At 51.6% G+C, this 69,164-nt stretch overlaps 12 protein-coding genes across 12 annotated transcripts; 5 read left to right on the top strand and 7 right to left on the bottom strand.

The window, feature by feature from the left end:
• Positions 1–16,012: 16,012 nt before the first annotated feature.
• HRG_09868 (reverse transcriptase (RNA-dependent DNA polymerase) domain-containing protein) lies at positions 16,013–17,563 on the top strand (the record flags this gene model as incomplete). Its single annotated transcript, XM_044868339.1, has 4 exons — positions 16,013–16,337; positions 16,372–16,607; positions 16,924–17,181; positions 17,210–17,563. The coding sequence occupies 4 exons, from the start codon at positions 16,013–16,015 to the stop codon at positions 17,561–17,563; spliced, it is 1,173 nt and encodes a 390-aa protein (XP_044716336.1).
• Positions 17,564–18,807: 1,244 nt separating this feature from the next.
• On the top strand, positions 18,808–19,333 carry HRG_09867 (uncharacterized protein; the record flags this gene model as incomplete). Its single annotated transcript, XM_044868338.1, has 2 exons — positions 18,808–18,935; positions 18,997–19,333. The coding sequence occupies 2 exons, from the start codon at positions 18,808–18,810 to the stop codon at positions 19,331–19,333; spliced, it is 465 nt and encodes a 154-aa protein (XP_044716335.1).
• A 2,188-nt stretch (positions 19,334–21,521) lies between these two features.
• HRG_09866 (uncharacterized protein) lies at positions 21,522–22,368 on the top strand (the record flags this gene model as incomplete). Its single annotated transcript, XM_044868337.1, has 4 exons — positions 21,522–21,624; positions 21,697–21,796; positions 21,870–21,980; positions 22,167–22,368. The coding sequence occupies 4 exons, from the start codon at positions 21,522–21,524 to the stop codon at positions 22,366–22,368; spliced, it is 516 nt and encodes a 171-aa protein (XP_044716334.1).
• An 8,398-nt stretch (positions 22,369–30,766) lies between these two features.
• HRG_09865 (retroviral aspartyl protease domain-containing protein) lies at positions 30,767–31,309 on the bottom strand (the record flags this gene model as incomplete). Its single annotated transcript, XM_044868336.1, has 1 exon — positions 30,767–31,309. The coding sequence occupies one exon, from the start codon at positions 31,307–31,309 to the stop codon at positions 30,767–30,769; it is 543 nt and encodes a 180-aa protein (XP_044716333.1).
• A 9,339-nt stretch (positions 31,310–40,648) lies between these two features.
• Positions 40,649–41,010, top strand: HRG_09864 (uncharacterized protein; the record flags this gene model as incomplete). The annotated part of the gene is made up of 2 exons (XM_044868335.1): positions 40,649–40,879; positions 40,936–41,010. 2 exons carry the CDS (start codon positions 40,649–40,651, stop codon positions 41,008–41,010), a joined length of 306 nt encoding a protein of 101 aa, XP_044716332.1.
• A 5,442-nt stretch (positions 41,011–46,452) lies between these two features.
• On the bottom strand, positions 46,453–46,993 carry HRG_09863 (DDE superfamily endonuclease domain-containing protein; the record flags this gene model as incomplete). Its single annotated transcript, XM_044868334.1, has 4 exons — positions 46,453–46,459; positions 46,521–46,537; positions 46,587–46,927; positions 46,981–46,993. The coding sequence occupies 4 exons, from the start codon at positions 46,991–46,993 to the stop codon at positions 46,453–46,455; spliced, it is 378 nt and encodes a 125-aa protein (XP_044716331.1).
• A 1,124-nt stretch (positions 46,994–48,117) lies between these two features.
• On the top strand, positions 48,118–48,791 carry HRG_09862 (MYND finger domain-containing protein; the record flags this gene model as incomplete). Its single annotated transcript, XM_044868333.1, has 2 exons — positions 48,118–48,724; positions 48,787–48,791. 2 exons carry the CDS (start codon positions 48,118–48,120, stop codon positions 48,789–48,791), a joined length of 612 nt encoding a protein of 203 aa, XP_044716330.1.
• A 2,115-nt stretch (positions 48,792–50,906) lies between these two features.
• On the bottom strand, positions 50,907–52,027 carry HRG_09861 (PIF1 protein; the record flags this gene model as incomplete). The annotated part of the gene is made up of 4 exons (XM_044868332.1): positions 50,907–51,273; positions 51,326–51,444; positions 51,498–51,618; positions 51,711–52,027. The coding sequence occupies 4 exons, from the start codon at positions 52,025–52,027 to the stop codon at positions 50,907–50,909; spliced, it is 924 nt and encodes a 307-aa protein (XP_044716329.1).
• A 391-nt stretch (positions 52,028–52,418) lies between these two features.
• On the bottom strand, positions 52,419–52,850 carry HRG_09860 (uncharacterized protein; the record flags this gene model as incomplete). Its single annotated transcript, XM_044868331.1, has 1 exon — positions 52,419–52,850. One exon carries the CDS (start codon positions 52,848–52,850, stop codon positions 52,419–52,421), a length of 432 nt encoding a protein of 143 aa, XP_044716328.1.
• A 462-nt stretch (positions 52,851–53,312) lies between these two features.
• HRG_09859 (PIF1 protein) lies at positions 53,313–54,356 on the bottom strand (the record flags this gene model as incomplete). Its single annotated transcript, XM_044868330.1, has 1 exon — positions 53,313–54,356. One exon carries the CDS (start codon positions 54,354–54,356, stop codon positions 53,313–53,315), a length of 1,044 nt encoding a protein of 347 aa, XP_044716327.1.
• A 2,786-nt stretch (positions 54,357–57,142) lies between these two features.
• Positions 57,143–59,642, bottom strand: HRG_09858 (uncharacterized protein; the record flags this gene model as incomplete). The annotated part of the gene is made up of 6 exons (XM_044868329.1): positions 57,143–57,151; positions 57,222–57,658; positions 57,801–58,439; positions 58,703–58,893; positions 58,943–59,061; positions 59,181–59,642. 6 exons carry the CDS (start codon positions 59,640–59,642, stop codon positions 57,143–57,145), a joined length of 1,857 nt encoding a protein of 618 aa, XP_044716326.1.
• A 385-nt stretch (positions 59,643–60,027) lies between these two features.
• HRG_09857 (uncharacterized protein) lies at positions 60,028–62,600 on the bottom strand (the record flags this gene model as incomplete). Its single annotated transcript, XM_044868328.1, has 5 exons — positions 60,028–60,610; positions 60,739–61,245; positions 61,462–61,844; positions 61,896–62,256; positions 62,455–62,600. 5 exons carry the CDS (start codon positions 62,598–62,600, stop codon positions 60,028–60,030), a joined length of 1,980 nt encoding a protein of 659 aa, XP_044716325.1.
• Between the last annotated feature and the right edge of the window lie 6,564 nt (positions 62,601–69,164).

The following is a 69,164-nucleotide window of genomic DNA, read 5'->3' as shown; positions in this document are numbered from 1 at the left end:
AACTACTAAGCCTTTTACCGGCTTTCCCCCTCTTTTCTAGCCGTTGCTAGATATCTTAGTAGCCCCTTTATCCTTTTCTTTATTATCTTCTATCCTTAAGTTAGAACCTAAATAATATTCTATAAGTTTTATAACTTTAATAATACTTTAAGAGGTAACTACTTAGAATTAATTATAGATTACCTACCTTAAGTTAAGGTATAAGGATAAATAAATTACTAAAGTATTTATTAATATCTTTACTATTAGTACTAAATATATAATATATATTTATATACTCTAAAATAAATTATATATTATTAGACTAAGTAAGGCTAGTTAAATTAAGCGTTATTATATCCTCTTAGTTATAAGGATATTAGCTATAATTTAATATTTCTAGTAGAATTTTTATTCTATAATATACTATTTATCTTTAAGAAGCCCTCTATATTAAATTATAAAGATTAGCCTTTACTATAAGCTTTTACTAATATAATATAACGACGTCCCTTAAGTATAGGATCTAAGTATTTTTTCTTTTACTATCTTTATAATATAAGAATATATAGTTTAAACTTTAAGGGAGAGGCTATAATATATAGAAACTAAATATATTTATATTTTATACTTAATAGTTAAGAGAATAAAAGAGAAATTAAGAAGGATAAAAAGTACCCCCTTTTTTATTAAGAGTTAGTTCTCTATCTCTTAAGGTACTAGCTAGATATATAGTAATAAGGGGTTATAAACTAATATTAAAGTTATTAGACTATTCTATAAAAAGATCTATAGCTAAGAGGACGCGGTATAATATAGACTAGATTTATATTAGCTATCTTAATTAGCCTCCCCCTTTACTCTTATCTTTAAATAGTACTAATTTTAGCTTAGATAATAGTTAGCTCTCTCGCTATAATAAGGGACTAAACCTACCTCCCTTTCCCGCTTAGCTCTAGCTATAATATATAACTAATAATAAAGTCTATAACGTAGTATTTATTTAGACCGGTATAGTAAGTAAAATAAAAGAAATTTAAGCCGACTAACTTAGCTAAGCTACTTAAGAGCACTAGGTTACTTAAATAGACTGCCCCTTACTTACTTATTTATTAGTATTTAACTTACTAAGCTTACTATTATTTAACTACTTAGCTAGTAAAAATATATTTATATCGATATTAAGAAAATAATTAGCTTAAGCGTATAAGTTAGTAATAATACCCTCTTTATTTCCTATTATAAGTATTAGATATAAGCTTAGATAAGAGACTAGTTTATAAGGTAGAATCTATAAGCGCTACTACTTATATCTTATAAGGACCCCTAAACTATATAAATACTAACTTATAAAGCGTAAATATAAATATTACTAAGGCTAGGTAAGACTATTATATATTATAAGCTTACTTATAAAAGCCTTAATTAAGTTATACTTGTATTAAAATTAATAGTACTATCTTAACCTTTCTTATATTAAGTTAGTAGTAGGAGGATTATCTAGGGCCTAGTAAAGCTTAGTATTAATAAAGTAAGCTATACTAAATAAAATAAGGTAATTTATACCGCGGAAAACTACTAGCCTACTAATAGTAGGTATATAATATAAAGTATATCTTACTCTACCCCCTTAGTTTCCTATATCTAAGGGTCTAAATATAATTAGCTTAGTACTATAAAGTTATTATATCTTATATTATAATAAGGAGGACTTAAGCGTTAATCCTATAGTAATAAGATTACTCCCTTAGCGCTAAGGTCTAGTTTACGTCTTAGCTTAATAAGTAAGATAGTTATAGGATTATTAGTTAAGGCCTTATACTTAAATATAGGCTACTATAAGTCTATCCTCTTCCTACCCTTACCTTATTATACTTACTTTTAATAACGTATTCGCTTATAAGTCTATAGGGTTTATCCTTACCGCACGCTAATAGTCCCTTTAATATATAATAAAAATAAGATTAGAGTAACTATCCGTTTATTAATAGGATAGACTTAAGTAAGAGAATAAGCTACTCCTTAGCTAAGGCAATATAGGACTAATAAAGATCCTTGCTATTTAAGGGAGGGGGATTATTACCTAGTTAACTATTAACTTTAGGTCGGCGTTAAAAGCTATTATATTTCTACTATCTTATATTCTTAGGGAGTTAAGATTAAGCACCGCGATTAATATTAATATTAATAAGGACTCCTTACCCTAGCACTTAATATTAGCTAAAGAGTAAATATTCGCGCTTATTTCTTTTACTAGGTTAGGTTTATATTAATAAACTATCCTTAGTAAGTCTATATTTCTAAGAGAGGCGAAAATAATATATAAAGGAACGTTAACGCTAATATATAAATATAGCTTCTATAGTACCTAGCTACTCTTATCTATAAAAGGAAATTAAGCTATTGCTTATAATATAGTTTTACTTAGTTAAGTAGTTTTAAGCGGCTAAACTAAAGTATATTTAATTGTATTATATCCGCCGCGCTATTTTAGTCGCTGATTTTATAGCTAGGAAGGGAGACGGTAGCTAGAGCTAGCAGCGTAGCTAAAGTTATTTAAGCCTATAAAATATAGATAAGTTTCGAGCTAGTAGTAGTTTTATAGTAGAGATATTAAGAATAAAGAATAGAACCCTAAGTATAGTAGCTAGCATAGGTCTCGTTATACTACTATAGCTATACTTATCGCGAAGCGTGGCCTAATTTCGTAGTTCTCGGAGATATCCCTTAGCACGAGGGACCTAGGAAGCTAAAAAACAGGTTTTAAGGAAGGAGCTAAAAGGAGGTATAGAGAGGAGGGTAGGGGTATAAGGGGAAGCAGAAGTAGCGATAGCTTCCTATAGAGGTAGCGAGAGATAAGACGGATATACCGGCAACGGCTAGAAAGGAGGAGAAAAACCGGCAAAAAGCTCGGTAGTTAAAGGGACATTAGTAGCTTCTTTAAGCAGGATCTTCTTTATTAATTAAGATGCTAGACGGGTATAAAGAGGGGCGTTAGATAGAGGAAAGAAGGATAATAAAGGCAATATAATAATCACTCCCCTACCGCAATTGCTGCTGCCGTAAGAATTAAATCTCTCTGCCCTGCCTATCCGACCCCTTACTTCTAATTTTACCTTCGTGTATTTTTTATATACTTCTCGTATCTCTCTTCGCGAGAGTTATAAGCCCGGGAGGAATAGAATTCCTATACCTTCCGGCTGCTATAAAAGGCACCTTTCTTACATCCCTCGTACCTTCCTTTTACCCCTCTTACTAGAAAAGCCGATTTTTAACCGACTTTTCTGCCCCCCCTCTTTCGCAATAATAACGAAAATCGACTCCTCTGCCGTCCCTATAGTCCGTAGGACGATTCTTATAGAGCCCTAAGATTAAGATAAATAGGTAAAGGAGCTACGGGCTCGTATAGATAGAACTATCTATAATTTAGTCTTCTCTAATAAGTAGGACCCTCTCGAGCCCCCTCTTCGTCCTAGGGCGACGGAATTTATAGAGGGAGCTTCCCTCTTCTCCGAGCTAACCTCCGTATTATAGAGAGCTTTTTCTGCTGCCTTAGGCGACTACGAGAGTCACCGAAAGGAATACCTTTACGAGACGAAGCTACTAACTGCTGCTCGTACGGCAATAACGGAATCCGTTAGTGCCGCAAAGCTAATTACTCTTCGAGAAGAAGAGACTCCTAGGCAGTGGCTTTTAAAGCTCGAGACCTCGATAGCTCTATCGAGAGGTTATATAACTAACCGTATTAGGAAGACCTATACGGCCTACCTAGGAGCCTTTTCTGCTAGGAACCTACTAGCTTCTTCGTGGCTAGCTAAGTAGGAAGAAATCCTCGAGGAAGCTAACTAATACTTCCTTATAGAAGCTCTTTCCGGCTAGTAGCTACGGGATATATCTCTACTAATAAAGCCTATTAGTAACGGTTACTTAACTATCTTTCGAAAGGCTAGCCGGGAACTAGACAAAGAGGCTACTAGAGTATAACAGCAAGCAGTCTTATTCCTTCGTGGCTAGCACTCGACCTAGACGGCTCGACCTACTACCCCTATAGCTGCTGCAGCCCCTGTTGCTGCGGCTCCCGCTGCTGCTGCTACGGCTGTTGCCCCTCCGGCTCCTCCTCCCTCGAGAGCCTTAACGCCGTCGTTAACTGCAGCTGCGGCCCTAGGCCCGGCCCCGGCTCCGCATCTTGCTCCGGGCCCGGCCCCGGTCCCGTTAGTCAGACCGGCCCGACTAGTCCCTAATAGACGGGGGTTTTTAAGCAGACCTTCCGGATTAGGACGAGGATTCCTCGAAGAAATAGAAGACTAGACGACGAAACGGCTGCCTAGCCTATAAATCCCTAGGCTATCGATTATTACAATGCTAGTAGGTCTTCGAGGAAAACCGACCTAAAGGATTTAACCCTTTAAAGAGGCTATAAGAAACGATATAATAGTCTCTTAAGGAGGACCCCTCGTTGCAGAAGAAAATAGACGAGATTCGGGTTGCTAAGAAATAGCAACTAACGCCGCTGCCCTTATTCGAGCCGCAAATTCGAGGAAAAATCGTTAGTATAGTAAATCCGGCATTCGTCTTCCCCACGGATTAGTAAGACCAACCGTTAGGACCCTCCGACTATCCCCTACGAAAATCAGCTATCCTTAACTCTAGTACTTCCCTCGATATCTATAATATACTCTTACGATTCCGGTCCTTTAAGAAGGCACGAAGGGAATATCTTATTGCCGGGGAATTAACCGTATAGATAGAAGGATACGGAAGGGTGAATTTCACGATAAAATTACCTAACGGATCTATGCGAATTCTTCGAAGAAAAAAGGTAGCTTTTTGCCCTCGATTTTTAACGAGCCTAATTTCCTTCCGCCTTCTTCGAGAGGAAGGAATCTTCTAGGATACGACGTCTAAGCCTACGAGGCTAGTCTAGAAGAATTAGACTATTAGGCTTATCGAGGAGAAATTCGGTTAATTCGTTCTCGAATTCTAACCTATTTATAGGAAGGAAACACTCGAGAAGTTAGCTTTCCCTACTAGGAGGAATAGGTCTACTATAAAAGACCCTCTTCTAGCAGCCTAAGGAGACGGCATTCTTTAGCACGCACGACTTAGTTACCCGGGCCCCCTAGCTTTATATAAGCTAGGCCAATAATAGGGCGTACGAATAAGGGGCCTAAAGACCGTCGAATGCGAATACTACGGCTAAGGAAAGACTAGGAGACGAATTTCTAAACGAACGCCTTTACGGCCGGACCAGCCGTATAAGGAAATTTAGGTCGACTAGACCGACGTCTCTAGGGATTAGGAAAGCTTCGTTAGGGTAATGTTTTTTATAGACGCCTTTTTAAGGATAGTTTTCCCCTATTTCTTACGGACCTACCTAAGTAAGTATAACTAGTCTACCCTCCGGGACTTCGTTAACTAGATAAAATCCTACTTTAGCTACGAGGTAAAAAAGATATAGTCTAACGGAGAGCTATTTACGAAGGATATCTTAAATTAGCTTCGAAAAAGGGGCATTTTACCCCTCCTATTAGCACCGAATACCTAGGCCTAGAACGGAGGGGCAGAAAGATTAGGGGGTGCTATAATAGAAAGGGCCTATACGATAAGACTTACTGCAAAGCTTCTACACGACCTTTAGAGGGAAGTCGTTAAGACCGCCTATTACCTTCGGAACCGGACCCCTAGGGACCCTAAGGACCCTAGGGAACTAAACTAAGGAATAGACTAGAAATCCCCCCTTAAGCTCTTTACGAAGAAGAGGGCCTCGCTAGCCTACCTTCGTGCCTATAGCTATAAGGCATACGCAATAACTGCCGATATATAGCTAAAAAGGAAGAAGAAAAGAAAGCTTAATCCTAGAGCCTTTATTAGTTACCTCGTTAGTTATAATTCTACGAATATCTTCTAGATCTAGATTCCTCTTCTACGGAAGGTTATTTCGACTAAGGATATAATTTTCGACGAATCTAGCTTCTTCGACGGAAAGAGGGATTAATAGCCCCTCTTACTCTCTTAACGTTAGCTAATTTAGAAGATTTAAATCCCCCCTTCCTAACAGTCTTAAGAAGAGGTCCTAGACAAGGAAATAGAAGAAGAAACCGACGTCGAAGTAGTCGAGGATAACGCTAACTTCGAAGAAGAGGAAGCTGCTAGATTAGATAATCTAAACAAAGAAAGAGACTATAGAAAAGCGGTAGAGCTAGAATACGCCTACCTACCTACGCCTCCTCCTACGTAAGAAGAAGATCTAGAAGCAGCTTTTTTAGTTAGTCTTCCCGTCTCGACCCCTAAGGGGGTAGGAAAGGCACCTCTCTCGAAGGATTACCTAGCTACCTTTATATCCCTGCTTCGAGAAGCAAAGGAAGGTATAGGGCCCGATACGGATACTAAAGAAGACTAACCTCTCCCCTATTTTAATCGTTTTTCTGACTTCTACCTAACGCTAATAGAAGACGGTTCCTACGGAGCGCTCATAGCAGGCCGGCTTTTCAAGCCACAGCTATTAGCAAGGAAAGTATATAAAAGAGACCTCTTAGACCTACTAGCAAACTAGAAGCAGCTAGAAAGATACCCTTTTAGAGACTAGTTTTTCTAGGCCTAGAAAGACTACCTAGCCTTATATAAAGAGATAGGGTCTTTCGAAGAAGTCCTTAAGGAAAAGGTAAGAGGAAAACAGGTCCTTAGCTATAAGTAGGTCTTTATCTATAAGACTAATAAACACGGCTTCCTTTAAAAGTGCAAAGCCTAGCTAGTTGTCTGCGGGAACTAGTAGGAAATAGGGGATCTTCCTACTAGGGCAACCACCCTAGCTAGGATATCTTTTCGGACCCTTATAGCTATAGCAGTAGAATTCGACCTCGAGCTCGATTAGATAGATATAGTCAACGCCTTTATTAACTGCCTACTCGAGGAAGAAGAAGTTATCTATATACGACTTCCTCTTAGTTTCTAATAACTAGGAAAGGTTCTATAGCTTAGGAAAGCTCTATATAGACTACGAAGATCACCCCTTCTTTAGCAATAGTATTTAATAGGTTCCCTCGAAGCCCTAGGCTTTAAGAAAGTCCCTTAGGAACCGTGTATAATATAGAAGGGTAAAATCACGGTCTTCTTCTACGTCGACGATATTATCTAGGCCTACCTAAAAGAGGAAGAGGCTGCTACTAGGGAGGCTATACGAGGCCTATAATAAAGGTATAAGATAACTAGGCTAGGGGAGCTAAAGTAGTTCCTAGGGATACGAATCCTTAGGAATAGGTCCTAACGGACTATCTAGCTTACCTAAGACGCCTATATCGATAAGGTCGCTTATAAATTCCTCCCTAATTCCCTCGATAAGAAGCTTCCCTCTACGCCTATATTAGACGAAGAGCTTTTACCTAATCCGTCCTCTTAAGCTAGGGAGTAAGAGAAACACTAATATTAATAGAAGGTAAGCTCCCTGCTTTTTTTAGCTATTTCTACTAGACCGGATATCTCTTTTACGGTCTCCCGGCTAGCTAGGTATAACTAGAATCCTAGCCCTAGGCATTAAGAAGTAGTAGACAGAGCTATCCTTTATCTCTATTTAACGAGATTATATAGTCTGCGCCTAGGAGGGCTAGAAAGGAAGAAATAAGCTACCGAAATCTTCCTCTATTCGAGCGATTCGTCCTTTATAGATAATTCCTTAGATAGAAAGAGCTTATAGGGGTATATTATATCCCTTTTTAGAGGAACTATTGCTTAGAGAGCTTCGAAGCAAGCTACCGTTACGACTTCGAGTACGGAGGCAGAGCTACTAGCTCTTTTAGAAGCGTTAAAAGAAGCGATTTTCCTTAGCCGGCTGCTAATATCGTTACGACTGCAAATTCCGACCCTATTAGCTATAGAATGCGATAACACGTAGACTATACGAATTCTTACGGAAAATAGTAAGTTATCGACCCGGCTACGGTATATCGATATCTACTAGCATTAGTTACGCTAAGAGGTCTAAAGGGGACTTATTTCCGTCCGTTAGGTTCTAATAGCATTAATAAAAGCCGACGGTCTTACGAAGCCCCTACCGAAGTAGAAGCTAGCTGTCTTTTTATAGCAAATTAGGCTAGAAGACGTTCGAGAAAAGCTATCCTTAGAAGCCCGCCTTAAGAGTCTACGAGAGGAGCTAATAGCACGTAGGAGGAAGGAGACGTCTATAGCCGAAGAGAGGAATTAGGACTTGTCCAGAGGAGGGCCTAGCTTAATTAGGACTTATTCTTCTAGGGACTTATCCTTAGAGAAGCCCCCCTTTCTTATAGGACTTAATTTCCTCCTTAAGGCCCCTTTTCCTAAAGTAGGTCTAAAAGAGCCCGGGGCTAAAACCCGGATTTCTCGAGTAGGGGATAAGTGCAGACTAAGACCTCCTCTATACGCTCACCGGCCTAGGTATTTAGCTTTACCCTTTCTATAAGGGCAGGCTATAGCTAAGGGGGTGTGTCGCGAAGCGTGGCCTGATTTCGCAGTTCTCGGAGATATCCCTTAGCACGAGGGACCTAGGAAGCTAAAAAACAGGTTTTAAGGAAGGAGCTAAAAGGAGGTGTAGAGAGGAGGGTAGGGGTATAAGGGGAAGTAGAAGTAGCGATAGCTTCCTATAGAGGTAGCGAGAGATAAGACGGATGTGCCGGCAACGGCTAGAAAGGAGGAGAAAAACCGGTAAAAAGCTCGGTAGTTAAAGGGACATTAGTAGCTTCTTTAAGCAGGATCTTCTTTATTAATTAAGATGCTAGACGGGTATAAAGAGGGGCGTTGGATAGAGGAAAGAAGGATAATAAAGGCAATATAATAATCACTCCCCTACCGTAATTACTGCTACCGTAAGAATTAAATCTCTCTGCCCTGCCTGTCCGACCCCTTACTTCTAATTTTACCTTCGTGCATTTTTTATATACTTCTCGTATCTCTCTTTATAAGAATACTATACTTAAGTAAAATAAAGAGTAGTTAGAAAAGATAACTAAGTTAGTATATAAGGCGAGGGGAAATAATAGGAATATTAATAGTATATAGCGGATACTTAGGTAGAGACCGGACTTTTATATATAACGTAAAAGCGGTATAAAAGGAGGGGCCTAAGATTGCCCGATAAGGTAACTATTAAATATAGTAAGCTAAGACTATTATTTCTAGAGGCGGACTTACTATCTTAACTTTTATTATAGAAAGAATTATTAATAGACTTTACTATAGGTCTACTTAAAGTATAGTAAAATAAATAAGATATTAATACGATCTTAGTAATTATAAACTAATATACTAAGTATTACCTTTTCTTTCCTATCTTTTAAATAATAATAGCTTTAAAGCTAATAAAATTATTTTATTACTAAGTTAAATTAATATATAGACCTTTAAAAGGTATTATCTTAAATAAAGGGTCCTTCTTTATAAGTAAAAGTTAAGACGGCTTGTCCGCCTCCGGAAATGGTGGTCTTGGCCCACCACATTCGGTGGTTGCCCCATCGGGCAATCTTCGGCCCCTCCATTCCCCGCCGCTTCTGCGTCACCCATAAAAGCCCAGGTCCTGCCCAGGTATTCCTCATGTACCATGGATGTTCTTCCTTTTTCATGTTGACTTAGTCATCTTTTCAACTAACGCGCTGTTCCTTCGCCCATCAGTCGTTGCCACAAGACGAGAATTACCCTCGCAACTACACTTGGGAGGTTTTGTTCTTCATCCTCGCCATATCTGCCACAAAGGCACCGGCGACTCGAAACTTTTTCTCCCTATGGGCTTGCACGATGTCGGCTGCGCGACCGGCTCGGCCACCATCCTCCTTCTTGGCCGTACAACCAACGCCCCGACATCTCGCCAAAGGAAGAGCGCGGCGGATGTGATGCAACTAGATGCACATTGGTTCGGCTGTTCAAAATTACTGAATCAGGCATGCCACATGCTATGGCCTATTTCCCTATGCGGATAAGAGTGGCCAGACACCGCGGACGCTGACTTCGTGCTTCGGTGTTAACGTTCCTCTACATATCGATTTTGCCTCTCTTGGAAATACTGGATACTCTTAAGAAGTCGAGAAGGTCCATCAATGCGAACGGACCCTGGAATGGGAAATGAGGGCGGAGTCTTGCTCACCCGCTGGTGCTTGGTGCAGGAGTAGGAGGCCTTATCGACATTGACATCAATCGTGGTACGCAATCGCAAGGATTCTCCGAGAGAAATCGAGAGAGTGGGAACGCAGCCGGCCCCTAACGCCGACCCGAAATCACATAATCAACAGTTGACCGGGGTTTTGGGAGACACACCAGCGTCCCATCTCTTCTCGCCTCCCGATCGACCTCTTGGGGCGGCACAGAAGCCTGCGCTGGGCAAGGTTTCCCCCGAATGGCAGGGATCTTCGTCGGTCATACACCGCCTCGACCAACGAGTGACGTGTTCTCACGCATTGATGAATGGATCGTCTCTCCAAGCTTGATTCTCATTATGCAGCGGGGGAATCATCGGCTCGCCGGTTGCGCGGCAGGGATAAATCCCTACGGACTTTTGAGCGAACGCGTTGTTGACGGTGAGTATGACGAGGCAGAACTGAAAGAGGATGGACTCGCGGTAGCCCACATCCAAGCACGAGGCCCTGACTAACAATCTTGCTCATCAGGCCAAAACACCAACAGGACTTTCCGTTCGAGGGCGCGCGCCCACCACCGTGGGACAGACTCCCGAATCCTCCTAGCTATGAACTAAGATACAGGAACTTTGCAGCGCCGAGCCGATCACGTTTAACCCCAAAATGTGGGAAACTGTACCGAGAAGGATCTGGGTAGGACGCAACTCATACCACATGCCCACCGTCGGCGGGGTGGCAGTTTTCCACGGCACAAATCACCTTGAAGCGTCCTGCACAGCCTGCTTTGTTGGTACTGGACCGGACCGGGTCCTGGACGATCCTCCCGCCGCTATCCCGTCGCAAAGGGGCCAGGATGGCACTGCAAAACCTGATCGGAGTGTGACTCAACCAGGCCTCCTATGGGTAAGCCCGCAGGATGCAATGGCCCTGCCTTGCGAGGTGATGTCCATGTTCGCACCCTTGTGAAAGTGTTGGGACGTGAGCGGTCAGGGGTCCCAAGAGGTGCAACCAGCGGCGCCGATGGATTCTGCCTTGCGAATCGGTCGGCCCGAATCTCTCGTTTCGCCGGTCCTGCCAGTCCAAGTAGCTGCAGCGCTGCAGACTCCGCCGTTGGTCGTGCGTTGCAGCTGGATTCAGGCGGGAACGGAAGGTCGATTTAGTCCCCTGTTGTTCCGAGAGCTGACCATCGTCGGAGCCAAATTTAGTAACCTTCAGGGACAGTGACAGAGGGGTTGACGGGGATGACTGATATGGAACGGTCTCGATCCTGCGGCTCCTACCTCTCGGCGATGGAATTGTTTGCAGGACGACTTGTCCGACCTCAGCTCAAAGTCCCTTGCTGCTGGGTATCTGGTTGACGCGCCGCGAGAGGGCAACTGCCCCCCTCAATAAATAGGGAAGGCTTCCCACCTCAGCTTTCCTCTCCCCCTTTCTCATACCTTTAGTACAGACTACGCACGCATCTGGTCTCCAAACATCATGGCCGCTCCCCTGAAGTTCAAACCATATGTTCCCCTGCCGCAAAGGCAGCGAAAGAAAAAACACCCAGATCTCGCGCCCAAGGAACGTCGTCATGATGCCACGTTACTAGAAACTTGCGGCGAAGGCCAATATTCACAGCATAATGCAGAAGGCTTGTTGACGATGAACGGTATGCCGCTGAAGGGAAATCGTACTGGAGATAAATTCCTGCTGACATTTCAAAGACCAGGAAGTCGTGATGGCACTCGATTGGTCCGGCCACAATTGGTCCGATGACATGCAGTTTGTCTCGCACCCCATGGACAGGTGTTATGCTTCCAATTCTGGTGGCGAAGAAGTCGACGAACACCTCGGCAGTGCGTTGAAGCCTGTGGCGGCTCAGCTTGCAGCGGACAATCCTCAGGCAATATCAGGTAGTCACCACCTGCCACACTGTTCATTTCGCGGGACTGACAGAATTTTATTCAGGTTCCATCGTACGGGTGGAAGATATCCAGGAGGGGGATAGCAAGGCCACTGAGAAGTCTCCAACGCTGATAGACCCAGCCGCTCCGGCAGCGGTGATGGGCCCTACGGTAGATGTTGCCGATGACAATTTGATCCAGACAGCGTTGACCTGGCCCAAAGCCGGTACTGCCAAGCAGTCGGTGGATCTTTCAAGGCTCGGTATGGACCAACTCAGAGGTCCTCACTACTCCTCCCCTCTTTCCTCGCCGGGCTCGAGCGCATCTGCTCCTGCACCCGCCAATGCTGAGAGCCTCTCTCTGAAGAGCCCCCTTAATGACGATGCGGGCTTTCAGCATTGGCTGAATGAAGGTCAACAGCACGTCATCGCACCGATATTCAACAGGACGAAGCGATTACTGGGGGACAGCCATCATGGCAGTGGCGCTGATGATCAACAGGAAACAAAACGTTTAAGGTTATCCTCCGCGGCTGAACCTCGCACTTTGCTGCATCAACCAGGTGTTTTCGATATTGCCTCGATCCCAGTCGACGATGGGATTGATTCTCAAGACCAGGGCCCTCGACTATTGGAGACTCGTCGCATCAATGGCAGTCACGACGACAATCTCGATGACAATCGATTGGCTGTGAGGGCACTTGCCCGCTATCCCACGAGCGGCTCCTATCCAACCGCGGCTCATCAGGGCGGCCTTATCAGTTCTCCTGCAAGCTTTGGCTCTGACCCTATTGCTTTCTCTTCTGCCACGACGAGTCAACCTCCCCTAGACGGCACACAGCGGTCGCTGCAAAATGGGCCCCATTCCGCAATATCGTTCCGTGGACCGCAAGAGATGGAACAATCTGGACAATGTAAATCATGCGCGATTTTTCGTGCAGCTCTCTTTGAAGCACTGTCCTTACTATCCAACCCATTCCCTAAGGATGTTTCGGGCAAGGCAAGGCATAGCCAACCCGTGAGCAACACCCTGAAGCGGCATTACAACTTGCGCGGAAGGTCTACGGCTCAGAGAGCAGTCGCAGAGTACCTGCCAACGCAGAGTCTCTGAGTCCTATCGACGAGAATCGCAATGGGAGTGATGATAGAATTTCTGGTAGCGACGACGAGGACGATCCTCTAATCGTCAATAGCGGTAAAAGGAGGTGCTTGCCAAGCGCCGCCGGTGGTCAGCGCTAGAGGAACGTCGGCTAAGAGCATGGAAGAGGAGAACAAGTCGGAGTCCTGGATCGCTTCCAAGCTCAATCGGACGGTGTCGGCGGTCAAACAACAGTGGCGCAAAATGAGTGAGGAATAATAGTGTACCGCATCTGTAACTGTTGGTGAAATGTTATTTCAATACACATCGGAATAAGGAGGTCACACAGCTAGGTTCAAGATGCATGTTCTATTTCTAAAGGGGCAGTCTGAAGGGGCTATTTATACACGAGGTCTTAGGGACTTCTGGGGACCTCCTGAGTAAGGTGCTCTACCCACACATACGTGGCTGTGCCCACGCATAAAGGGGTAGCCTTCCTTACTCATGAAGTCCCCATGCGTTCCTAATACATAGGCCAGGAATCCCTTCTCCAGGTCCATCCCTATCGGGGCTGCCCCAGTCCACCGACAGTAACTACTGAGGGCCAACTCGCTCCTCCTACTTACAGCATGATGGATAACATGGACAAATATTCATAGGGCGAACCAAGTAGTATTTTATATAGCTACTTCAAGCACGCTCCTATCTTACCTCTTCCCGACAAAGCCGTCGTGCAGCCAATCCCGAGCACGAAAAGGGCTGGCAGCGAGAATCCCGAAGCTTCAGCATCATCCTTCGATATATCTCACCTACACAACACAGCAACCAGAATCTACCCCACGGACCTCGGAAATTCACCTGCACATGCATTTTCCTGAGCACAGCCTGGGCTCCCTCGAAGCACCCTGAGCCGCCCTGAGCCGATCCTGAGCCGCCCTGAGCCGATCCTGAGCCGCCCTGGGCTGCCCTGATGACCTGAGCTGCCCTGAGCTGCCCTGAGGGCCTGAGCTGCCCTGAGCTGCCGGAATACCGCCTGAGGCCCTGGGCTGCCCTGAGTTGCCGGGAAACAGCGACAGGCTTTACCCAGCTTGCGTGCAGGGTATCGACTAAACCATTTATGACTAAGTTGCCACCATTTCTAGGACACTGATTTCACTCGTTCCCACGCCCAGTGCTGAGCGGCTGAACATTATGCTGCATGCTTGTCCGAGTTGGCGATACATGGAAGACCCATGGCTTACCCGCCTATCGAGCTTGCCAAGCTGCCGTACAGTACAGTAGTATAAGGTTTATAACATACACCGAAAACTTTTGTGCGCCAGCTTTACGTGTTAGGGCTTTGTGAAATACACTCGTTTCAGTTCGGGCTCCGTCACCACCGGCTATTGTTTTATTAGGTATCATTCGTGCCCTCCGCAAATGCCAAAGATTCCCGATGCAAGCTTTCTACCATGTCCAGATCACACAAACATTTTGCTTTAAGATACGAAATTGCAACTTGACACATTGAGGGCAGAATCACCCATAGTCTGTGCGACGCGTTGGGTGCATGACCTCAATCATGTTACCATACTTGCGCTTTGGCAAAGCTTGCTGTCCCGTGTTTCTCACGGACACTATTTAGACCTTCTGCTGATGCTATGGTCGCCGCCCTGCCGTCTAAACCGTTCACCAAGAAGTCGCTTCTTTGCATAGCGTCTAATGAGGCTAGGTGATAACTAATCATAACCTCAGTCCAGGATCTGTAATGTTCTGAGCCCCAGTTCTCATTGGGCGGAATCATTCATACATACTGATCGATATGCTAGGGACGGCTCTATTCAGACGCACACCTTGGCCGTCTCACGAGACGTGCATAAAGTGCTCGTATGTACAAAGAGCCCTCCCAGCCCAGCATCAAAATTTCGCTCTCATTTGCCTCCAAGCGGAGTCCACATATCTACATGATCCTTAACTGACTTTACTTTTGAAGCTGGATCCTTTCTCCTCACGGTAGCGAACCAGGCTAAAGGGAAATATGCACATTAACATTGAAAGCCAGCTCGGACAACACAAGAGCACGTTGGCGCTCAATTTGGATCGGGGAGTTCGCGGCGGCTGGGTAGCCGGGGCCTGGTGTGTGTTTACTGTACTCACAGAATTGTCGCTCAAGGTTGCAGCATCGCTGACCGGAGACCATCATCCTTGGCGCGGGGCGCAGCAAACGGCGCCTATCAATTCTCCTTCCTCGATAGAACACCGGAGCTACGCTACTGTATCATGCCCAAATACGTCCTAGGTGTGCAGCCATATTATCCCTGCAGCATAATATCTTTCGGAACGAGGGGCTGGGGACGTAGAAGTGCATTTTGGCTGCAGTGTCGCGACTTGCAGAACGAGGACATCTAAGCTGCCTGGGTGTGGCAACCATCCCACGAGTGGGGTGAGATGCAGGAGCGTGTCACGCTGCAATACATACTAGGGGCCTCAAAGTCCGCCAATCCCGTGACTGTGGTGGCCGACTTTGAGGCCCCGTATTACAGTACTGTACTGCAGAGGAGCACTCATCTCGACAAAGGTCGTACGAAGCTGAAGCATGCTGTGACTTGTAGAGCAATGGCACCCCTTGTAAGCAGCACGTCTTCCTGCAGTAGATAGAAGCGACTACTAACCTTAGTAAATGTACCATCCAGTTCAAAATGCGCTACGTCTCCTCACTCTCCTGGCAGAGACGCGCAAAGTGACGATCATTTCTGTCGGCCTCGACAAAGGCACTTTCCGGCTCTATTTGCGTGCTTCTTGACGCAGGCATCGGCTCCGAGCGCTGATGAACATTTCCATGCCGCAGACTGATTTCTCTCCTGTCAGCCTTGGCAAGGTCCTAGAAGCGGTTGTCGCGGAACGCCGGAACGCATCTCCTACACAGCGGAGGCCCGTAGCCTCCTCCCCGCAAATCACCTCGGGGCGAGAAAACGTAGGTCAGCGGAGCAAGCACCCATGCTCCTGCAGGAACAGACTTACATGGTATGGCGAACTGGCAAGGTGCTCAGTCTGACCAGCTTCGATATCAAAGGCGCGTACAACGGGGTCTGCAAAGAGCGAGTGCTGGAGAGGATGAAGCGAGGGGGATACCAGATAGACTGGTGGATTGGAGGGATGCGTTCTGCTCCGGGACGGACGGCCTCAGTGGTAGTGAGCGGGCACACGTCCGAGCAACGAGTCTTGCCCCAAGCAGGTCTGCCGCAAGGATCACCATTGTCGCCAATTGCGTTGCTGTTCTTCAACGCAGACTTGGTGCAGAGACGCATCAATGCCAAAGGCGGTGTGAGGGCGTTGGTGGACGACTACTCACTCAGCCTCGGTGACGGGGCCAACGGCGGAGGCGAACCGAGAGGGCATCCAATCAATCATTGCCGAAGCGCTCCAGTGGGAAAGATGCAGCGGCGCAACGTTTGAAGCGGACAAAACGACTGTCATTCACTTCACAAGAGCAATGGAGCGCACCTGCGACACACCGTTCATGACCAAAGGACAAGAGGTCATACCGAAGAGCAGCGTGAAACTACTAGGGGTGGTCATGGGCACAAAGCCGGTCCATGGAGCAGATGGCTAGAGCGGCCGCCAAACGGCTCACGGCCGCATGTCTTTGCGAAGACTGAAGATGATATCCCTGCAAATGGCGAGAAAACTGTTTGTCGCGACGGTAGCGCCAACCATGCACTCCGCCTCTAGTGTGCGGATGCACACGTGCGGCGTGAGAGAGGCGGCTTAGCTAGATAGGGCCCAGATGGTTGGGGAACAGGGCTGTCACGGGAGCCTCCGGCACAGTTGCAGCGGTGATAGCCGAGGCTGAGGCCGGCATCGCATCGTTTCGAGAACGGCACGGTCAAGTCGCGGCGAGGTTCTAGATCGGCCTGCGGACGCTCCCCAAGACGCATCCTCTGGCATCATCAAAGGTCAAAGCGAGCAAGCGACTCGTCTCGTCGATGCGAAGGATTGCCTCGATGATCGCGGAGTCAGACACAGAGCGAATGGAGATCATCCACGAGTACTCTCTGGCACCACGGAACGACCGCGTCGTGGGCGAGCGGGATCAGATACAGGTGGTCAAGCCAAACGACGTGGAAGGTATCGTCGTCGCCACTTCCAGCTCGCAGAGGAAGGAGGTGTCGTTCACGACACTAGCCTCAACAGCACGAGCGAGGTGCTGGCCAGCTACTCGGTCACCCTCGGATCGAGGATGAGCAGAACCCGTACATAGCAGAAATCGCGGCAGTGGCAATGGCGCTGGCCAGCTGGACTGCGTCACCGAGATTTGACGATCATGACGAGCAACTGCTCGGTATTGGAGGTAATCAGGCGGGCACGCCAACAGTCTGGCCAGTGCACAATCCTACAGATATACGACCGCATCGATGCAACAGAGTCCGGGTGGGCGAAAAATATGCCTGTCAAACGATTGTCTACATCTTTTCGAACCCGGCACCAGAAGCCCTCATTATGCAGCTGACCAACCAGTGTTTGGATGCTGCTCTGGCCTTGATGTAGGTCTCTTCTCGTCGCCGCAATCCAATTATAAATGTCTTGTTGGCCGGCAAGAGTACTCGAATGGCTATGAAGGTATGTTATGATATCCCGAGGAGCACTACCAGACGCCACAAGATCTGAAATATTGGTAGCGTCGCGCTCTTCGAGTCGGCGATGCACTGGGTGTGCCGACGGGTCCCCGCTTGGTGAGTGGTTGTGCTCAGCGCACTCCTTGTCTGGTCGATGGCTGAGAGTCCAAGTGTGTCCATCTAGTGACTCTTTAGCTAATATTGAGAACTTGCAACCCGTTTTGCGACTAGAGGTTTGGCGTGCTCGTTCGACTGTGTCGGTCGGTGGCAGTCTGTTCCGGTCGCGGGCGCACACTATTTTGACCCTCCCATTTGGAGTCTTCTTCTCACGAAGAGAGCATGCAAGTGGGCATTGATTGTGTAACAATAGGGGTGATGTGTTGTATTTCCTTGTGTCTGCGTCCTCCTTTTCAATGCCCTCTTCTAGGCTCCCTATTTATATCCCTTGGTTCCCTATTGATATCCCCTTCTCAGTTGTATAGGTACAATATCTAGGGGGCCGGGCTCCTTTCCCCAGCCCCCCCTTTGCATACTGACTTTCCCTAGTCGCCGAGGGCTCTTTCAGCTTCACCCGTATATGCAGTCTCTCTACAGCTTGTGTGGCTGCCTAATGCGGTCTCCTAATAGCCTTCTGCAGCCTCAGAACTCTCTGCAGGCTGCCTTTCTGTCTAGCCTGTCGGGGCCCTTAGCTGTATACCCCTTATGGTCACCCCGAGCTCAAGATCTCAGACGTGCTTCGCGACACTTCTGGAGGCGGTGATGGCCGAGCGGATTTCCTTTCCGATGGAAACGTTTGGGCTGTTGCCTACTAACCGCTTTGGAGCCAGGAAGAGGGGTTCCGCAGAGCAGGCTCTCGTGCTCCTACAAGAGAACATTTACAAAACATGGCGAATGGGAAAAGTGCTTGGTCTTGTGAGCTTCGACGTAAGGGCGCATATAACGGAGTGTTCAAAAACAGGCTTCTACAACGGCTCGCAGCGAGAGGCTTGGCAGATGATCCTGGATGGGTCGATCGTCGTCGAAGAAGCAGGCCTCAGGAGCTCCACGTCAAGGCATATCAGCACCGTGGAGAGCTCCTGCTAGGCCTGTACCTGTACGACTACGTATCGCTCGTCAGACTCAAACGCGATAGCAACGACGGGAGCTGTGCAGGTTGGGGAGAGGCCCCTGTCGAGGATGGGCGACCGCCAGGAAGACGTTGGGTTCAGGTGCTCAGGCGGCCGGGAAAGCAGGCCACCGTCCGCCTTCAAATACCTGAGCAGGGACTTTGCCCACGACGATGAGGATTCGTGTCATCGGGGATTGTGCGGAAACCGTTTCGCCGGCGGATATGGAGATCCCAATTTTTTCACCATTGAAAGGCAGCCGTGCAGCAGCTTGCGCTAACTTCTTTGTACCATGGGAGTTCTTCCTGTGCGAAGAAATGGGCGACATCAACAGCATCCGGGCGCGGGCGCGAAAGGCGCTGGCTCCGAGAATAGGATGTCTCATCAATAACGTGCAACTGCTTCGACGACCAGCCGAGGACGCAGAACGCGACGCCAAGCGATGGGCATCCTCCTCCGGAGATGGCCATCCGACGGTCGGACACGTGGGGACGGACGATGCGGGCGCAGAATCTACAGTGATGTATCAGTCTAACAGCATCGGAAACGCAACGCGGCTGATCGACGTTGTCCGAGGTGCAGTGGACTCGAATTAGATGGCGGCTAAGTCGCCGGAGCTCATGGCGATGATGCAACAGCTCTGTCGGTTCCAACAATCCGTGCTGTGCTCGACGGCCGAGCTGGAGCCCGCCGTGGTTACCCGAACGTGGTAGGTAGGTAGGATTTATTTCGCCCGGAGGGAGGTCCCTATAAGGCCTTTACACAGTCTAGAGTACAGTTCCGCACGTTTGTTCCTTGACTCCCCAAGCCCCACAGATCATCTTACGCTGCGCCAACCGTACCACTGTTTTGCTCCATGACAGACCTGCTTGAAGGTCAATTTCTCCAAGTGTTCAGCATCCTATTCCCAGCAACTGAAGCGCGATGTGTCGAAGTTGAAGCGTGGTTGTGTTAGTCATTGATGGTGGTTGGTACGCCGATTGTGTTTTCTCATGACGCTGTTCCCTGTTGACGGGCGGGAACCCGGTGTGCCCTGTTTCACCAGGGTGCCTCCAGCCGGCTTCGAACCGACCCTTCTGCGACGCAGAGGCTCCAGACGTGTCACCACTACGCCATGGAGGCACCCGAACGTGGGGCGAGACGGATAAGTATGTAGGGGCGGGTATTTTCCGGGGCCGCACTACCACCGCAAAATCAGGTCAGGGCCATCAAGTCGCAGCAGATGAGTGCTTCGAAGGAGAGGAGAGGATGATCCATGGCATACCGTTACAAGATATAACCGTGGTCCGGGAAGGCGACCGCCGCGCTGCGGCGCTGCATCGCGGAGAGTCATGGCCGGCCACGGGAGGACGATGTCGAAATGGCGACGGCCGACTTGACTTCGATGAGACCGCAGACGACGCAGAGGCGGGAATGCAAGCCCAATTTGGCCTATCAGCCCTTTCTCGGCGACGGGCAGAGAGTTGGCAACACGGCTGACAAAACGCAGTCGATCGCTTTCTCAATCATATGCCACCAGTTCTGCCAGTTCGTCGGCGGTTTCGAGGGCGGGACCGGTGAGTCGCAAATCATCGAGGCATTCGTTGAGTTGTTCAGTAGGTGGAGCCTTTCGAATCGTCTGCTGATCACGGCGACGTCAGGGACTGCCGCAGCGCGGATCAACAGTATCAATCCACTCCAGGTTCTCCAAAGACCAAGGGGCGGCCGCGAACACGGCCAGGGATGTCGACGAGGTGCGACTGACAAGCAAGCTTTCGGATGGATTGGCAAGAGAATGACGCGCTGGTCATAGCGGAGAATTGTTGCAACCCCACGATAGAGTGATGGTGAAGCCAAGAGATTGGCGGAGTGGTTGGCATGACCGGATTACCAACTGTTGTAGAGACGAGTTGGGGTGTCGCTCCTACACCCTTCCGCTGCTGTCTGGTTTGGGGCAGCAATGCTACTCGGCGCCAGTTCACTTTCTGGCTGCAGTGAAGACAATGTTGCTTATCAAAAAGGGGTGCAGTCCTTATAGCTCAGTACTACCAAGCAGCCAGAAATGAGGGTGCTGTCAGTCGCCTAAGATAGAGGACTTGCTGCACTGTTGTGAAGCCAGAATCGGCCGCAGGTACGGTAACAGGAACCTAGGCATCCATGATCGGCGGAAGTGTCTAGGAGTGACACCCGCGTTTTCTGTACCCAACCTTCTCCCCGAACTTGTGCGACAGCTGGTAATTTGGCCCTACAATCATCCGCGAACCACTTGGGTTCACCAGCATTCCATTGCATCGTCTGAGAGGAGTTGGAGCCGGCCCAATCCCTCCATAGTTTTATTTTGCCACACAAGGTTCAATCCTCAGTTCCGAACCCCCTCCGGGCTGCTATACTTCCCCTCGTTGAGGCCCCACGGGCCTCCGCGGGGGACGGGACGACGAACTGGGTCTTGACGAAGCAAGGTGGCTTCAGTTCGTTCTTCGGATGTACCCCAAACGTAGAGTGACTCGACCTGAAGGATTATCAGAGTGTGTCACGACATGGTTGTCGTCCAAGGTCGCCGGGTCTTAGGTTGGCCCGTCCATCTCACCCACGCCAGCGGATGACACGACGACAGAAGAACCTTCTTCTTCCGACCTGACACCGACTCAGAGGCATGAACCTCCACGAGGTTGCACTATATGACCTCATCCATCGCCACCGAGACTGGATGGCCCACTGACAATCACCCACAGTCCCTCTCTATAGGAAGTCCCAGATTAGTACCTCTCCACTCCAACTCCCAAGCCCGCAAGGTATCAGGCAAGCATGGGCTTCGACCTCCACACCGGCGAGACCAACGACCCGAAGAGTGTGCGCAACTGGTGCATCCATATGATGGCCAACATTGCCTCCATGTCCGCCATCGCCAGTAATTCGCCTAAGACTGCGCGCGCCTGAAGAGTGTTGCTAACAATTCCGCACGTACCAATGCATCCATCAGTGGGCTACGACACGTCTGTTATTTCGGACACCATGGCTCTAGACTCGTTCCGCCTCGACATTGGTCTCCTCTCAGCGTTGGGCACGTATCGTGACACTCTGTGAGGCAACATCGTGTCCACGTTCCAAACCGGGTTCTTCTTCGGCTCGCAGCTGACCTTCCCACTCGCCTAGAAAATTTGGTCGGAGAAAGGCCATCTTTGTCGCCGCGACTGTCTTCGTCACCGGCGGTGTGTTCACGACGGCGGCAACGGCTTGCTCGCCATGCTCATTGTCGGATGTGCCGTTGCCGGTCTTGGAATCAGGGCATCGCCGCTGATTGTGCCCGTGTATATTGCGGAGACGGAGATTACGTCTCAGGGAGGTGACATGCTAGGATTCTGGGTAAGACTCAGGAAAGCAAAGCACAGAGCGGCAGTGGTGATTCTGACACGTCAAAGATCAACTGCGCCTGTGACCTCCTCGTTCAAGGCCGCCCAGTGGATCGTTCCTTGGCCTGCGGCTCGTTCGCGGTGCCCTCCTTCTCTTGGGCATGCTGAAATGCCCCGAATCGCTGCGATGGCTGGCGAACCACGACCGTTGGGGAGAGGCAGAGAAAGTGTTCGTCGGCCTCCGCGCCCTGCCCGCCGACCCCCAATACATCCGAGGCGAGCTCTCCGAGATCCACCAGTAGGTCGAGGAGCGCACGGCGAACCGCATGACGTTCCACGAGATGTTTAAGCGCCCCTTCCAAAGGGGGTAACCGCGTCTCCGTTGGCATGTTGCTCTTGGTATGCCAGAACTTCCCCGGCGTCAACATTATTACCTACTGTACGCTCCCGATCTCCGTCTGTGTCAGTTGTTAGTGTACGCTAGGCTGACTTGGCAGACTCACCTCGCATCTTCGAGACACTTGGCCTCGCAGGGACCATCACCAGGCTCTTCGCTGCAGGCTTATAGCCTTTTGTATCTTTTTCGTTCCTGCTTCTCAACGCCTTACTGCTCCGAACTGGCAGGACGTGAAGTTTCAACCAAACAAGCTACTAACTAACTATAGTGTCGCATTCAGACCCTTCCGGATCAAGACGCAATGGATGTTGACGACACGATACCTCACCGCACCGCCGTCGCGCAGGTTTCGCTTTCGTTCTTGTCAGTTAAAACTGACAGGTTGCAGTGGGTGAAAAAGGATTATTGATTGTCTGTCTAAATGATGGTAAGAAGTTTGCTTTTATACCAGTAGTGCTTTGTTTTGCCTTAGGTGGCGATGTTGCCACTTGCCACCTAGGCTGCTTAGGTGACGTTGTTATCTAGAACGTTCAACACCATCGCTTTAATCCTTAGTAATGTGACAGCGACATTATTGCGCAGTTCATCCAACAGTTCTACAAGCCCTCCGCGCAGGACCCCTGCCTGCGTTATGGCATGACGAGGCTGAGAAGCTTGGCACTTGGGCCGTTGAGCACGACGATATTCTGAGGAATTTCCTCACGACGGAGCGCAAACGAAAAGAACCTCACGCTTCTCTCCAGCGTCGTAAGGCTTTAGGAGATCGCCAATTCGGACTCGCTACTATTGCAAGGAACCGTACTTTAGCAGGGATGAGCCCGGAGAGGACGGCGGGTTTCCTTCCCCTACTCCAAATACATCTAAAAAAGCGGTGCCGTTGGGACCAGACACGGGTGGTGGTGGGAAACAAGGATGACACCGAGGCAAAAATCAGTAGTTGGGCCCAGCGACGGAAGCGGGCCAACGGCCTGGCCTGTCTTTATTAGGCTTATTCCACCCCATAATTCTCAGTTCCAAGAAGTGATACTAGAGACTAATTGAACGAAGGTAAATAGCCATCTGTCGGGTAAGAAATGGCAGCGATAATTTATTTGGCTTTCAAAACATTTGTTTAACGCGCTGCGCGAAAAATGATACAAAACGCAGGAGCCCATCGCCGAGGCAACAACTGTTGCGATTGAACTTACTTCTATTCAATTCTGTCTGACAGCTCTCAACATACATATATACATAGTGGCACGTCCGTGCCACTATCCAGTGACTCACCACTTGTAAGTGCTGCCTAAACATGTCTTGGTCCATGTCTCATATCAAGTCAACAACAACCCCGTTGATATTTTTCAAGAACTTCCTATTGTTCGGATCCTCTTAGTCATTGCTGTTGGTACAAGGCAAAGGAGCGAAGATAGGGTTGTCTCGGCATAACCTAGATATTCTATCGCACGGAGGATGAGCAAGTGAGCATAAAGATCAGGGACTGGAAGACTCTTGATTCTTCTAACTTCTATCTAGAGCGTAGCATGGGCTGCATCTTTATAGGCGATGCGAGTGAACAAACTAGAACCTGATGGAAGGTTCTGTGACTGTTAAGCTGGTGACTACTGTGCGAGTCAGGGTTTCAGTCTGTTGGAGGCTGATGTACCCTGTGTGACATATTCTATTCGGACTTGGTATCCATGCCGAAATGGCCCGATCTTCCCATCTCCTTTCCCACACTACCTGACCGAACTCATCCACGACGAGCTCTTCGGCCTCTTCCAAGGCCCGTTTGCCCCGGAGATCGTCAGTAGACGCCCAGGTTGGCTTCCAAATGACCTTATATTCGATGGATCCGTTCCATGCCTTTCGTACCTCCCCCAAGCGTAAAAAGTCGTATTCCTGAGTGGTGCAAGTCGCAATGCGCTTCTTTTGAACACGATACGAAACAGAAGCAGCAGCGCGTGGCGCAGACTTCCTCTTACGCCTGCTTCGGCGCGGCTTGGTTACCTCGGACTTTTTACAAACTGTGATCGCTTCGGGAAGCACCTGCTGCACGTGTGATGGGCACTCAGGCTCGATCATTACGTTCTCTGCAAAATACTGTAAGAACTGCAAGTGCAGGTTGTCTGCGAGAGAACTCATAATACCTTGATTTGCCAAAACGCTACGCTGATGTGTCTTAGTTTGCTCACTGACGACCCTTTCGCACTCTGAGGAAAGAGACTGAAGACGGTTGGCGTCCATTGTTGGGCCTATGGTAGGTGCTGGGGATTGCGCGAGGCATGAGCAGGGTGGTTTTCCATATCTAAATATGGAAATACCCTTTCCATGAATGGCATGGAATAGGTATGGATATGGATCCATGTATTTCCATACTATTGGCTGAACCACGCCACTAACAAGGGTTCCTACAGGGGGCTACCTACAGGGGCTGTGGGCCTGGAACCCCCGCTACAAATCCGCACATCCACAAAATCAGCCTCACCACCAACCCACAGCATACCATTATCACCTGGCGACAATGGATTCTGAGCCTGTGTTAGTTATGTTTCTTCGATTCTGAATCCATTGCTTCGGATTCATTCGCGTCTATATCTCCCAAGACAAGAGAAAAACCTGCTTTTGGATCATGAAAACATGCTCATCTGGCAGTAATGTACCGGTAGTAAAAGGGTTAGGGGAAGCGGAGTTCAAAGGCAGGAACCGCCTCATATATTATCTTTATTGTCCCCAGAATGATCCCTACAGTACTTCTGTCACCGCCAGCTTTCGAAAACACCCTGAGGGCAAGAAAGTATGTCATCAACGTCGCAGAGAATTTATCTCCTCTTCAACCGTCCATCATCGAAGGATTTGATCAACTCTACGGGCAAGCGTGGGATCTGGGCCGTGTCTTCAAAGGCTACCTTGACCAAGAAATTATCAATAAAGAGAATTCGCCCTATTACGCCGCTTCTTTGGTCCTTCATCCAAGCTATCGCACGACGTACATCCACTCAAATTAGAAGAAGTGGCATAAAACTGCTTTCAAACGGGTCAAAGACCTTTGCTACTCTTACCGAAATACAAACGACGGTACAATTTCGTATCATGTACTGGACGAAGAAGAAGACAATGGCCTTGATGCATTTGATCGTATTTCAAGAAATCTGCAGAATTGTGCTCGACCTACAAGTCAAGACGAGTATGAAGATTACATCTCAGGTGATCCATATGAGATTGCGCCAACAACTGCTTTATCATGGTGGCTTCAAGAGCGACATAGGAACCGACGGCCGAAGTTATCACGAATGGCAATAGACATCCTATCAATGCCAGCGATGAGCGACGAGCCGGAACGGGTGTTTTCAGGGGCTCGTCGTACGATCTCCTGGGAAAGGGCACAATTGGATGCGGACCAAATTGAAAAGGGAGAATTGGTTGAAGCATTGGGTGAAGAACAATGTCTTGAAGAGGGAAGGGGCGGTGGCGTGACCGTGGCGTGAGAATTCGTGCAAATTCCCCGTCTGATTTCCCTCCTCGTCTTGGAACAAAACACGTAAGATTTGCCTACCCTCTCTTTTTGGACATTATCATTGAGCTCAATCAATTACTTCGTATTTTTAATTCACCATATGGTGTGAATTTGTCCATCTTGTCGAAGGTGTCTTCAGTGACATTTTGTCGTCGTGCACGGACCAAGTATGGAAAGGTGTATTGCAATACTTGCAATAAATGTGGGGCCGATACCGATTATCGATTGCAGGCCTTTCCATGTATGGAAAACCACCCTGGGCATGAGGTTGTCCCCTGCATCAATGTCTCTGGGCCCGTCGAATTGACAACGGGAACGCCAAACTTGACGTCGGGGGTTTCATCAGGCTCCGAGATGGTCTGAATGGGTTCACTTGTGCTTCCTGATTTGCTGCTGGAGCCAGAGTTGCAGCTCCTTGAACTGGACGGCGAGGGAGACGGGGTCGAGGACGGGAAGTTCCACGTGACTGCAGAATGGTGGGATGAGTGACCTTGACTCGGAGAGGGCCAGCGGTATGTCTTCTTCAGAGTTATCCGGTCCATCTTCACAGTGGTCACGTAGGAAACAAAGATATGGAAGAAAAGTGTTAGATGGTGAGAATCCGGGAATGGGAATCCGTGACCCATTTATAGACAATCTGAGCCCCCCATGCCCTCAGCTATTGAGTAACGAGAAGAGGAAGACGGGGGCCAGCTTTGCCGAAGTCATCACTGTGACGTATCAGTGCCTCCTTCCCAAGGCGCAGCCCTTCCACCCACCTTGAGAGTCGTGGGCGGTAAGGGACAAGCTGGGGACAAGCTGGGGACAAGCCGGGGACAAGCCGGGGACAAGCCGGCAATGCCAACAGCCCCCCTTGTCCCTTTTCCACTCTCCACACTCTCTTCCCTCTCACTGGTCTGGTCACCAGCCCCTCCCTCTTCCTCCACGAGCATCGCTTCTCCTGCCCCCCCCCCCGAGTTGAGTTGCATCGCAAAGCTGCAGCAGAGTAGGGAGCAAGCACCCAGTCTCAGTGCGCGCCCGGGAAGCAGCTCGCCCAGGTAAGATCACCGGACCACATACCCCATAAACGTCACCTTTAGAATAGTCCGTCGTTGGGCGCCCTGGCACGAGCCGCGGCGAGGAAAGCTGTGTACCCGAAACTCGTACGATTCGACATAGCCTGCGAGGTTGAGGAAGGATCATTCTACCTTCATGCGGACACTGGAACAGAGTGAACCAAAATGGTGTTCTGTTGAAGTCATGTAGGTAACAGTACAACTGTGACGGTACAAGTGCACGAACAAGGTCGGGTGCGACTTGGGTAAAGTGATTGTCTACGAAGAGAGAAGGAGGTTCCTAAGGAAGACTCTGACTTTCGCTATTTACATGAATCAAAGTGAGACATTTCATAAAGTATGAAAGTCACATGATCGTTCCCTCACACATGGGCCTCCCTTACTCCATCGCTTCTGATTCTTCCACGTCTTGCTGAGCCTGTAGGCGAGCATTTTGCACTTCTTGTTTCGTGGGTCTGGGTTTGTTTTTGCTGTGCTTCTCGAAGTCTCTGATGGCGATGTGAGCGTTGACGACGTTCTGTAGTGGTTCCCATGTTGCCTGCTCAAGGTCGAAGCCTCTCCATAGTATATGGTACTGGAAGCCTTTCTGTTTTGTGCGTTTCGAGTCCAGTATTGCTTCAATCGCCCAGAGTTTCTCCCCCTTTGCATCTAGCGTTATTGGTGGGGGCGGTGTGTTGTATTGGCCGGGGAGCGGGTCGTTTGGTGACGGTCGTAGGAGGTTGGCGTGGAATGAATTGTGAATTGAGTCTAATTCATGTGGCAACTTCAGTTGGTAGGAGTGAGGGTTGAGCACGCGCTCGATTCGAAAAGGGCCAATGAACTTATGATCTAGTTTGGGGATGGGTCTGGTCGAATCGATGTTGCGTGTGCTAAGTAGCACCATGTCTCCAACTCGATACGCTGGCGCCGGTGATCTATTTGCGTTGGTGAACTGTTCTTGTGAGGCTTGAGCTGAGAGCAGGTTTGTCCGAAGTAGATCAGTGATTTCTTGCATCTTGGCGACAAATTCGTTCCCCTCGTTGCAGCGTTCTGCCAGGTCTTTGGATGCCGCGAGTGGTATTGCGCGAGGGGGACCAAAGCTCATTCGGGGGTGGTAGCCTGTGTTCGCAAAAAATGGAGACATTCCCGTTGAATCGCTAACAACGTTACGGGCTGCGAATTCGGCCAATGGGAGCCACTCGTCCCAGTCGTCCTGAGCAAAGCTAACATACTGGCGAAGGTATTGTTCGAGAAATGAGTTAGCGTTTTCCGTCTGGCCGTCAGTTTCGGGGGGGTATGCTGTGGAGAGGCTGATATTGATCTGTAGGCGGTGGCAAACCGCTTTCCAGAATTCCGAGACAAACAGTGGTCCTCTATCAGATACGATTGAATCCGGTAGTCCATGGAGTTTCCAGACATCTCGTACGAAGAGCGTTGCCAAGTCATGTGCTTTCATGTCGGTCTTGCAAGGCGTGAAATGTCTGTCCTTTGACAGCCTATCGACTACCACCATGATTGCGTTGAATCCACGAGCTGTGCGCTGAATTGGGCCAATGAAGTCAACGGACAAGTCCCTCCATCTTTGCAAGGGAACTGGGAGCGGTTTCAACGTCCCCTGGTACCGTAACCGGAGGTCTTGTTCCTCAGGCATCCGTGGCAATTGCGTGTGAATTGTTTCGTATCGGCGCTAAGCCTTGGCCACCAATAAGAGCGTGAAATGAGTTCGTATAGCTTGTTTTTCCGGGTGGCCTGATTCGACGCTGTCGTGGGCGAGTTGAGTGAGAAGGGTCCGTAGTTCGCCTGCGGGTACGTATAGCCTCTCTCGGAAATATAATCGGCCTTCGTTTATCATGCATTCCGATAGAAACTTCCTTCGAGTGAGGAGTGCCATGGGGTTTGAGCATCTCGTCCCTGATTTTCATCCACCATTCGTCCTCCTCATAGCCCTTGTCTAGAAGTCTTGTGATTCTGTGGTTGATTGGTTCTGGCTGAATTTCGTCAAGAATGGCGGGACATAGTGCAATTTCTTGTTCCCAGGAGAGATTGGCAAAGAGTTCTGAGAGCTCGGGGTCAAGCTTTAGTTGTTCTTGTACGGAGGAGTCTACGTTGCAAGGCTTAAGCAGCGACTGTTGTTGGTACTGGATGCGGTCGTCATTTTCATCTTTCGGCAAGTCTTGTGATCTTCGTGTGAGTGAGTCAGGTTTTCCGTTCTCTTCCCAGGCACTGACTTGATAGCGAATGGAACTGTGATAGGAATTCGCTCCACCTGACTTGTCGTCTTGAAAGTTGCTTGGTTGTCATGAAATATCGAAGGTTGGCATGGTCAGTGATGACTGTAATCTGGTGGTGCGTGCCTTGGAGTTCGGGTCTCCAGCATTCGAAGCAGCGTACAATAGCCAAAAGTTCTTTGTCATAGATCTCGTAATTGCACTCAGCGGGGTCGTACTTCTTGGACATGAAAGCCACTGGGTGTAGCACTCCTTGATCATCTTCCTGGGAGAGGATGCCCGAAGAGACAAAATCGGATGCGTCGCATTCGACAAACACTTCTCTTGCGGGGTCGAAGTGTCTGAGGATTGGCGCTGAAGTGAAGCTATTTTTGAGCATATCGAATGCTTCTTGGCACGATGAAGTCCAGTTCCATTTGACTAGTTTCCGTGTCAGGGCAACAAGTGGTCGTACGATGCGTGAAAATCCCTTGATGAACCGTCTGTAGAAATTCGAGAATCCTAAGAAGGCTTGAACATCTTTGACGTTGATAGGGGCCTCCCAGTTGATGAGACAGTCGACTTTCTCTGGGTCCATCCGTACTCCAGTGGTTGAGATGATCATGCCCAGATATTTAACTTCAGTAGTCTCAAATTCGCATTTCTTGACGTCAAGTTGTAGGCCTGCGGCTTCAAGTGCTTGAAGTACTGATTTGACGTGGAGTCTGTGGGTGGCGAGGTCGTCTGAGTAGATGAGAATGTCGTCGATGTAGGCTGTGCAATATCTATCAAGGAATGGGCGTAAGACTTCGTTGATTCGAGCTTGAAAGGTAGCTGGGGCGTTTGATAGTCCAAAAGGCATCACCATGCTCTCGAAGAGACCATATCTTGTGTTGAACGCCGTCATCCACTCCTGACCCTCCTTGATGCGTATTCGATTGAACGCTGCGACGACATCGAGTTTGGTGAAATACTTGGCTTGGCTTAGCTGAGAAAGTGTCTCCTGGATTAACGGTAGCGGGTAGCGGTTCTTGATGGTTATCGCGTTAAGAGCTCGGTAGTCCACGCAAAACGAAGGCCCCTCCTGGCTTCTTTGCAAATAACACCGGCGAGGCCGCCGGTGAGGTGCTAGCGCGTATAAAACCCTTGTCAAGGTTTTCCTGAAGGAATTTCCGGAGGACGAGAAGTTCGTCTTGGGACATCCCGTACAGAGGTCCATGTGGTGGAGTCGTTCCAGGTTGAAGTTCAATTTCGTGGTCGCAGTCTCGGTGTGGGGGGAGTTTATCCGCCTCTGATTGGTCGAATGCCTTCAAGAATTCATGGTAGTGTTGTGGTACTTTTGTTGCAGGATCGATCAAAGTCTTGGGTTCGAGGGCTTTGTGAATGTCTTCGAGTGATGCCCCTGAAAGGTACATATCGGCTGCTATTTTCCGGGAAGCTCAGGTTCCTGTGTTTGTTGGTCCTTGGGGTTAAGGGAGGTGATTCCGTCCTGTAGCTGGAGCTCTCGGTTCATCTTGTCCATGTCTGTGAGTGCAGAGTCGAATCGGACCCGTCGGCGTGTTTTAGGTTCTACGAAGGTGGAGGCTTCTGTGATGACCCCAAGTTCAGCCAGCCTTTGTCGATCTCATACAGTGATAATGAGAATACGTCGACGTCGCGGTTTTTGGTCAGCATGTGGAATGCGGCTGCGCCGACTCTTCGGGGATTGATGGGCGTGGCAGTATAGTCGTGGTTGCAGAACTTGACAAAGAGGAGCTCAGAAACAGGCAGTTGGTATTGTCCTTTCTCCATGCAGTATTTGCGGCAGTGATCAGAGTTGAAAGTGACCACATTCGTGCTCCAATTGACGATTGGGTTGTGATCTGTTAGCCAGGGTTTTCCAAGTATGACATTATACTTCCCAAGCTTCGTTACGTAAAAAAGCATCTTCTCCTTGTGTCCCTTGATGTCCATGTTGAGCTTCACCACATGAGTGATGTCGCCAGCCGAGGAGGGTCTTCCATCGACTACGTTCAGCCGGCGACGGTTTCGTAATTCATAAAGCGTGAGTTTGTTGGTGTGCGCGAAGGATTCGTCTATAAACCCCTTTCCGGTGGCACCTGAGTCAAGCATTGCTTCGGTTTTAATCGGAGTGGAATTGTCTTCGATTAGGTTACAAGGCAGTAGCAAATGAGCTTGGTTGGTGTCCAGAGAAGAGAGCAGTAGATCGCCCTTTTTCTTGCGTCTCCTGCGGCGACTTCCGTCGGAGACTACACTTTCCGTCCTCCATGGTGCGGTGTCGCAATTGAGGGAACGATGTTTGCCGAGCTGCACCAATGGCAGAGTCCATGCGTTGTGCAATAGGCTCTGCGTGCCGCTCTCTGCTTCCGTTTGGGGTCTACGACCAGAGGCGACATCTTTGGCCCCCAGGTGATGACGCTCAAATCCATTGAATCCCCGCCGTTAGAGGTCGTCGATTGTGGCGTGGTGGAGGTTGTAAGGTTGCTTTGTGACTTGCTGAGTTGTCGGTGTTTTTCTTGAAGTAATTGGCATTGACTTGACGGCATTCGTTATCGCAGATACGGACAAGGTCCATAAATTGACTAAGTTCGGTAGGTGTATCTTTGCCCTTAGTGAGAAAGTCTCCAGATAACGTTGTCGTGGAGGGCACGTCGGAGGTGAGCAATGAGCGCCCCACTATCCCACTCGGTGAGCTTGGCGACGGCATACCATTCGGGAGGAATGTCGTAAGGGATCTATGGCCTTGTTTCATGTCAAAGATTTTGAGTTGGGCGGTAGCTTTAGCGTCAATATCCCCGAAGGCTGACTGAAGGGTGCTTTTATGGCATTGACATCGTCGAAGAGAACCACCCCATCTTTAATGTTGTAGCGGACTTGGTCATGTGCTTTGCCTTTAAGGCATGAGACGACATATCCCATACGTTGAGGTTCCGAGTTCCACCAATCTTTATTCATTTCGAGCTTCAACTCGAGGTGCTGGAGGAAATTCGGCAGAAGCGTGGGGTCCTCTCCGGTGAAGGCCTCAGGATCAGGGTGTTCTGGTGTGCGGTGTGAAGCTCCTTTGACTGAATGATCTTTAGGTATGCTTCATTTTCTGCCATAAGACGGGCGATCGTTGCGTCTCCATCACTTTTAGAAATGAGCGTGTTTTCTAGGCGGGTTTGGAGGTCCTCCATGTCCCTTATTGTCGTCGTGGTCGAGGCACGTAGTGAATCGATTACCGCTTGCATACTGTATGCGGCATTGCATACGAGGAAGACTTCTTTCATGAGACCGGCTGGGTTAGCAACAAAGGCATTTCGGAACGTTTCATTGGTATTGCTGGCGTTGAGGGGGCAGGGGCACTCGATCGACGGGTGGGGGCAGCGGTAGCCATTGGGTTGTTGACGGTGTGGTGGTTTAGGTGAGAATTTGGTTGCAGGGTGTTTTGGTGAGGTTTGAAAGCGACAAGTGCGGTTTAGAACTATCGAAATCAATAGTCACGTCGCGGACGGTGATCTATTGAGGAGGGTAGTTGGTAGACAATATGTGACGGTACAAGTGCACGAACAAGGTCGGGTGCGACTTGGGTAAAGTGATTGTCTACGAAGAGAGAAGGAGGTTCCTAAGGAAGACTCTGACTTTCGCTATTTACATGAATCAAAGTGAGACATTTCATAAAGTATGAAAGTCACATGATCGTTCCCTCACAACAACTTGCAAGGCGCGTTCTGTCCCTGAAGAATATGTCGATATGACTCGCTCGCGTAAGTCAACTTCGAGAGGGAGACGAGGGCAAAAATTTGCCCATGAAACGATGTTGGTGCTCATGTACGGAGTTGCTGACTTCCAAACTTCAACGCATTTCTTCCGCCTCAGTAGAGTCAACAAGCTTTACTCAACGACTCTACCTATCTCTTAGGGCGTAAGTTTGACAAGGTAGAAGAAACGACTCTCAAGCTCTACCCCGACTATAGGGCTTCAAGTGGCCAAAGCGACTTACACTACTGTCCGCTACCCAGAGCCCGCTCAATGGGTGGTTATCGCTCTTGGGTGAAAAATGGCATACCTACGCTACGGCCGAATTATCAAAGTGTTTGATCTCTCATGTTTATCAATGGTGGAAGCTCTCATAAGCTACTAAAGCATACTAGTGTTTGTCCTTTCTGAGGCAACCTCTTCGCTTTGACAGTCTGACTTGGCTCCTGTGACTCTTGGAGGAGCACTGCCGTCTTTTTTGCCATCGCCAGACCTATTGAAATCCGAAGGCGTTCTCCTCACCGCAGGCGGATATAGCTTCTCCTGAATCGGCAATCAGCGTTGGGACTTGTCTGCGAACAGGTCCACCCACGAGGTCAATAGTAGCTGGGAAAGACGAATCGTTCGTAGAATTATAGTCATAGGTTTTAAGTTTTCGTCGCACAAGTATGTAGACGTCAGCATCATATCGACGGCTTATTTGGTGGCATCTCTTCATAATACGTGACGTCGCCCTTGAAAAATTGTCCCATGTTCTGTCTCGCTTCGATGCCGGATTCATTCCCGATATTGTAGACCGTCTAGATTTCAGAGCTTTCGCCGCCGTCTTTTCATGGATAGCGGTCTTTAAAACCTTGCTCTGCAACATTAAGTAGCCATTTGCTGCTCAAGGTCGCCATGATCTTGTCTATATGTCGGCTGTGCTCACTACCTAATGCCGTAGTACATACTGCCTGCTAAGATCTGCGTTTTTCAACACAGGTGATTTAAGCAAGTGGTCCGGGCATTCCAGGCAACACAGCCAGAATAAGCCAATGGTACATACGCAGTAACATGAATCCTGCTCTTCTTCGAAGGTATGACTTCTCACCACACGACGGCTATGCACCATTTACGCTGCTTGCAGGGCTTGTCACACAACAAGAGGCACGGACAGTATGGATGACTGAGCAACGATCGGGAAGGAGATCCCCTGTGAATCGGGCAACGAAAGACTCTTGATTCTCTATCTAAGTGATGGTGAAAATTGGCTTCTTATACTTGTGATTTTGGGCTGAGTGGCGATGTTGCCACCCAGGCAGCATAGATGACGACGTCACCTAGAAGGTTCGAATCCATCACTAATATGGCATTACGAACTGCTTGCTGCCTGTTAGGCAGCACAGTGAATGAGCGTTCCGATCTTGCCGCTGCTTGTTCATTCGCTATACCATAGTTACCCCACAGTTATGCAATGTCGGTACAGCTGGGTATAATTGTGAGGGTTTTGTCGGACAGTAGTGTCCCACACCTCGCACGCGACAGCGGTTGATCTTTGTGGCATCAGTCGCTTCTTGTTCTTTAGATAATTCTCATCAATTGACTAATGCCACAAAGATCAACCGCTGTCACGTGCGAGGTGTGGGACACTGCTGTCTGACAAAAGACAAGACAGAGCTGAAGAATATGTGCTTCGCGTATATTCTATCAGCTCATCATCCTGGGACTGTACTGTAGTCATTTTTACGATCATTAAGTCACTCAATAGCGACCGTACGTGCGGGAACCTGTCGCACGCCTAAAAAACTGGGGCACTGATCATTCACGCTCCAATGGCAATCTTTGGAAGAGAACACCAAATTGTGCAGATATCCTCTGGCTACGTAAGGTTATTCCCTTGTGAACGTGGGGAACTCTAATTGGAACCACGGAGCGAAAGTGAAGTGGGGGCTGCGATGCGCTGGCAGAGGCTGTCTCTACAGTGGTCGGGCATAAAGGAACAAGGAAAACCACAAGCTCCTGTCGGAGGTTCTTTAGAGATCAACAATTGAATCACTGGCTCCCGTTCTTCACTCTCTGTTTCGTTGTGCTTGTTCGCCTCACAGAACCATGGGAGGAGGAGCTATTTCAAGATCAACATGTAGTACTGAGTGCAAAGTATAGCCGTATCACGCTCCGGTTTGTATCGGGCCGGCCACCATGCAGTTCTACCATATATGTTGCAGGTTTATGCGAAGCCATCGAAAGAGCACAGTTGTATTCTTGGCCGCCTCTGGTGGCAGGTTACGAAGGGCATCCAACCAGCACCGAATCGAAGCGGTCACAATAAGTCACTGGCCTTCAAGCGTATACGTCGTACTGTCCTTGCTGTGTAGGCAATTCTGTCCCCAACAGGAAGTAATAGGTATGAACCGGCGAGGTTAAAAGCTGCCGAGTAAAGATTGACGAGGTTTAGAGCGGCAAGGTTTAGAGCGGCAAGGTTCGACGCGGCAAGGTTTGGTTTGATGCGGCAAGGTACCACAACCAAACCCAACTGGTGCATTCGCGCTAACCTCACGTGTTGAGCAATATGTACAGTAAAGCCCGGACGACGCGATACCTGGATCACAATGTACCTTTGAAAGTGATGAAAGAGTGAGTCTATGTAGAGCAGCTTCAAGTGCATGCGCCCAGACCGCGGCGTCCGAGGTTACCTAGTAGAACGGACCAGACTTTCTGGCCGGCATGAGTGGTGCGAATCGGATGCACTAGGTACCGGTACACTGCCGCCTATTTGGAACCATGAGACACTTTTGGCAATCTCCGCATTCCAAAGTCCTTAGAGGATCATATGTAGACAGGATCTGTTCATGCTGGGGACGTTGGCAGTCGGGGAGCCATGTACGCTATTTTCAGCGTGTTTGGGCTGCTGTGTTGCGAGACTGCAGAGAAAAATGGCCGCAATGGCCATCATTTTTAATCGTCGACAAGTATGTATCTCCTATGTACGAACGAGCTACTGTTAAGAAAACAGTAGCGCGATACTTCGATGTGGATAATATGCACCGTCTATTGACCCAAATCTGGGACAAGTTTATACTTTCGAAGGCGGACGCTGTACCTGAACCCCCCCTGTATGTATGTAACACCATAGCAGGCATTTCCCTCCGTCTCTAGCGAACCCGACATGAAGGCATTTCAGAAGCAAATGGTTTGCCTGCTACTTTTGCGCGTCCCGGCCTTGAACCGCCCATCCCTTCCTGACTCCGTCCCCTTGCGATGTGGTCAACTTAGTCACGGTTATTAATAAGTGTTGTGTGCTGCTTGCATCTGGCTTTCACCAGGCTACTGGTTGTGTGACGCTTCTTTGCTCGCATTGTGTGTCGCTGCACCCTCGGGATACTGACACCGTTCATTCTGAGATGGCCCCCGCTATGGTCTTGGCACTTGCTTTGGCGGAGTTTGTCAGTGCCCAACGCCCACTGCCGCAACCTCAAGCCCGCAGTTCAGGCCGAGAAAGGCGTTATCCGCCTGGCTCGCATGCCATGGGCGCTGGGGTGTCGAGTCGTCCGCCCTTCGAGAGAGTGAGTTCAATATCGCCATCGGCTTCTCAATGAGCAATACTGGCTGGAGCTTTCTGTATCTGCGCAGCCCGCGGCTGGCAGACCAATATATTCCCCTCCGTCTCTGAGATTCCAATTTCGATAGTCCGGACTGCAAATGACACCTCAGGAGCAGCTTCACAGGCGTGGAGCTCGTTTGGCGGGGATGTCCAGGGCGCGAGCAGATCGACTCTACAGCCTGCTAGAACCAGGAAGCTGGATACACCGAGCCAAGAGCTGAATCCACCAGGCCGGTTTACAACTCTTACTAGCTTTACAAGGTTCGATACTCCTAGCATTATTTTTTCGCTCAGGCTGTCCGAGTCAAAAAGCCAAGAAGGTGTAGTAACAAGGGGTTATGTCAGCCCAACCTTCAAACGCCCGGGTTATACCGTCCACCTTTGCATTCGAGACCTCGGAGACGGAAACCAGGTCGATTCAACAGCAGGCTTGGCAGCATCAACAGCAGTTGAAAAGCTCAACTCATTGAGACCTCCAGAGCCCTGGACTGCTTCCGGTTCGAGAACGATCATCGTCCCGAGTTCCGCCAGCCCCAAAGCCCAAATTTTCACCTGGACAGGTAGGATGGATGTGTCACATCATGAGCAAATGTCTTTGGTCCAATCAAGCGCCCCGTCATTTTCGGAAAAGTTTACTATTCCCGCCACTGTAAGCAAAGTGATTCTAAGTCCCTGCACATAGAAATGGGCACCCCCCTGTTTTGGGCACCCCAAAAAAATCACGACCATTTTCAACACCATTAATTCAATCCCTTCTCACTGCCCACCACCGTGCACTACGATACAATCGTCACCTATTTCTGAAACCTCAGCTTCGGTTTCATCAGATTCTTCATTCTCAGCTGCGTTCACCTCCTCCTGCGCCCGTCGTATTGCCTCAATATTGGCGAACCTCGAATTCGGGCTCGTGACCACCCTCTTCCTTTTTCGGCTTGACGGCCGCCAATTGTGTTTCCAGTGCCTGAATCTGCAATTGAGCTTTTGCTAAAAGGCCATCCTTCTCGTCAAACCCTTTTGTGATCTTCCTGAACAGCAATCTCTTCGTGGGCACGTCGTCGTCTAGCTGGTTGAATTGAACTACCTGAACCTTCAGATCTTGCGAGCGCCTCGGGGTCGACCACGCAATCTGGGATGTGTCTGATTGCCAGTCACTGGTGGGTAAGTGGCTATTGAATGCATTGGCCACATTTTTCGCGTTCTTTTGCGTCTGTTGCTGTTCTCCAGCAGAAGAGGGCTCAAAGTGGCTTCGCCATCGACACCGGCCACAAACCCGTCGCTTTCCAGCCACCCTTGATGTTTGACACAGTGAGCGCTTGCTCGCGTGCTTTCTGGTAGCAGGAAAGAAAGTTTTGCTTGCCGACTGGGCTTGAATCGGTCAGGAGGCTGAGAAATCCGACCTGTTTGCGGTAGTAGTGCTTAAGAGCGAGAAGACAGACAAATCGAGCGGTTGCAGCACATGAGAGGTATGGGAGGTAAGAAAAGAAGGTGAATCTGATGCTGGTAGCATAGATACATGAAGTCAACCGTCTCGTGACTTCCGTGGCCGTCCAATACTAGCAGTCTTCGCTCCGAAGGGTCGGGTGGCTGGGTTCTTGGAATGAACACCTTTCGAGCCACTCCACCGCAGTTTGGTCCGAAGTCCAGCCGTTCTTTGTCGCAGTGAATTGCCAGTCACTAAAAGTACTGAGATCTTCTGGGAACCACTGTTGCTGGACCGATTTGCCCTTGAAAATGACGGGTGGAGGGAGGAAGGTGCCGGCAGCGGACACGCACTCGATGAACGACGTCCAGACCCGAGAACCAGGCGTCTTCTTTTGTACAGATCGTTTTTCAGCACTGCCAACGACCAGGCCATTCTCCCCAAGTCCTTCCATGATGCCTGCTTCATCCATGTTGTACCTGTTCTCCGGCTTAATAGCCAGAATCTCGGAAGGAAGAAATTGTTGAACCAAGGCCGAATTACCTCGGTAGAAGCGCCGTTGACACGCGCAGAGTCTCTGTGATGGCACTTCTGGGTCCGAACTGCAGGATTTCGTCTTAAAAATGCTTGCATCCAGTGTTTTCCGAGCGGTGTGGTCTCCTTTGACGGCGAGCATGCGCTGCGCGAACTGCCTGATCTGCGAGTGAGTGGGAGGAAGGCCCAAGGCGTCCTGAATGAGAATCCATTCGGTAAGTTGCTTTTCCTGTGTCTGAGAAAGCCTCTGAAGAGCAGAAAATGCATCCTTTCTGCATTCGTGACCATGCATGCGATTGTAAAGAGTTGCCCTCGGGACGCCCCAATCGCGAGCAGCCTTCTTGGCGGATCCGCCATTGGCGATTGCCTCAAGGGCGCTGTGAATGTCAGACTCTGTATATTTCATCAGTAGTGGCTTGAAGACACATGCGTCAATTTTTTAGCAGATTGGATGCGTTTCCGCGGTGAAATTTGCTGTTGAAGTTGACGCAGCCGTTTAGGTTGGGCACCCATCTTGGGTGCCCAAAACAGGGGGGTGCCCATTTCTATGTGCAGGGACTTAGCTGACACACGAAATGTGTCGACAAACACCCTGGAAACGCCCATGACCCAGCCACAGCTTTCAGCAAGCAGGAAGATGCCCACAGCTTTCACGATTAGTCGTTCCGCTACAACAGAATCGACCCGGGAGTGGTTCACAAGATCAATATCATCCGTGCTGCACTTGGATCCCAATATATCATGGCAATCAGACATTCTAAGGCCGGCTTCCATACTTCACGTCTCCTATTCTCCAACATCATCGAAGGAACGCCTCAACTCCAATATTGCAATGCAAACAACGCCTTTGGGCCTGTCTTCTGCTTTCGGTACCGCCGACCCCCAACCGTACAAATCTATATCGACGCCCTTAAAGGAGAGCCAATTTTCTCGTCGATAGTTTCAAGCTTGATTCCAGTGCTCTCAAGCGGTAGACCTATCGAAGCGGGCAATGCAACGCCCCGGCTAAGATCCACCACAACTAGTTCTTTTGCAGAATCCTTACCAACTCATGGTAGCCCTAGTGATGATGGCAACTTGGACCCTCTCGCGCCCCTCGCAGCAGACCTTGGTCGAAGGTTAGCTTCTCGGATTTGAAGCACCCCTTATCAGATTCCGCACGGCAATTTTCAACAAGCAAAGGAGCCATACACCGGCATACCAGCCTGAGTCTCTCGAATCAGAAGCCCTCGCCTGGGGGAGGTTTCGACAAGTTTGGAACATCGCAGCCTTATCCGGTTTTCGAACCGACGCATCTGGAGATACTTGATATTAGCATCTCAACGTATTCAAATCCAATGGATTCGACTCGGCCCTCTGTTACCCGAATTTGAGTTCAGGGTCCTCGGCTTTCGTCTTGACCGGACCCCCTTCGACACAAACATTCCAAGTGGCCAGTACAGAACTCGTGGTTCCTGATCCTCCGCCTCCCACTACATTAATCACTGAGCCGACTTGGGTTATTACACAATCCAATGCAGGAGACGGAGGTTCTCCTGGGATGCAGCCGCCGGTCATCAAGTCTCATCAAGCTGTTACTCCTGAGAACTTCTTGCCTCCAGATAGCCCTGCAGCAAAGCTCACAGTAGCCTCGTTACACTCAACAACGGATGTCCGAGCTTTGATTCAAAGCTCCGTCGACGCAAGTCCGTCCGTCGAGCGAACGACTGAATCATTTACCATGCGCACCAGTCAAGCCTTTAACGGAGTCCCTATAGATGTTACCACCATCTTGTTCGCGAGCCAAGAAGTTGTACCCTCAATCGGTCTCAAAACATCGCCGAGACCAACCTCGGCTTCGCTTGAGGCTGCAAAGCTTTCAAGCCTTCTCCCACAAACCCATCTGATAGAATCTCGCCCAGCGGCCGCTATCAAACGCCTCCGCCGGAAACTGTTCCGATCCAAATAGGGTTTCTATCCCTTTAAACTATACTTTTATTTCGAAGAACCCAAGCGCTGCTTCAGTTATTCTCCAACTTTTACCCCGAGCTCTGGCCGCTACCAGCACGTTTCCTCTGACACACTTCCAGTGTACGCGTTGGAGCCCTATGATACAAGAGACTCCTGGGGCTACATCACCACTGTGGCCAAAGTACATTACCCTGAAAATTTGGTAGACAAGCTCCAGATAGACTTGTGGATGCCTAGCTCGCGAGTTTATCACCACGAGGAGGATGCCGTCAATAACCTCACTGCTCTCATCAATCCGAAGATTGACGTCCGAGACAACGTCAAATCCGGCCGAGTAACGACTTACGGCGCTCTCCCACGAGCACTAGTTTGGTTCAGAGCCACGACGCGTTTGATTCTACTGAAGCAGGAGGTCAAGGTCCGAGAGAGGGTGACATCTATCGGCATCATCACGGGCACCGTTGGTGCTAGTCTGCTTTGCAGTACCGCGCTGTTCTTGCTAATCAGCCGGCTCAGGCGCGGAAGAAATTCACCTCGGAGTTCCGAATTGAGAACTGCCAATCGAAGTGGTCGCAGAACGTCACATCTTGACTGCGGAGCAGCAGCAGAACTTTCAGTCGATGACGGTCTCCTTGGCCACGATGCACGGCCTCTTGATTTGCGGGGTCACACCCGCAAAGTAAGTCTAGCAGCCAAGGAATCAAGAGTCATAGGAGGTTGATATCTGCTCCTCTTGCCGTTTCCAATTCACTTGGATGGGTCAACGAGTCTGAAGCGAGTGTAGATACAAAGACGTCACATAAGATGCATATTGAGCGACACACGTAGGGTTATTGATAATCTGTAGCAAGACGAGATTGGAACAGAGTCGTTAATGCACGGGATGGCTCCGGACAGACAGGTTCCGACAGACATATTGCAGGGATTATCGCGCTAAGCATGGGTTAAAAGCCATCGCGCCTTGACTACAACCTGAACGGGCACAAGTGCCATTTTTCAGTCTGAAGGAAATCCACTAGTATACAATCCTGGGTAGGCCGCTGTTGCAGTTCCAACTGCGTTTCATCCTCCTTGAAGCCTTCCGCTTCTTGCACCGCGGCTTAGGCATATCGGGTTCCTCACCCTTTCGGGCCTTTCCCGCTCTATCTGGAGACTTCCCAGTAGCAGTCGTCGCCTTCTCTATATCCTTCGTGCTCCGTGTTCGACTACGTCTCGTTTCCCGAAGAAGCTGTGGCGAAGTTGCTAAAGGAGAGGACGGGGTCGAGGAAGGGTCAGGAAGCTGATCAACTCCCTTCAGCAAATCCGAAGTGGCTCGGTCCGCTCGAGCGGCAGTATGCTCTGCGGCCTCACGGCCGGTCATGGATCGCCTTTTCGTGCTACCGTGCGATTTGAACCTCTTCAAGCCAGGCGAATGCAGTGCTTCCGGCAATTCCGGAGGCAGGAGGGCTCTTGACTGTACCTGCGCCTGGAAATCTGCTATTAGACGGTCATTCTGTAGGCGAAAGAGTCTCGAGAACTCCTCTGCCTGCTGTCCGCCGAGGCTCCCTGTACTTGAACGACCTCCAATCCCGATTGAAGAACCATGTTCCTACCGCCATCTTGGTAACGATCCCTGGATTTTTGGGACCTCGGGAGCTGGCTGCTTTGCATAAGACATGGTCCAGCTGCGTACCACCGCAGGTCCGTCGAGTAACCGGCGTGGATGAAGGACATTGAGTGGGACATTGAGTGGGACAGGCCAGGACCTGACAACAGCCTCGTACAGCCAGTGTCGACAGGGCAGGCCGTATCTGAGTGGGAACTCACACGCGAAGGGACATCCAGGTTCGTTGAGAAGGCCCAATACCTTACCGCTCCTTCTCGAGCTCAGTGTTTTGCCTCCATCTTAGAGCTTTTGCTGCCTCCCACTCCGGAGCTAGCTTGCTTAGAACGTAGTGTGGAACCTTCCCGATAAGAAGGCGGAAAGCAGCTCGGTCCAACAGCCTTGGGACGTCAGCCCTGCTCCGATCCTCGTCTTCAGTGATTTTTTGAGTTAATTTCTTCAAGCTTTCGGCCAGTTTTTGACAGGATGCCTGCAGGGGAAGCTGCCTGTTCAGAGACTGTTTGACCACGACATGGTAGCTTTCGTTCCTCTGCGTGCTGTTACATCCGAGGTTCGGGTACTGTCGTGTGTGTGCTCGGACAAATTGGCGCTCTTTCGGTTGCCAATTATTCTTGAGATAAAGGCGTTCCGGCTCCCGAATTTCTGCGAGCAGCTCGCCTCGCCGTTCTTCAAGTCGCGCCTCATCGGGAGCTTGTATGTAATCCCAAACAAACCGAAGTAGCTCTTCCCTTCGTTCCTTCGTATATTTGCCCGAGTCTAACAATCGCTTCTTGAAGTTCTCTGCGGCATGCCATTCACAGAGCTGCAATATTTGCCCATCTTCACCCTGAGGATCAGCTCGCTTGGGACGCCGCCATCGCGGCAGCGAGCCCTTTGGTTTGATCCCCGAGAACGACTTGAGGTGGTGGGCAATCGTACCAGACCAGTTCTGCCAATTGAGCATTCACAAATTCGAAGGCTTCAGCTGATTCAGATGTTATAAAGGCGAAAGCCAGAGGAAATGTCTTGCCTGTGTTTGTGATTCCCACTATGACAGATAAAGGCAGGTGGAGGCAATTGGTGTTGAACGTCGCATCGGTTTGCATGAGGAATCCGCTGACGAATCTTCTACCCAGGCGGATCTGCTCGGAAGAACAGAAGAACAGGTGCTCGAGTACTCGCGCTGTCCGTCGTCCTTGGTCGTCAAGAAGGTATTTGAAGAAGCAACGAACACGGAAGTCCTCGAACTCCAAACAAGTGAGCAAGACGTCAAGCGCTTCTTGACTGCTGCGTCCCTTCAGACCGGCTCAGGTTGTAGAACTCCTTTGCAGAAAGACAGTTGCCTAAGCCGTGTTGGTCGAGAATCCGGGTTGATTCAGTTGCTGACAGGCCGGCAGTCCGATGCGCGAGGGCCAGATCGACTGCCGCAGCCCGCTCTGGGATACGGGATCTATGGCAGGCGTAGTGGAAGGGATTTTGAAGTGGCGGATGCGTATGGTACGCGTAAGTGAAACCGACCACCCAGCCTTTTCGCTCTTCTATCCCTCCGCGGCCGCTCCGGATAGTTTTGTAGGAGACATAAAGACTATAAGGACACTCCTTGGCCTTGGTGTACGTAAGCTCCTTCTTTCGGTCCCCTCCCTCTGTGACGATGTCCGGCAGCTTTCGAGTATTTCGGGTACCTCTACCGTGATGGATACAATTCACTCGCAGGCGGTCGCGTACCTTGCTGGCAGTGACCAGAGCGAAACCCTGGGTGAATGCATAGTTTTGGAACCAGTGAAGGGCTTCCTCGGGGCTGTTCACTTCGTCACCGGTAACAGGAGCGCGGAGATGCTCTTGCGGTAGGGCTTCTACAGCTTTGTCGAAGCCGGAGCGGACATCATCGGGAGGCTGTCGCGGTACTGGATCTCCATCGCGTTCGCGTTCGCGTCGGACGAGATGCTGGATCTCCATTGAACCTGAACAACGCGATTCTTATTGCGACGCGCACCTAGGAGGGGGCGATGAACGATTATTCCCGTTCAGGTTGTAGTCAAGGCGCGATGGCTTTTAACCCATGCTTAGCGCGATAATCCCTGCAATATGTCTGTCTGAACCTGTCTGTCCGGAGCCATCCCGCCTATACGACATACCTATCCTTTAGGCAATTGCTACACCGGCATGAACAAATGGCTACACCGGCATGACTCTTATACCGGCATGACTTTTACAGCCTCTGATTCGCTCCATTCGTTCCTTGATCCACAGGTACATCCGCGTGAAGGCGGTGAAGCCAAATCTCTTAACAAGGCCCCATCTTCAACTGAGGCGAGCCGCGAGCACTAAAATGAAGTCTAGTTTGCAACACGAAATAATGTCAATTCTAGTCCACCCTTAGGGACAGCTATCTACGTCTCTATTATCTAACTACTATAGAAGGAAGAGCCTCCTCGTCGCTGTTAAGCAGCTCCCACTCACTTCTTCGCCTGCCGCTGCTGGCCAATGCTCGTCCCTATGCTACTAGACGAAGGTGGTCTTGAACTATCAGACTGGTTCTGCCGCTGTCGTTTTCGAGGGCGTGATTGGTAGCTCCGTCGTCGTCGGTTTCTTACCGAGTTAGATCCAAAGCCAGGTTGGGACATAACTAATGCCGAATTGGCGGTCTTGATCGCGATAGGAAAAGTGTCGCACGCACGGAGCAGAACATGGTTAACAGGGCAGTCGATTCGACGATGAAAGAGAGAAAGAGGGGACTACTTCAGTACAAGGAAAGAGCTGGTTTGTGGTGCAGATAGCCTTGAAAACGAGGCTGTGGCGATGTCTGATACAGCTTGTGTTTGAGTGTTGGTCTCAGCAAGGAGTCCGAAACACTACTGCTCCTGCAGTCCTGTGGCTTTGCAAAGTCGGGAACAATTATTCTCAGTAGGCTTCGCAACGAAGGAGTAATTAGCGTGATAGCTGGCTGGCGAAGATGCGTGGCGTCGCAATTTGCAGAGTAAAGCCCGGGGTACAACGGGAGCTGTTGGCAGAATCCAAATGCACTAACAACAAGGGATAGACCAATCAGAGGCCGTAAAAGTCATGCCGGTGTAAGAGTCATGCCGGTGTAGCCATTTGTTCATGCCGGTGTAGCAATTGCCATCCTTTAACCCTAAATTGCCCTTTGCCTTGAGAAGTTGAACACTTTTACTAAATTTAAAACTTCTCATTGGAAACCTAATGCTTGGATTAAGAAAATGTTTGCCAATGCGAGTATCATCAATCGATACATTGTGTGTGTTGCGAAGAACGTCTCTTGGTCGAGTTAGCCAGGTCACCCATGGGCAGCTACGCCAACAAGGAGCTGACAACCGCGTCTAACGAGGAGGCTGAAAGCTCCTATTAAAGACTGGAACGTCTCCAGTCGAGAGGCTGGGGGCCCCCAGCCTGCCTTAACCATATACATATACTACGAGTTTAGGACAGAAAGAGAGGAAGACAGAGACACGAAATACGATGCAACTACCCCATTACTACATCATATGCCTTTTCTGCAAAGTTTCTTTGTGAGTGTGCACCACTGTGCGAAGGGTCTGAAAACGTCCGAGAAAGTAAGAATCCAGGATTACAAAGTCCGAAAACAAAGGGGTACCATGCTTACCCCCTTCTGCTCACCCCTTATGCTCCGCCAAATGAGACAAACCTCACCCAAAATCTGATTTTTGAACTGCTCATATTTCGGCGAACTATGTACATATAAATATAAAAGATACATCATTTGAATGAGAATTGAACACACTAATTGGTTCTTGGTCTTTTTATGACGCGACCCTGTCGCGTGGTGCGCTGCGGAGGCCCAGATACGTTGACCTCAATCACCGAAGCTGTCTCCGTCTCCGACTCCACCACCTCCTCTAACCAGTCGCAATCCACCACAACGGCTTTCTTTGGACTCCCAATTTCGGGGACGGCCTCACCGGCCGCCAAAGCTTCGGCGAGACGCATGAAGCGTCTATTTGGGTTAGGGATCGCTCTTCTCTTTCTTCCTCTCTTCAGCCTGTCCACTTCCTCCTCCAGCCTAGCAATTTTACTACCATGTTCTGCTAGTGTCTGTTCTTGAGTTTCCCAGCCTTTCGCTGTCTTGGCATATCGCCTCCGAGTCGTAGGTGTTCTGTTCTTGCCAAGATCACGAATATGGCGGCTAGAATTACGGGTGTCGTCAGAGTCCAAAAACGGCCTATGTTCCGGGGATGCCGTAACTTTGTCTCCTTGGATCTCAGGATGCCCCAACGCCTTGGAACGCGAGATTGGCCAATTTCCAGTGGTTCTCCAACCGGACAAGATGTTTCTTGTTGTCATTCCCGTTTGACGTGCCGTGGCATACGCACGTATAAAATTGACCTTGTCAACAGGCGTGGAATCCGTCAAAGAAGCCAGTCTGTCAAGCTCCTTCCGGTAGGCTGTCTTTATAGCATTGAAAACAACGTTTTCTAATGGCTGGAGGCTACGAGAACAGTGAGATGGAAGATAACAACAGTAGACATTGTTCAGAAAGCACGTAGCCATCCACTTATTCTGTCGTCAAATCAGCAGGGCCTCATCGCCGTAAAAACAAAGTACGAACCGTTGCATGACTCCCATGTCCATCCAGAATGATAAGCCTGGCCTCAGAGTCGTCGTCAGGTCGCGTCTGAGGCAAATAGACTTCCTCAAGCCATTCGACGGCAATGTGGTTGTCCGTCCATCCATTTGGTGAAGTTATGTAGTTCCAATCCGCAAATTCTCGAAACTCGTCCTTAAACCACTGTGCCTGGAGATCTTTGCCCTTAAATATGATGCCAGGAGTCAAGGCGCGCCCGTCGGCGGTGATGGCCTCTATAAAAGTGGTCCAGCTGCGGGACTGGGGTCCCTTGAGAAGAGTCTTCCGTTTAGGGTCCAAACTTCCAACCACCAGACTGTCCAGACCTAGCAAAGAAATTGTATTAGCTTATATCGCCTATGGAGAGTTGATTGCATACCAAAACCCGACATAATCCCCCCTTCATCAACATTCACGGTGTTCTCCGGCTTGATCCACCCGTACTCCTTCTCCTGACGTCAAAGTACCAGTGCACTGCTTTGGGAGTAAATGAGTCGAATCTGTTGGCTTCCTGACGCCTACCGACCTTGCTTCTAAGTTCTGGATGGCGTTGAATGAACTTTTCTACCCAATGACGTCCCAATCTTGAGTCGCAGCCTTGCTGTTTCAGAACGGCAACAACGCAGGCGCGGATTTGACTCTGGGACGGAGCGTAACCCAGAGATTCTTGGCGAAGAGTCCATGCAACCAAGTTGGCCTCCTGGTCTCTGGATAGGAGTTTTCCAGGTTGTTCCTGGTCGGTTAATGCCGACTGACCTCGCATTCTGCTGGAAATAGTACTCTGGGGTATCCCCCATTTCTGAGAAGCCTGGCGCTGCGACAGACCGTTATCAGTGACATCGAGGATTGCCTCAGCCATCACGTTCTCTGTATAGATGGAACGAGGCCTTTTTGGAGCCATTTGTGACAGGTGGTGGAGGATGAGCAAGAGTGGAAAGCAAAGGAGGCAGGAGGAGATTAGGGGTCGAAATTGCCATTTCGCGATGCCGGGTGTCACGAGTCACGACACCTATGGTCATCAGCTGACTTCACAAAATGTAAGTTCAGTCATTTCTATACCCGTTACAGGTGACTGTTTGTCAAAAGGTTTAAAATTGAGTAGATTCTGTATAAGTGAAGTTGGTCCAATTTGTATGGAGCGGCAACATTTTTGCGGAGCATAAGGGGTGAGCAGAAGGGGTAAGCATGGGTAGTTATCCGTACAACACATTTTGCTGAACGTACAACAAAATGTGGCGCAGATCGCGGGGCAGCGCCGATACCGCATTTTGTGTGCACAGGAGACCGGCCCTTCCAGGGTCCGCCAATGCCTTGAGGAACGGGACGAGAGTTGGGCATAGCCGAGCGCGAGCATTCGGGTTGTTTTTATAAAAACAAGTCTGTTGGAGAAGAGAGGTGGTAGTGCGGCTGCTTGGACCCGCTACAGCACCTTACCTGTTCACAAATGAGCTTCAAATTGATTCAGCCTCTTCACACAAGCAACCTTCAACGAATTGGTCATCGGAATTAGGTCATCATGGCCCTTGAGTGCAATAGCTGCAAGAAGTCGCCGCCTGAAGTTGCCCTCCTCAAGAGGTGCGCGAAATGTTCCACCACGCCGTACTGCTCCAGGGATTGCCAGAAGGCAGACTGGAAGGTCCATAAGAAGGTTTGTGGCAAACAGGCCGACGCCACGACATCGTTCCAAGATGGGCCTACAACGGGAAATTCATCGCCTCCGAAGGGGTTGGAACAGGGCGTCATCCGCCCCTTCACGCGTCTTGAAAATCGCACTTGGCTGCATGATCGATCGGAAAGAGATGTCTACGGGCTGCTGATCGACGCCTACCGACTGCGCGTTGAGGACATGTACAACATTGAAGGCGAAGCAGACGCGGATAGCATATATGGTGGTGCCGCCAACGGGTTGCGTGGCTTCAAGCGTTTCCTGGAGCGCGTCGAGCGTTGTCCCGGTATACTGCCGCCGTGGTGGGATGCAAAGAAGAAAGAGTGTGAGACACTCGGTATGACCCCATCGCAATGGCACGACCTACGAAGCGCGGTGGAAAAGAGCGACATCATCGAGCAATATGGGGATTCCCGATTCCCGATGCAGCTTCGGATGTTTGCCGAGTCCGTGTACGGTCGAGCTCCGAGCGGGACAAGTGGGACGGCGATGAGTCAAATGATGGTCGCGATGGAGCAGGGTAAAGCAGAGGATGGAGTCGCATATGATGGACATGTCAGCAGCCATGCTTGGTCGGCGGTGAAGGGATACGCTTGGTTAGTCGACAGCACCGCAGATCGAGTAGAAGCTGGCCGATCGTGGCTACGACGTACGAAAGGGTCAAACTATCGGGATGGTTAGTATACTGCCACTACTTTTCGAAACCTTGGCCCTCGTATAACCGTCTCGTTTCCGCGGCCAAGTTCTTGAGTCTCTGCATTCCATCAAGTATGGCCTGATCCAGCCCATTGCCAATGAAATCATGGTACCTCACGGGACCAAGAAGCTTGATGCCCCGAAGCGAGGTGCACCTGGACAGTTGCACATAGAGGCTCGTAAAATCGCACTTGGAGGGTTCACCATTGGTCACACGATTTCCACGCAGCTCCAACAGTACCTCCACGAAGGTTTTACCCTGGGCTTTGTAATCAGTGAGAACGAACGCCGGTACGACGGGCAATCCACGTCGCGTGCATCTTGCCGACAAGAATTTGAAGTGAGAGTTAGTCGAATCAAGTGTATGTGACATGGGGCGGATGAGAACCGTCCCCACCGGGAGGAGGGTATCGCCAAGGCTTTCGTCTCCTCGGACTGCAGAAGAATACCGAGCGGCGGCCCGAAGTGGATGGTCACGTCATCCGCCAAGTGGTATCCTGGGTGATTGGGATCGAGTATTACGTCCACGGCAGTAAAGTCCGCCCCATTCACCACTTTCAAACCCGTGTAGATGTTTTTGTTCACAACCACAGGCATGCCCTGAGCGTAGAAGAAGACGCCGGGGACTTTGCAGGCAGAGTCGTCACCTTGTCCTATGGTTCGCGCTACGATGTTTGGAGAAAGCGTGCCGTTGCGCCAGGTGTGAGTCGAGACAAAGATACGGATATGCTGCCTGTTGAAGCGCGCCCAGCCCACGACGGCTTCCATGTTGAGGGCCCAGTGGTGCGGTTCAGCGGCGTTATAGCACGCAAACCGTCATGGAAGGTGATTTGGGAGCGTCCTACAATGTTGGCATTGAGCAAGCTCAGATCTTGCTGGGTCTGCCGGCCGTTACGGACTCGATCCAGGAGTGCGCGGAGTTGGGGATCGTTGCGTGCGCGGACTTGGTCTTCGAGGAGCACAACGGTTTTGAACATGTACCACAATCTGCAGCCGCTGTGGTGAGAGATGGTGGCTTGTCGCAGGGGGGTCTGTGTTCGGTCCGGCGGTCTGTTGATCAGGAGGCTTGTTTCCCGCACGGGGGCGAACTGGTAGAAGTCTCCCATCAGTAGAACGACAGGCATCCCACCAAACGGCTCGTCCGGACAGTCACGGAGTGCCTGCAGGTGACGACTGACGTTGTGCAGAGTGGCTCCTCCCAGCATACTGACCTCGTCAATCACGAGTACCAGCTTCAGTTTCCATATCCATTTCTTCGCCTCCGAGAAGGGGAGGCGGTTTGTTTGGATCGCGATGGGAATCTAACCCACAGGCCGAGTGGATCGTCGTGCCGCCAATCTGGGCCGCCGAACTGCCTGATGTGCCGGTTATCTGCAGAAGATGTGGCTGGTCTCTCGCCGCGAACACGCCCTTCAGGGCATCGATAATCCTTGACTTTCCCGTGCCTCCCGGCCCGCCGGTATATTGAAGATGCTGACCAGCTGAGTCCGGATCGGCAGTATACTTGTCCAGAAATACGCAAACGAGTTGAAGGGCCATGGTCTGTAGATAGTTCAGTGTAAAGCTAGCGGCGGTGGTGCGTCCCATCTCCACGAAGCTAGTGACCGGACTGACGTCGACAAGCATCCGAGGGCCTTGTTCATCGAGGTCACTACCCGGGAGCGCAGCGGCGGACTCCATATCGCCGTAACGAGCTAGGGTATCGTCAATGTCGGTGCCATTCGCGGACAGTACGGTGCGCTGAGAACCAGCCTCGATATCATCCAGCATCCGAAGATGCAATAGTCGTTGGGCTTTGGCCGCTGCTTGGACATCGTCTCGAGAGATTGGAAATTGGCACAAGGCGTCACCTTGATCATGGGGTATATTCCGGTATAGATCGTCCTGACGTAGCACAAAAGGCTGTTCTTCTTCAGCCGGGTTCTCTTCGCACAGGTCGCGTATTAAACCTCCAAGGACGGGGGAGTCTTTCGTGGCGTCTGTATCTTGCACGGCATTTCGCAAAATCTGAGTAGAGCTCTGTAGGCCTGACGATGGGCCATCGCTGGAGGCTCCTCTTCGTAGCGGCCATCGTCAAGTGGGTACTCGACGTCAATTGTGTCGTCACCCTCCGATCGAGTGGCCCAGAGCTTCGCGTCTTTACGCGCGTCCTCGGCAGACTTTCTCAAAAGACAAATGTTGGAGACGTAGAAACGGAGGCGGGGACAAAGCCGCGCTCGATGCGTCGTCCATATGTCGGTTATATCGCCTTGGCTCTCAGAAATGAAGTTTTCCCAAGGGACGAATAACGCCAAATGTAGGACAGAATTTCTGCACAGGCCGTCAGACGGAGCCAAAACGGTGCCGGGGGGTTAGAGAGTACCGCTTAATATACACTGGGTGATCGTCGTCATGGTCGTCGCTGATGTATCCTTGGAAGATCGGGACGGCGTACTGGTCGGGCCGTCGAAGCTTTTGCATCCAGCCGTCACAGTCGGAATCCTGCCCATCGAGAAAATGTGAGATTCATCTTCACTCCGACCCTTTCGACGCACCAAATGAATCATCGACATGTAGTCATACAGGCATAAGTCCCGTAGAACATGGCCCCGGTAGGCGTACGCATCTAAGCATAGAAGCGTTCGCCCTCCTTGCCTCAGAGGATGGTCTCCGGGGCTGTTCAGCGTCCGTCAGCTCGCCGGCCTGGTGGCGGAGATGCCCATAGCCGAAAGATTGTCCAGTAGAGGGCCGTCAAGTTCAGGAACGACCAATGCGGCACGTTGGTAAAGTCGGTGTCATATCCAAGGAGGTGGTAACAGACCTCGACGGCCGAGAGTTGTCGCTCGGAGAAGATCCGATTTGCCGTTCTCATCAGGAACTGACGGCTCTTGTTTAAAACTGCCTGCTGCCTGTCGTCGGGCAGGGTGGGACCTGGCGCGCGACACCTCGCACCACCGGCTTCGCGGAGTTGGCGGGCAACCTCGGTGGCGAGAGCAATGCGCTTCCACATCGGCGTATCCAGTTTGGTGGCGTAGTTCGTGATGTAGTACACCATGGCCAGGCCCTTGGTTTTGGTCAAGATCATCGAGACGTCGTGATTATGACGAAGGCCGACCGCCAACGACTTGTTGTACCGGTTGACGAGTGGATGGTTGCGCCGGATCTGAAGCAAGCCATCCTCTGTGAAGCCTGTCTCCTCGAAGATCTTCCACGGTGCCTTGAAGCGGCAGGCTGTCCGTCTCTGTGGATCTGCACCCTGTTCGACGACCCCTTTAGAGAATACTTAAGGCAGGTGTATGTGGGAGTGCACTTGGCAACAGTACGCGATGAAATTGGATTCGTCTTCAAAGGCCGAAGTGAGAGCCAGGTGCTCCTCATGACCTCCTCCACGGGTTCGATGGGCTTCCTCTATTGTCGCACGGCTTTTCCGGCATCTTCATCTAGGCACTCATGAAAGACGGAGTCTATGTATCGGATCACCTGGGCACGATACGATTCTTCCGCGGATTGGCCATGTCGTCCATCAGGTTCGGTAACCGCATGTTGCCGTCCAGCCAGAGGAGTCCATGCAAGTGGAGGCTGCCTCGCTCGTTCGTTTCCACCGTGGCGTAGTAGTGGCTGATCTTCCCGAAGATCGATTCCTGGCCTGTGTTCACGTATTTGTCAAAGAATAGAGATATTTCTCGGTGGAAGAAGATGGCCGAGCTGACCGGATCCATGGTGCTGAGGGCGATTCTGTCGTACCTTTCACGGAGATCGGCCAAAAGCTCCTTTGCAGACTCATAATCATGGAGCCTATGAATGGCAAGCTTCATCTTTACCGGATTATTTATGTCGTTGGGACTGATGGTAATCCAGATTGCAGGCATACCGGCCCAAATGTCCAGAGCTTGGATCTTCCTCCGCATAAGCAGACGGGATTCGTTGGAGAGCGGCTGTGCATGACCAAAATCGACAGCTCGCGGAGCAAGAGCGATATGTCGGGGTCCGACGTAGTCCTTGTCTCCGCATCTCCGCCTCGGCCCTCTTCAGTCGGTCCTCGGTCAAGTTCGCATAGGCCTGCTCAAACCTGTTGAAGGAATCTTTAGCGACACGAACCATGCTGATGCGGCGGTTGGGGGGGCGGAGGAGGTGTTGAATACTAAGAAACAAAAGACAGGATGGGTGGCGAACCGGCCTCCATGCCGTTGCAATACGTATTTGGCCCAGTAATTAAGCGAGTGATTCGGACGACGGTCGGCAGGGCCGCCTTGTCGTCTGTGACTCGAGTCGCACTTCGATTTCAGGCCGCCCCTTCCCACGGGAAAAGCTTCGGAAATGTTCGAGGAAGAAATCTTCGTGCAGGTTGTCTGCAAAATCCGCACCACGCTCTACTCGGACAAACGGCTGGTCTCCGTAGTTTGGACCTGCATAACGCACAGCACAGAGTTGCCATGTCGATCCGGATTGGCGTTGACGATGTCGGCCAGAAACGACAGTTTATCGGACTCGGCGAAGGCAGCCGGACCATCGAGAGGAAACATGCCGGATGTAGACGTCTCACAGACAGTGTCCACTTCCTGGCCGATGGCAGCCGAGTCGGGGACAAGAGTCACCGGCTCACCAGGAGAGGGTTGAGTCTGCTCGGTCGACAGAGTACAGTTCAAATCGCAAGATTCGGCGATGAAAGTAGGATCGATCGAGTTCACCAGTTCATCGATGCTTCTAAAGCTGTTTTCCTGCAAGCCTCGATCGGTGTCCGGGACTATGTGGTCCGTTTGTGTCTTCTCAACAGTCGACGGTTCCTCTCTTCGCATGCGGTCCATGATGACGGTCGGAACAGTGGAGCCGTCGGCATACCGCCAGCCGTCCATCTCTGCTTGGTTGATTGCGATACCCTCATAAAGCGGGTTGTTCCTTTGTAGCCATGCCAAGGCAGCTGCCACTCGAGATTTGCGCACCTGAAGCAGGTTTCTGACGTCTGCGGAGCCAGGCTTAGCCGAACCGCTCCAAGAGACGTGAATGTTCTCGATGGCCTGCAGCAAGGGATGAGGAAGAACCGTGGCCACGAGATCGTCCACTTTGTTCGGAAAGACGACAATATGTCCTTTCACGTGCTTGCGGTAACTGATTCCCGAACGGGTCTTGTTGTCGACGGTGAACTTAGTGATATAGCCAAAAGGTGCATGCAGGGCAATGAGTCTCTCTTCGACGGGAGAGAGGTCATCAAGCTCTTCGGGGTACCGGTGCTCACAACCGATGGCCATGTTGTTGACCGAGCAGGCCTTAGGCAGCCGCCCACTGTCGAAGCTGGCGCGACACTCGCGGCACACGTCAACTCCGGCGCCCTCGTGCGACGGAAGGCACGCATCACACTCCTGGAGAGCCATGGCCGTCTGTAGCAGCAAGGGTGACAGACGACCCCTCCACTGCATGGTGGTGAGTTCGCAAGGCGATGTCTTCCTGTAGCAGAAGACGCAGTGGGAGACCGGCAACGTCCTCTCGTCCGTAAACGCTTGGTAGAAAGACTTGGAGGCCTCAACCTGAAGGGCAAGTGGAACTTCGTGGCACCAGGATCGCGTTGATGACGCAAGCTCCTTGACGCGGAAACAGGCGTCATAGTGATGTAGAGTGGACTCGACAGAGTCCCGCCGGAGTTGAACGGTTTCTCGCATCGGCCGGGGCCTTTTTGGGGGGCGCCTTGGCTGCGTGGGCGGTGGAGTGGGAAGTGCTTGCTCTTCTCTAGGTCGTTTTGGTGATGGAGTGGCTGGCGGCTGCGTGTGCGGCATATTGGTATTGAGCTTCACGGCGGCGGGTTTGGTCTTCGGCGCGCCGGCGATCCATATCGTGCAAGACACGGAGGATCTCGTCATGGGGAACTCTGACAGTCTGTGACCGGCGCTGATAGGACCGGCGCGATTCAAGATCCCTTAAGGTGCGGCGAACCTCTTCGGGTGAGACCGTGGCTGGGTGTTCTCGCGGCATGGTGCAAGGGGATGGTTCCGAACGAGTGCATGGAAGAAGGAAAGAAACAGTCTATTACTGGCACCTGGGAGCAAGACGGCGACCACGACATGTGATCGAGAAACTCAGCAAAGGTTTCGAATGCTCATGGACGGGGTAGTCTGCCGAAGCTCAGAGGTGCTTGCGTGAAGGATAGATGGGCAGACGGAGACGTCGGGTTCATGGCTCCGCTATCGCAGGGGATGGCGGCGGTTACGAAGTGAGGGGCTTAGGGTTAGAAGCATCCCGCAAAACGGGAGGGCCAATCATGTGTTGTACGGTTCTTGGCGGAGTGGATGGCGTCCTTGCCCATACGACAAGGGCCCCATGACGTCGATTTCTGGGGTAGACCGTCTCCCAGCACAGGATCCGTATCCAAATGGACAATCGGGGGCCGGGCTGACCATGGTCGAAGTAGGGCTCCGCCCGGGTAGCGGGGCTGGCAGCGGGCCGGCGGGGCCGGAGCCGGAGCGGTCAACGCGGGCGGTGGAGGCGAGAACGGAAAAGAGGAGAGTTGTTGTGTGGCTCGGGAAAGGCATGAAGCCGAGTGGAAGGTGGCGGTGAAGGCTGGCGCAGCTCGCACGGGGCGCTAAGTGGCCCGAGCTACGGAGGGCGGAAGAAGGATCCTTTCGTCTCTTCGTTCCTCAAGGCACAAGGCACGGGGCGCTAAGTGGCCCAAGCTGACGGAGGTGGCGGAAGAAGGATCCTTTCGTCTCTTCGTTCCTCAAGGCACCTCAGCAGGACAGGAGACCGGCCCTTTCAGGGTCCGCCAATGCCTTGAGGAACGGGACTGAATTTGGTTCCACACTGGCAGGTCTGCTGAGACGATGAGGCTTGCTCCCGGTAGTGTGGCTGCTTGGACGCCATTTTACCCCGCCACAACAAGGTGGGTTAAGGGCGGGCGGGTAAGAACGCGGAGGTAACTTGTAAGGGCCATCATCTCGAAGGGCAAAGGAGTCTGAACTGTTCGCGAATCATGCAGTAAAGTGTAACAGTTTGTTAAGAATCGACTCAATGCCTCCGATTGATTACTCAAAGTGGGACAACATCGACACCGATTCGGAGCCAGAGGCATCGCCCCAGCAAGCGCCAGCAGCAAACCCACCCGCCGCCCACGCATGCCTCGCCGCCGATGGGTACATCAGGTTTGAGGGAAACGCACAGCAAGTCGGGGCATGTCGAAGCTGTCATTGTCCGATGTGAGGCCGAGAAACGCAAGTTTCCCTTTGGTCTGCCACTACAATCCCTGCGAATCATGTCGTGTTTCGCAGTCGGTGCCGTCCGTCCCAGGGCTCATCGAGGTCCCGCTGGTCCTGGATCGGACGGGGACTCAGTCCGTCAACGAGGCAGACCTCGACAACCAGATTGCTACGTACCTCAATATTGATGCCAACTCCGGGTTTGCACCTCCAGACTGGCAGTCACGTTGGCACCGTCGTGGTCGCGCGCAAGGACAGGAAGCCATTTTATCCGCAGCATCTCGAAGGAGTGTGGATGTTCTGCGACCATATCCTGGACCTGTTCGGGAAGGAGACGGGCCGCCGAGGTGGCTTTACAGCCGCCAGGCGTTCGAGGAATGGTGGGTAAATTATTGTGAGGAGCAAAAGCGCTTACGTCCAGGGAAGGGAGGGGAGCGAGATCCGGACGACTGGCGTGCGGTCCGGTCACCTTATGAAGTGTAGGACGTCTACGTGCCGCGTTACGACGTGCGAAAGGTCAAACTATAAGGATGGTTAGTATACTAGCACTACTTTTCGAAACCTTGGTCCTTGTATAACCGTCTCGTTTCCGCGGCCAAGTTCTTGAGTCTCTGCATTCCATCAAGAATGGCCTGATCGAGCCCATTGCCAATGAAGTCATGGTGTCTCACGGGATTAGAAGCTTGATGCCCGAAGCGAGGTGCACCTGGATAGTTGCACATAGAGGCTCGTAAAATCGCACTTGGAGGGTTCACCATTGGTCACACGATTTCCACGCAGCTCCAACAGTACTTCGACGAATGTTTTACCCTGGGCTTTGTAATCAGTGAGAACGAACGCTGGTACAGCGGGCAGTCCACGTCGCGTGCATCTTGCGGATAAGAACTTGAAGTGAGAGTTAGTCGAATCAAGTATGCGACATGGGCCGGATAAGTACTGTCCCCACCGGGAGGGACGGTATCGCCAAGGTCTTCGTCTCTCGGACTGCAGAAGAACGAGCGGCGGCCCGAAGTGGATGGTCACGTCATCTGCCAAGCAGTATCCCGGGTGATTGGGATCGATTATCACGTCCACGGCAGTAAAGTCAGCCCCATTCACCACCTTCAGGCCAGTGTAGATGTTCTTGTTCACAACCACGGGCATGCCCTGGGCGTAGAAGAAGACGCCGGGGACTTTGCAGGCAGAGTCGTCGCCTTGTCCGATGGTTCGCGCTATGAGGTTTGGAGACAGCGTGCCGTTGCGCCAGGTGTGAGTCGAGACAAAGATACGGATGTGCCGCTTGTTGAAGCGCGCCCAGCCCACAACAGCTTCCATGTTGAGGGCCCACCGGGTGCGGTTCAGCGGCGTTATAGCGCGCAAACCATCGTGGAAGGTGATTTGCGAGCGTCCTACAATGTTGGCATTGAGCAAGCTCAGATCTTCATGGGTCTGGCGCCCGTTACGAACTCGATCCAGGAGTGCACGGAGCTGGGGATCGTTGCGTGCGCGGACTTGGTCTTCGAGGAGCACCACGGTTTTGAACAGATGCAGGTAGGCTTGTCTCCCGCACGGGGGCGAACTGGTAGAAGTCTCCCATCAGTAGAACGACGGGCATCCCGCCAAACGGTTCGTCCGGACAGTCACGGAGTGCCTGCAGGTAATGACTGACGTTGTGCAGAGTGGCTCCTCCCAGCATACTGACCTCGTCAATGACGAGCACCAGCTTCTGTTTCCAGATCCACTTCTTCGCCTCCGAGAAGGGGGGAGGCGGTTTGTTTGGATCGCGATGGGAATCTAACCCACAGGCCGAGTGGATGGTCGTGCCGCCAATCTGGGCCGCCGAACTGCCCGACGTGCCGGTTATCTGCAGAAGATGCGGCTGGTTCTCGCCGCGAACACGTCCTTCAGGGCATCGATAATCCTCGACTTTCCCGTGCCACCCGCCCGCCGGTGTATTGAAGATGCTGACCGCTGAGTCCGGATTGGCAGTATACTTGTCCAGAAACAGGCAAACGAGTTGAAGGGCCATGGTCTGTAGATAGTTCAGTGTAAAGCTGGCCGCGGCGGTGTGTCCCATCTCCGCGAAGCTAGTTGCCGGACTGACGTCGACAAGCATCCGAGGGCCTCGTTCATTGAGGTCGCTGCCCGGGAGCCCAGCAGGGGACTCCGTATCGCCGTAGCGAGCTAGCGTATCGTCGATGTCGGCGCCATCCGCGGAAAGCATGGTCCCTGGGAACCACCTCATGTCGTCTAGCATCCGAAGATGCAATAGTTGTTGGGCCTTGGCCGCTGCCTGGACATCGTCTCGAGATATGGGGAGTTGACACAAGGCGTCACCTTGATCATGGGGCATATTCCGGTACAGATCCTCTTGACGTTGGACAAAAGGTTGCTCTTCTCCAGCCGGGTTCTCTTCGCACAGATCGTGTATTAAACCTCAAGGACGGGGAGTCTTTGTGGCGTCCGTGTCCTGCACGGCATTTCGCAAAATCTGGAGTAGAGCTCTGTAGGCATGACGATGAGCCATCGCTGGAGGCTCTTCGTATCGGCCATCGTCAAGCGGGTACTCAACGTCAATTGTGTCGTCGCCTGCGACCGACTGGCCCAGAGCTTCGCGTCCTTACGCGCGTCTTCGGCAGACTTTCTCAAAAGACAAATGTTAGAGACGTAGAAACGGAGGCGGGGACAAAGGCCCGCTCGATGCGTCGTCCATATGTCGGTTATATCGCCTAGGCTCTCAGAAATGAAGTTTTCCCAAGGGACGAATAACGCCAAATGTAGGACAGGGTTTCTACAGAGTGTCAGACGGAGCCAAAACGGTGCCGGGGGTTAGAGCGTACCGCTTAATATAGACTGGGTGATCGTCCTCGTGGTCGTCGCTGATGTATCCTTGGAAGATCGGGACGGCGTACTGGTCGGGCCGTCGAAGCTTTTGCATCCAGCCTTCACAGTCTGAATCCTGGCCATCGAGAAAAATGAGAGTCATCTTCACTCCGACCATTTCGACGCACCAAGTGAATCATTGACATGTAGTCATACAGGCATAAGTCTTGTAGAACATGACCGCGGTAGGCGTACGCCTCCAGGCATAATAGGGTTCGCCCTCCTTGCCTCAGAGGATTGTCTCTGGGGCTGTTCGGCGTCCGTGAGCTCGCCGGCCTGATGGCGGAGATGCGCCCATAGCCGAAAGATTGTCCAGCAGGCCGTCAAGTTCAAGAAGGACCAATGCGGCACGTTGGTAAAGTCGGTGTCATATCCAAGGAGGTGGTAACAAACCTCGACAGCCGAGAGTTGTCGCTCGGAGAAGATGCGATTTGCCGTTCTCATCAGGAATTGACGGCTTTCGTTCAATACCGCCTGCCTGCCGCCGTCGGGCAGGGCGGGACCTGGCGCGCGAGACGTCGGACGACCGGCCTCGCGAAGTTGGCGGGCAACCTCGGTGGCGAGAGCAATGCGCTTCCACATCGGCGTATCCAGTTTGGTGGCGTAGTTCGTGATGTAGTACACCATGGCCAGGCCCTTGGTCTTGGTCAAGATCATCGAGACGTCGTGATTGTGGCGAAGGCCGACCGCCAACGACTTGTTGTACCGGTTGACGAGTGGATGGTTGCGCTGAATCTGAAGCAAGCCATCCTCTGTGAACCCTGTCTCCTCGACGATTTTCCACGGTGCCTTGAAGCGGCAGGCTGTCCGTCTCTGTTGATCTGCCCCCCGGTCGATGACCCCTTCAGAGAATACTTGAGGCAGGTGTGTGTGGGAGTGCACCAACAGTATGCGATGAAATTGATTCGTCTTCAAAGGCCGCAGTGAGCCGAGGTGCTAGTCATGACCTCCTCCACGGGATCGATGGGCTTCCTCTGCTGTCGCACGGCTTTTCCGGCATCTTCATCTAGACACTCATGAAAGACGGAGTCTGCGTATCGGATCACCTGGGCACGATATGATTCTTCCCGGGATTGGCCATGTCGTCTATCAGGTTCGGTAACCGCATGTTGCCGTCCAGCCAGAGGAGTCCATGCAAGTGGAGGCTGCCTCGCTCGTTCGTTTCGGTGGCGTAGTAGTGGCTGATCTTCCCGAAGATCGATTCCCGGCCTGTATTCACATACTTTTCAAAGAATAGGATATTTCTCGGTGGAAGAAGATGGCCGAGCTGGATCCATGGTGCCAGGGCGATCCTGTCGTACTTTTCACGGAGATCGGCCAAAAGCTCCTTCGCAGACTCATAATCGTGGAGCCTATGAATGGCAAGCTTCATCTTTACCGGGTTATTGATGTCGTTGGGACTGATGGTAATCCAGATTGCAGGCATACCGGCGCGGATGTCCAGAGCTTGTATCTTCCTCCGCATAAGCAAACGGGATTCGTTCGAGAGCGGCTGCATGGCCAAAGATCGACAGCTCGCGAAGCAAGAGCGATATGTCGGGGTCCGACGTAGTCCTCGTCTCCGCATCTCCGCCTCGGCCCTCTTCAGTCGGTCCTCGGTCAAGTTCGCATAGGCCTGCTCAAGTCTGTGGAAGGAATCTTTAGCGACACGGACCATGCTGATGCGGCGGTTGGAGGAGCGAAGGAGGGTGTTGAATACTAAGAAACAAAAGACAGGATGGGTGGCGAATCGGCCACCATGCCGTTGCAATACGTATCTGGCCCAGTATTGAAGAGAGTGATTCGGACGACGGTCGGCAGCGTCGCTTTGTCGGCCATGACTCGAGTCGCCCTTCGATTTCGGGCCGCCCTTCCCACGGGAAAAGCTTCGGAAATGTTCGAGGGAAGAAATCTTCGCAGGTTGTCTGCAAAATCCGCACCACGCTCTACTCGGACAAACGGCTGGTCTCCTGTAGTTCGGACCTGCATAACGCATGGCACAGAGGTACCCTGTTGGTCCGGATTGGCGTTGACGATGTCGGCCAGAAACGACAGTTTATCGGTCTCGGCGAAGGCAGCCGGACCCAGGAAACATGCGGACGTAGACGTCTCGTAGACAGGATCAACTTCCTGGCCGATGGCGGCCGAGTCGGGGACAAGAGTCGCCGGCTCACCAGGGGAAGGTTGAGTCTGCTCAGTCGACAGAGCACAGTCCAAATCGCAAGATTCGGCGATGAAGATAGGATCGATGGAGTTTACGAGTTCATCGATGCTTGTAAAGCTGTTTTCCGCCAAGCCTCGATCAGTGTTCGGGACTATATGGTCCGTTTGTGTCCTCTCAACGGTCGACGGTTCCTCTCTTTGCATGCGGTCCATGATGACGGTCGGACCCATCGGCATACTGCCAGCCGTCCATCTCTGCTTGGTTGATTGAGATATTCTCGTAAAGCGGGTTGTTCCTCTGGAGCCATGCCAGGGCTGCTCGAGATTTGCGCACCGAAGCAGGTGTCCGACGTCTGCGGAGCCAGGCTTAGCCGAGCCGCTCCAAGAGACGTGGATATTCTCAATGGCTTGCAAGGGATGGGGAAGAACGGTGGCAACAAGATCGTCCACCTTGTTCGGAAAGACGACAATATGTCCTTTCACGTGCTTGCGGTAGCTGATTCCCGAACGGGTCTTGTTGTCCACTGTGAACTTGGTGATATAGCCAAAAGGCGCATGTAGGGCAATGAGCTTCTCTTCGACGGGAGAGAGGTCATCAAGCTCGTCGGGGTACCGATGCTCACAACCGATGGCCATGTTGTTGACAGAGCAGGCCTTGGGCAGCCGTCCACTGTCGAAGCTGACGCGACACTCGCGGCACACGTCAGCTCCGGCGCCCTGGTGTGACGGAAGGCACGCACCACACTCTTGATGGTCCTGGTCGCCCACATCATGGAGGGCGACAAGCGATCCCTCCACTGCATGGTGGCGAGTTCGCAAGGCGGTGTCTTCCTGCAGCAGAAGACGCAGGGACACCGGCAACGTCCGTTCCTCGGTAAACGCTTGGTAGAAAGATTTAGCAGCTTCTACCTGGAGGGCAACTGGAACTTCGTTGCACCAGGATCTTGTCGATGATGCCTGCTCTTTAGAGCGGAAACAGGCGTCATAGTGATGTAGCGTAGACTTGACGGAGTCTCGTTGAGCTGAACGGTTTCTCGCGTAGGCCCGGGCCTGGGGAAGCGCCCCGCCCGTGTGAGCGATGAAGGGCGAAGTTCCGCACTGGATCGACTCGGTGATGAGAGGCCGGCGTCTGCGTGTCTTTTGAGGAGCGCCTTGGCTGCGTGGGGGTGGAGTGGGAGGTGTCTCTCTGTGTCGTTTCGGTGATGGAGCGGCCGGCGGCTGCGTGTGTCTTTGAAGGAGCGCCTTAGCTGCGTGGGAGGTGGAGGGGGTGATTGCCTCTCAGGTCGTCTCGGTGATGCAGTCGCTGGCAGCTGCGTGTGACTTGTACGGAGTTTTGGCTGCGTTGGGGGTGGAGAGGAGGCGCTTGCTCTTCTCGGTCGTCTCGGGGATGGGTTGTTCGGCTGTTGCGTGTGCGCGGTATATTGGAATTGAGCTCACGGCGGCGGGTCGTTCTTCGGCGCGCTGGCGGTCCATATCGTGCAAGACGCGGAGGATCCGTCGTGGGAACCCTAATAAGCGGTGAAGGTCGTTGACAGGAACGGCGCTGGGATCTCTGCGATTCAAGATCACCCAAAGTGCGGCGAACTTCGGCGAGACCGTGACGGGGTGTTCTTGGCATGGTGCACGGTGATGGCTGTAAGGTGAGTTGGCCCGGGAGTGGGACCGAGCAGGAGTGGACGGGAACGGGACGAACGGCAGCAGGAACAGGAAGTTGGTGGGGAAAGAAACAGGTGGCGGTGAAGAGTGGCTGGTGGGCACGGACGGCATGCGTCCGTGCGGCGGGAGGAGAGGAGGTGTGGCGAAGGGCGCGGAAGAAGGATCCTTTCGTCTCTTCGTTCCTCAAGGCACACAGGAAGTTGGTGGGGAAAGAAACAGGTGGCGGTGAAGAGTGGCTGGTGGGCACGGAGCGGCATGCGGTCCGTGCGTAAGGGGTAGAGGATGTGGAGGTGTGGCGAAGGGCGCGGAAGAAGGATCCTTTCGGCATGCCATGCCCACAGAGCGTCACAACGTCGCATCAACCTAACGCATCTGCATTAGAAGTGAAGCTTTTCGCGATATCTCTCCACACCTACTACTTACCGCCGCCGCCGCAATGGATTATCCGTACCACCGCGACCGATTCAAAGAAGGCCGCCCAAGATGCCTTGTCATACAGTCGCCAAGGCACGCCACGCCCCTGATTGTACGATCGGGGAGGATAACGACGCCTACATGACCTGCTCGCGGGCTGGCGGGCGGTATCGCATTTACCGACCCCAGCGCCCAGATCAAAACGCCGGGCGAACCAGGCCACATTATAAATGCGACTGCGGCTTCCGCCTATTATTAAGAGGAGCAGCGAGGCGCCTGGTTTCCAGCCATCGCCGCCTGTACAGACCACAACCACCCTCCTGTGCCCGCGATACACTCCACTTCCCTCAACGGGGAGGCTGAATCAACAATACCGCTGGGCTCTGCAATGCCCCCAATTGGCAGCCGAAGAGGGCATTCCGGCGCTGCGATCATGGTCACAGATCGTGAGCTTGCCCTAATGAATGCAGTTGTTGCTTTCCCAGAATTACACCACGTAGTTCACCTGCTCTGCCGCTGGCATATCTCCCGTACAAGTCACACGCAGCTGCCAGCGACTGCATCACCGAGAGACGACGCAGAGAGGGCACCACCTCCACTCCACCACGCTAAGGCGCTCCTTCAAAGACACACGCAGCCGCCGGCCGCTCCATCACCGAAACGACACAGAAGAGGAGACACCTCCCACCCACCCCACGCAGCCAAGGCGCTCCTCCAAAAGACACGCAGACGCCGGCCTCTCCATCACCGAGTCGATCCAGTGCGGAACAACCGCTTCGCCCTTCATCGCTCACACGGGCGGGCGCTTCCCACGAGGCCCGGGCCTACGCGAGAAACCGTTCAGCTCCAGCGAGACTCTGTCGAGTCTGCGCTACATCACCATGACGCCCGTTTCCGCGTCAAAGAGCAGGCATCATCGACAAGATCCTGGTGCAACGAAGTTCCAGTTGCCCTCCAGGTAGAAGCTGCTAAATCTTTCTACCAAGCGTTTACCGAGGAACGGACGTTGCCGGTGTCCCACTGCGTCTTCTGCTGCAGGAAGACACCGCCTTGCGAACTCGCCACCATGCAGTGGAGGGATCGCTTGTCGCCCTCCATGATGTGGGCGACCAGGACCATCCAAGAGTGTGGTGCGTGCCTTCCGTCACACCAGGGCGCCGGAGCTGACGTGTGCCGCGAGTGTCGCGTCAGCTTCGACAGTGGACGGCCGCCCAAGGCCTGCTCTGTCAACAACATGGCCATCGGTTGTGAGCATCGGTACCCCGACGAGCTTGATGACCTCTCTCCCGAAGAGAGACTCATTGCCCTACATGCGCCTTTTGGCTATATCACCAAGTTCAGGTGGACAACAAGACCCGTCGGGAATCAGCTACCGCAAGCACGTGAAAGGACATATTGTCGTCTTTCCGAACAAGGTGGACGATCTTGTTGCCACCGTTCTTCCCCATCCCTTGCTGCAAGCCATTGAGAATATCCACGTCTCTTGGAGCGGCTCGGCTAAGCCTGGCTCCGCAGACGTCGGACACCTGCTTCGGGTGCGCAAATCTCGAGTGGCAGCCGCCCTGGCATGGCTCCAGAGGAACAACCCGCTTTACGAGAATATCTCAATCAACCAAGCAGAGATGGACGGCTGGCAGTATGCCGATGGGTCCAGTGTTCCGACCGTCATCATGGACCGCATGCAAAGAGAGGAACCGTCGACCGTTGAGAGGACACAAACGGACCATATAGTCCCGAACACTGATCGAGGCTTGGCGGAAAACAGCTTTACAAGCATCGATGAACTCGTAAACTCCATCGATCCTATCTTCATCGCCGAATCTTGCGATTTGGACTGTGCTCTGTCGACTGAGCAGACTCAACCTCCCTGGTGAGCCGGCGACTTGTCCCCGACTCGGCCGCCATCGGCCAGGAAGTTGATCCTGTCTACGAGACGTCTACGTCCGGCATTTCTCGATGGTCCGGCTGCCTTCGCCGAGACCGATAAACTGTCGTTTCTGGCCGACATCGTCAACGCCAATCCGGACCAACAGGGTACCTCTGTCCATGCGTTATGCAGGTCCGAACTACAGGAGACCAGCCGTTTGTCCGAGTAGAGCGTGGTGCGGATTTTGCAGACAACCTGCACGAAGATTTCTTCCTCGAACATTTCCGAAGCTTTTCCCGTGGGGAAGGGGCGGCCTGAAATCGAAGGGCGACTCGAGTCATGGCCGACAAAGCGACGCTGCCGACCGTCGTCCGAATCACTCTCTTCAATACTGGGCCAGATACGTATTGCAACGGCATGGTGGCCGATTCGCCACCCATCCTGTCTTTTGTTTCTTAGTATTCAACACCCTCCTTCGCTCCTCCAACCGCCGCATCAGCATGGTCCGTGTCGCTAAAGATTCCTTCCACAGACTTGAGCAGGCCTATGCGAACTTGACCGAGGACCGACTGAAGAGGGCCGAGGCGGAGATGCGGGAGACGAGGACTACGTCGGACCCCGACATATCGCTCTTGCTTCGCGAGCTGTCGATTTGGCCATGCACAGCCGCTCGAACGAATCCCGTTTGCTTATGCGGAGGAAGACAAGCTCTGGACATCCGCGCCGGTATGCCTGCAATCTGGATTACCATCAGTCCCAACGACATCAATAACCCGGTAAAGATGAAGCTTGCCATTCATAGGCTCCACGATTATGAGTCTGCGAAGGAGCTTTTGGCCGATCTCCGTGAAAAGTACGACAGGATCGCCCTGAGCACCATGGATCCGGTCAGCTCGGCCATCTTCTTCCACCGAGAAATATCCTATTCTTTGAAAAGTATGTGAATACAGGCCGAATCGATCTTGGAAGATCAGCCACTACTACGCCACCGTGGAAACGAACGAGCGAGGCAGCCTCCACTTGCATGGACTCTCTGGCTGGACGGCAACATGCGGTTACCGAACCTGATAGACGACATGGCCAATCCCGCGGAAGAATCATATCGTGCCCAGGTGATCCGATACGCAGACTCGTCTTTCATGAGTGTCTAGATGAAGATGCCGGAAAAGCCGTGCGACAGCAGAGGAAGCCCATCGATCCCGTGGAGGAGGTCATGACTAGCACCTCGGCTCTCACTGCGGCCTTTGAAGACGAATCCAATTTCATCGCATACTGTTGCCAAGTGCACTCCACACATACACCTGCCTCAAGTATTCTCTGAAGGGTCATCGACCGGGGGCAGATCAACAGAGACGGACAGCCTGCCGCTTCAAGGCACCGTGGAAATCGTCGAGGAGACAGGGTTCACAGAGGATGGCTTGCTTCAGATTCAGCGCAACCATCCACTCGTCAACCGGTACAACAAGTCGTTGGCGGTCGGCCTTCGCCACAATCACGACGTCTCGATGATCTTGACCAAGACCAAGGGCCTGGCCATGGTGTACTACATCACGAACTACGCCACCAAACTGGATACGCCGATGTGGAAGCGCATTGCTCGCCACCGAGGTTGCCCGCCAACTTCGCGAGGCCGGTCGTCCGACGTCTCGCGCGCCAGGTCCCGCCCTGCCCGACGGCAGGCAGCAGGCGGTATTGAACGAAAGCCGTCAATTCCTGATGAGAACGGCAAATCGCATCTTCTCCGAGCGACAACTCTCGGCTGTCGAGGTTTGTTACCACCTCCTTGATATGACACCGACTTTACCAACGTGCCGCATTGGTCCTTCTTGAACTTGACGGCCCTATACTGGACAATCTTTCGGCTATGGGCGCATCTCCGCCATCAGGCCGGCGAGCTCACGGACGCCGAACAGCCCCAGAGACAATCCTCTGAGGCAAGGAGGGCGAACCCTATTATGCCTGGAGGCGTACGCCTACCGCGGTCATGTTCTACAAGACTTATGCCTGTATGACTACATGTCAATGATTCACTTGGTGCGTCGAAATGGTCGGAGTGAAGATGACTTCACATTTTTCTCGATGGCCAGGATTCAGACTGTGAAGGCTGGATGCAAAGCTTCGACGGCCCGACCAGTACGCCGTCCCGATCTTCCAAGGATACATCAGCGACGACCACGAGGACGATCACCCAGTCTATATTAAGCGGTACGCTCAACCCCGGCACCGTTTTGGCTCCGTCTGACACTGTAGAAACCTGTCCTACATTTGGCGTTATTCGTCCCTTGGGAAAACTTCATTTCTGAGAGCCTAGGCGATATAACCGACATATGGACGACGCATCGAGCGGGCCTGTCCCCGCCCGTTTTCTACGTCTCTAACATTTGTCTTTTGAGAAAGTCTGCCGAAGACGCGCGTAAGGACGCGAAGCTCTGGGCCAGTCGGTCGGAGGGCGACGACACAATTGACGTTGAGTACCCGCTTGACGATGGCCGATACGAAGAAGAGCCTCCAGCGATGGCTCATCGTCAGGCCTACAGAGCTCTACTCCAGATTTGCGAAATGCCGTGCAGGACACGGACGCCACAAAAGACTCCCCGTCCTTGGAGGTTTAATACACGATCTGTGCGAAGAGAACCCGGCTGGAGAAGAGCAACCTTTGTCCAACGTCAAGAGGATCTGTACCGGAATATGCCCCATGATCAAGGTGACGCCTTGTGTCAACTCCCATATCTCGAGACGATGGCCAGGCAGCGGCCAAGGCCCAACAACTATTGCATCTTCGGATGCTAGACGACATTGAGGGTGGTTCCCAGGGGACCATGCTTTCCGCGGATGGCGCCGACATCGACGATACGCTAGCTCGCTACGGCGATACGGAGTCCCCTGCTGGGCTCCGGGCAGCGACCTCAATGAACGAGGCCTCGGATGCTTGTCGACGTCAGTCCGGCAACTAGCTTCGCGGAGATGGGACACACCGCCGCGGCCAGCTTTACACTGAACTATCTACAGACCATGGCCCTTCAACTCGTTTGCCGTTTCTGGACAAGTATACTGCCAATCCGGACTCAGCCGGTCAGCATCTTCAATACACCGGCGGCCGGGTGGCACGAAGTCGAGGATTATCGATGCCCTGAAGGACGTGTTCGCGGCGAGGAACCAGCCGCATCTTCTGCAGATAACCGGCACGTCGGGCAGTTCGGCCCAGATTGGCGGCACGACCATCCACTCGGCCTGTGGGTTAGATTCCCATCGCGATCCAAACAAACCGCCTCCCCCCTTCTCGGAGGCGAAGAAGTGGATCTGGAAACAGAAGCTGGTGCTCGTCATTGACGAGGTCAGTATGCTGGGAGGAGCCACTCTGCACAACGTCAGTCATTACCTGCAGGCACTCCGTGACTGTCCGGACGAACCGTTTGGCGGGATGCCCGTCGTTCTACTGATGGGAGACTTCTACCAGTTCGCCCCCGTGCGGGAGACAAGCCTACTGATCATCAGACCGCCGGACCGAACAGAGACCCCCTTGCGACAAGCGACCATATCTCACCACAGCGGCTGCAGATTGTGGCATCTGTTCAAAACCGTGGTGCTCCTCGAAGACCAAGTCCGCGCACGCAACGATCCCCAGCCCGTGCACTCCTGGATCGAGTTCGTAACGGGCGCCAGACCCATGAAGATCTGAGCTTGCTCAATGCCAACACAGGACGCTCGCAAATCACCTTCCACGATGGTTTGCGCGCTATAACGCCGCTGAACCGCACCCGGTGGGCCTCAACATGGAAGCTGTTGTGGGCTGGGCGCGCTTCAACAAGCGGCACATCCGTATCTTTGTCTCGACTCACACCTGGCGCAACGGCACGCTGTCTCCAAACCTCAGCGCGAACCATCGGACAAGGCGACGACTCTGCCTGCAAAGTCCCCGGCGTCTTCTACGCCCAGGGCATGCCCGTGGTTGTGAACAAGAACATCTACACTGGCCTGAAGGTGGTGAATGGGCTGACTTTACTGCCGTGGACGTGATAATCGATCCCAATCACCCGGGATACTGCTTGGCAGATGACGTGACCATCCACTTCGGGCCGCCGCTCGGCATTCTTCTGCAG

This window comes from Hirsutella rhossiliensis, assembly GCF_020360975.1.
Source record: "Hirsutella rhossiliensis strain HR02 chromosome Unknown scaffold00014, whole genome shotgun sequence".
Taxonomy (NCBI): domain Eukaryota; kingdom Fungi; phylum Ascomycota; class Sordariomycetes; order Hypocreales; family Ophiocordycipitaceae; genus Hirsutella; species Hirsutella rhossiliensis.
This window is presented reverse-complemented; position numbering and strand designations above follow the sequence as displayed.